This window comes from Chlamydotis macqueenii, chromosome 23, assembly GCF_036417535.1.
Source record: "Chlamydotis macqueenii isolate bChlMac1 chromosome 23, bChlMac1.mat, whole genome shotgun sequence".
In the NCBI taxonomy this organism is placed as follows: domain Eukaryota; kingdom Metazoa; phylum Chordata; class Aves; order Otidiformes; family Otididae; genus Chlamydotis; species Chlamydotis macqueenii.
Genome location: NC_141578.1, coordinates 2,331,024 through 2,389,131, shown reverse-complemented (window position 1 = coordinate 2,389,131; position 58,108 = coordinate 2,331,024). Strand labels below are relative to the sequence as shown.

General features: G+C 49.3%; 3 protein-coding genes across 6 annotated transcripts; all 3 read left to right on the top strand.

The window, feature by feature from the left end:
- Window positions 1-4,001: 4,001 nt before the first annotated feature.
- KLHL12 (kelch like family member 12) lies at window positions 4,002-26,067 on the top strand. Of its 3 annotated transcripts, XM_086765771.1 has the most exons (12): window positions 4,002-4,080; window positions 4,351-4,548; window positions 10,075-10,228; window positions 11,039-11,256; window positions 13,893-14,042; window positions 15,830-15,944; window positions 18,279-18,385; window positions 19,331-19,526; window positions 20,760-20,918; window positions 22,120-22,218; window positions 23,928-24,114; window positions 24,473-26,067. In XM_086765771.1, the coding sequence occupies exons 2-12, from the start codon at window positions 4,363-4,365 to the stop codon at window positions 24,597-24,599; spliced, it is 1,698 nt and encodes a 565-aa protein (XP_086621897.1). In that variant the 5' UTR covers window positions 4,002-4,080; window positions 4,351-4,362; the 3' UTR covers window positions 24,600-26,067. The 3 variants fall into 3 exon arrangements, with proteins under 3 accessions (XP_086621897.1, XP_086621895.1, XP_086621896.1); XM_086765769.1 differs by lacking the exon at window positions 4,002-4,080 and having other exon boundaries at window positions 4,324-4,548; XM_086765770.1 differs by lacking the exons at window positions 4,002-4,080; window positions 4,351-4,548 and adding an exon at window positions 9,091-9,160.
- Window positions 26,068-30,156: 4,089 nt separating this feature from the next.
- Window positions 30,157-31,983, top strand: RABIF (RAB interacting factor). Its single transcript, XM_086765893.1, has 2 exons — window positions 30,157-30,339; window positions 30,440-31,983. The coding sequence occupies exons 1-2, from the start codon at window positions 30,157-30,159 to the stop codon at window positions 30,683-30,685; spliced, it is 429 nt and encodes a 142-aa protein (XP_086622019.1). The 3' UTR covers window positions 30,686-31,983.
- A 15,763-nt stretch (window positions 31,984-47,746) lies between these two features.
- LOC104482654 (tubulin alpha-1C chain) lies at window positions 47,747-57,445 on the top strand. 2 transcript variants are annotated; one of them, XM_086765675.1, is made up of 5 exons: window positions 47,747-47,815; window positions 51,774-51,996; window positions 54,616-54,764; window positions 56,122-56,802; window positions 57,051-57,445. In XM_086765675.1, the coding sequence occupies exons 1-5, from the start codon at window positions 47,813-47,815 to the stop codon at window positions 57,342-57,344; spliced, it is 1,350 nt and encodes a 449-aa protein (XP_086621801.1). In that variant the 5' UTR covers window positions 47,747-47,812; the 3' UTR covers window positions 57,345-57,445. The 2 variants fall into 2 exon arrangements, with proteins under 2 accessions (XP_086621801.1, XP_086621802.1); XM_086765676.1 differs by lacking the exon at window positions 47,747-47,815 and adding an exon at window positions 48,118-48,245.
- The last annotated feature ends 663 nt before the right edge of the window (window positions 57,446-58,108 follow it).

The following is a 58,108-nucleotide window of genomic DNA, read 5'->3' as shown; positions in this document are numbered from 1 at the left end:
AGAATTGAAAACAGACTCACACGTCCTCAGACGAGCAGCTCAGCGCAATGCCTCGCCAAAGCCAGCAGGCACTTCAGTGCTGCAGCCTTTGCCTCTACCTGGCAGAGGATAAACATCCCAAATCTGGTGATGGCTTTTGTCAGTTTTGACCTCAGCGACCCACACTCAACCCAGTTCCAACCTTGCTTCCTCTGCCTTCCCCAAACCATTCCCCCTCCCCTAACACCACCACAATTCTGTACGCCCAGCGAGCACGGCAAATTTGTCCAGTGTGGGACCAAGGGTATGGGAGTCCAGGGAAAAAAACTGAAGCTCTTAAGAACAAATATGGTGCACTTTGAGATTTATTTTTTTCAAGATCTGGTATGCAAAACTGGAGAGGGTGTGGGGAATCAAAAGAATGTTTAACATAAAATATTTTCTCAGAGAACGAAAAATGAAAGATATCAGTCTAACATTTAATAGTACACTAGCTCTGTTGTGTTTAAGCCTTCAAAAGACTTTTTAGATCTTAAGAAGTATTTTGAATAAAATAACTTTGTTCTCAAATCAAATTGGTTCTATTTTGTGTCTCTAGAGTTCTTGCACATCTGTACTCCTCTGACACCACTGGCTGGTGCCTGCACCGCACGCTGACGCTGCGAGCTCCTGGGGTGTATGGAGGCAGACAAGTCTGGCATGGCTCTGTCCTCTCCGTCTTTGACACACTCTCAGCTATTCCAAAATCCATTTATATTCTCCTTGAAACCCTTGTGCCTCCCTATGACGGAGTTATGTTCTTCTCAGCCTTATCAGTCATTTTCCCAAAACACACATACAGTTGTGGAAGTACCGCATTCCTCAGATTACTCTGATGGCCAATGACAGCTCTGAAAACTTTTGTCACGGGGAGGCACAGGGCAGTGAGGAAGGGAACAGGAGAGATTTCAACTACGATCCACAAGAAACAGTAAATGCCAAGCGTCTCGAGCTGGGAATCTGGGCTCTGCGCTGTTGGTCTCAAGTGAAATTGCCTTTCTAAAGAGAAAGACTGAGTGTATTTGAGAGAAGAAATCCAGAGTACAGCTTGAGACGACGTGCTACATGGGAATCTCTTAGTGTGCTTAGCCCACGTGATCTGCAGACACAGGTTCTGTATATTCATTCTGGGACAAACCAGATTTGATTTGCAGCATGACTGGCAGTGTAACAGCAGCTTTCCCAGCACAGCTTGTGCGTGACACACTGAGCTGGGACGTACTGCAGCTCTGGTGAGCCAAGCCAGCGCGCGTGCTGGGTAACTGCTTCCCTGACGTCCTAGCACAGGGATGGGAGAACACCCCAGGCACCACGAGTGCCGTGTTTTGGTCAGGCCATTCTGCAGGGCAATCCTGGGGACACGAGGAGCCAGAGCGGTAAGAGGTCTCTAAATCTGAGCCAGCCTGAGAGAACAACCCAAAAGGAAGCCTACAAGATCATAGAATCATAGAATAGTTTGGGTTGGAAGGGACCTTTAAAGGTCATCTAGTCCAATCCCCCAAGCGCCCTACCAGTAGGTTCTCCCAAGTTTCTTCCCCGTACTGTACTAACTGGAACCTTTTTATGCGAGCCCAGAGGACACACCCAGGACAGGACCACAAGTCCTATCAAGTCAAGTCAAGGAGTTTAGCTCTGTGGACATGAACACAGACTGAAAGCACAATTTCAATCGGAGGTCTCTGGTCCCACCCCATTCCAAGCAGAGGTAACACCAACGTTACATCAGGCTGCTCAGGGCCTTGCCCAGGTACATTCTGGGTGACTTTGAGAGCACGGTGCATTCTTACACCATGTTCTAGATAGCATCACCACTGTGTGATGGAACCACGTTCTCACACAAGGGGATGACGTGTTCATTTTGCAAGCCTCTGCTCTACAAATACTAGCTTATTCTGAAAGAGTGTTACTGTGGTAAGTTTATTTGTACGTCATTTCAGAACCCTATGATGTACCTTGCCCTTGTTTACATATTTACGAAGTTGATGGGTTTTATTTTCTCTATTTTAATTTCTTTTTCCTGTTTTAAAATACTTATTTAAAAGTAAAAAATATATAACAAACATTGATGTGGAGAGCCACTCAATATATCTGCCACCATTCAAAAACTAAGAATGTGTACCCATTTCATAAATACACAGTACAACAGTACTTTCTGTGTGGCATTTTTTGTCTTTTGCGATACAAAGTTTGATTTCAATACACATTTTTTACTGTGGCTACCTTAGTTTTCCCTGGATGTAAGTGAACATCTTGAAAAAAATAAAGTCATGTGGGTTTTTTTAACAAGTCTTCAATACTGTCAGAGATTTCACATATATCCTTGGAAAATCAGCATGAGGTGGATGTAGAGACTGATTTGATGTGTTTGTTGGGAAATGAGGAGCGTGTAGGATGAAGGTAAGCACTGTGCAGTCATATGCTGACTTTTTATCTCCATTACTCCAGGCTGCATCTCTCGTGGACTGAGAGTCTGCTCTGACACTCCGGTCAAACATCCCTCTGCATGTTAAGCTCCAGGAGGATCGTACGATGACATAGTCTGACACAAAGTTTCACTTAGCGGTACCTGCCTCCAGCATAATAATTTCTGCTTTAACTGGATCTAGAGAAAGATGCGCTGCATACTGATTTAGAGATCCCACACGGCAGAGCATTTGCCGGCTCTGAAGGTAGTGGCTAACTGCCCTCCTGGCTAAACACTGGTTTCTCATCTCCAGCTGCTGGATCTCACCAATCCTCTGCTTGCTAGATCAGTACGACAAAGGTCTAACAAATCTTCCAGGCTCTTGTTCCACATGCAGCCTCAAAACAGATTGATTCTACCCCTCTGAGGAGGAACTTTATGAATTAATTATCCGCCTCAAGGCAGGGATAGTATCTTCACCTCACGTACAGATTTCTTAACTCAGAATTTGTTCTATGTTTAGGTAAGAATTTATCTCCGATCACTGACTCTATACCGACTACCTGACTATATAAAACAGTTTGGATTGGAAAGAACCCTTAAAGCCCATCCAGTCCAACCCCCCTGCCAGGAGCAGGGACATCTCCAACCAGATCAGGTTGCTCAGAGCCCCGGCCAACCTGGCCTGGAATGTTTCCAGGGATGGGGCATCCACCGCCTCTCCGGGCAACCTGGGCCAGTGCTCCACCACCCTCAGTGTAAGAAAATTCTTTCTTGTATCTAGTCTAATCCCCTCTTTTAGTTTTAAGCCATTACCTGTTGTCCTATCGCAGCAGGCCCTGCTAAAATGTTTGTTCCTATCCTTCTTATAACCTCCCTTTAAGTATTAAACGGCTGTGATATGTGTAGCTTCAGGTTTTAAAATTCATCGCCAGGCACCTGGCAGGTTGGAAACGAGCTTGAGGGCAGGGGGAGAGCGGAGGTGGCAGCCACCATGAGCTCAGGGTTGTCAGCTGGAGGCAATCTGCCAGAGATGTTGAGTAGTGTGTGTGGGAAGAGCTCAAAAATAGCACTCGTTTAAAAAATCCTGGGCTCTTAAATCAGTCTCCTGGGGCCTCGCTCCTGGTTTGGCTCCAGCAGCCATGGCGGAGCCAATTCCAGGGTGTTCACTCTCGAGGAGTGACCAAAGGGGAAGGCAGAGCGCGACCCGTGTCCCGCACGCAGTGAGGGACCTGCCCAGGCCTCCGGGCCCGTCGCCACCAAGCCACCGGTCACTCAAACCGCAAGATTTCCCTCCAATTTCCCCAGATCCCAGCAAGGCCAAGCCTCTCCCGCTGCATGCGGGCCGGAGCACTCGCCCTGCCGGGGTCACGCTCGGCACCGCTTTCTCCCGCTGCGGTGCGGGAGCGGCCGGCCGGCCCCGGGCCCCGGGGAGGCGGCGGAGGCCGGGGGTGCCCCGGGGGGCGGGGGGGGGCAGCGGCGGCGGCCCGGGCCGGGGCGGCGGCCGGAGCCCGTTGCCAGGCAACCGCAAGGCACCCAGAGGCGGGGTAGCGCGGCAGCGCGGCGCAGTGACGCCATCAGAGCGCGCCGCGCGGCGGAGAGCGAAGGGCGGGGGGGGGGGAGGTGAGGTGCGCGGGCCGGGCCCTCTCCCCGCAGCGGTGAGTGCGGGCGGGCCGGCCCGGGAGGGCAGCACCGCGTTTTGCAACCGAGGGGACGGGGTGGCGGTGAAACCGCGGCGCGGGGGCGCGGGGCTGCGGGCGACCTGTGGCCACCGGGGCGGGGGACAACCCGGGCGGGGCAGGGAGGGGGAGAGAGAGAGAGAGAGAGGGAGGGAGGGAGGGGCGGCGCGGCGCGGCGCGGCGGGAGGGCGCCCCCTGGCGGCGCGGCGGGCGGGCCGTGACATGTGGCCGTGCTGGCTGTGCCCGCAGGTGCCGGGCGCCATGGCCCCCCCCAAGGACATCATGACCAACTCGCACGCCAAGTCCATCCTCAACGCCATGAACGCCCTGCGGAAGAGCAACACGCTCTGCGACGTCACCCTCCGCGTGGAGCACAAGGACTTCCCGGCCCACCGCATCGTCCTGGCCGCCTGCAGCGACTACTTCTGCGCCATGTTCACCAGCGAGGTCGGTGCGCCCCGAGACCGCGGGCTGCCGCCGGCCCTGCGTGCCCCGCGGGTGGAGGAGGCAGGGCCGCCCAGAGCGCGGGCTGTTCTCTGCCAAGCTGCTCAGCAGCTGGGCCTGGATCCCCTCATGGTGGGCCTGGAGCGCTCTGGATGCCCCCGTGGTGGCCCTGGATCTCTGGAGCCCCTCATGGAGGGCCTGGAGCCCCTCGTGGTGGCCCAGGATTCCCTCCTGGTGGGCCTGGAGCCCTCTGGATGCCCCCATGGTGGCCCTGGATGCCCCCATGGTGGCCCTGGATCTCTCTGAAGCCCCTCCTGGTGGGCCTGGAGCCCTCTGGATGCCTCCATGGTGGCCCAGGATCCCTGGAGCCCTCTGGATCCCCTCCGGTGGCCCTGGATCACCTTGTGGTGATTCTAGGTCTCTTCTTGGTGGCCCCAGAGCCCTTTATCATGGTGTGGTGGGAGTCACAGGCTGCAGTTAGGACCGTGGTCCTGAATCATTGTCTGCTGCATGACCAACCTGTGCACAGTGAGCTGCCAGGCTGAGCTGGCAAACCGGAAGGCTCTGATACATTTACTGATTGTTTTTTTTAGTGGTGTTTTATGGTCTTCATGCTTCTGGGCATCTTTCTTGCCAAGGGTACCAGCCCTAGTGCAAAGCTGTGCGAGCCGTGGTGTGTGCCTTAGACCGGGTGGTGAATTAAGGCAGCCCTTCAAAACTGAAATGGAGGGCATTTACCTCGCGCTCTGGTCCCTGTTCCACAGCGGCTGATCAGCTGGTACGGGCTGGGTTGTGCTGTTGCCCTTGCGAAGGGAAGGTAAGCTCTGGCACTGGGGCTGGGGGGAGACTGTAAGCCCCTGTTGCTGTACTCGGCAGATGTCACGTGTGAGGACCTCTGCTCGCACAGCACTTGCTGTACTGACTCGCGCTACCTGCCTGCTATTTTTCTGAATCAGTGAGAGGTAATATTTGAGCTAAAGCTAGCACTCATTTGTGTCGTTAAATATGAGATGCTTTACCTGGCTCTGTCTTTTGTGAATTTGAATCAGTCTTTGTGGCTTTTTCTTACAGAAGATGCTTTCCTTATCCTAGCAACTTCCGCATTAGCAGGGAGAAAAATGAGTATGTAGCTCAAAGGTCCTAAAGACCTCCCTGCTAGCCCTGTAGTCTTGCAGGAGAGAATCATTTTCCTCTTTGTTTTATCCGTTGGCAGAGCTGTCTGTGTGCCTACTTCCCTTTCTTTCAGTGCCATGTCAGGCGAGCAGGTGTCTTAGTTTTTATAGTCCTGTGAAAGCAACCAAAAAAAACATATGTGGACTGACCACATACCAATATGTTTTCTGTCCGTGTCTTAATGAAATTTGTAAATTTGACAGGTTTATGCTCTTTCTCTGCGTAAAGCAAATGTAATTTAAAAAAAAATACACAAAGCAAATTCAATCCCCAGAGGCTGGAGTTCCCTGTTTACCAATAGCTTCACGGTGCACAGCAGTATAGCAGACTGTCTCTGCTTCTTTGTGTTTGCCTCTACGTTCCTGTCAATGCTTTTGGCTCCCTGGACTTTATCGAGGCAGTCTACAGAGATCCGATCACTCTGTGTGCTACAGAACCTTCTTTGTGTCTGCTAACAAAGGCTGGGGATTGGTATGCTCTGGATTTAAGCTGAAACCATCTCTCCTTCCTTCGTTATACTCTCATTTTAACTGTAACATTGTAGTGACCTTAATTAATAGATGTAAGTCTTTCTAGAAAAATAAGTGTGTCTAGTGCCCTGTGGGCATGATTGCTTGATCTCTCACGCTCCCAAATTGCCGCTGCTTTAAGGGTTTTACTTCTTTTGCTTAGTTTGTATTTCTTCCAAATTTGCTTTTTCGTATGGAAACCCCAAAATGAGGAACCTGCCAAGTGGCACACTGAGTGTTTGTGGGAGAGTGTTCTTTCCAGGAAATGACAGCTTGGTGAGCCTCAAAGTGGACCTGCTTCCGATGTGTGTCAATGACAAGTACGTTGGTGAGCGCAGAGGGACAGCTTTTGGTTGCTCGCCAAACACTTGTGGGTACGGAGTGTTTTGGCCGTGGCTGTAACTTGAGGGAGTTCAAAATGCCGTGTTGCGTAATGGACTAACGGTCTCTGCGAGGGCTTCCTTTGCGTTTCGTCGCTCGCCTCCTGCAAATCTGGGGCTCTAACATGTGGCTTTTGTCAGACTGGGCTTTGTTCAGGACTGATCCCTGGGTTGTGCCCACTGTCATGTCACAGCTGCGCCTGGCCAGCGTAGCACTGCGACTGTCATCAGAGATGATCATCGTGAGGAACTGCGTTTGCCAATCCACATGTCTCTACGTTCCTTCCTTCTCTCACTTCTGACTTTAACATTTACTTTAAAAAGTTCTCAGTCTTCCTTAGTGTTAATTTCTTCCCATTTTCCCAAATGAGGAGAAGCCACTGATCACCTGTTGGACCTCTGGCTTTTGACAGCACTTTTCTCTGCCCCTATGCTGAGTAGTGTGGGAAAACTGCAACGCACGTTGGTTTTACCTACAGGATTCTTCCTTATAGTGAAAATTGAAGAGCAGTTGTAGCAAATGCTCCCTTGGATCCTAGCTTTGCACTGGCATTTCTGTCTTTGGACAAGTTAGTGTAACTCGGGATGTGTTAAGAGCTGATCATTGGCTCCACCTCAGAAATAAACTAGTCTGTCTTCTCTTGGAGGGTATGTTCTAGAAACTGAAGGGTCTTTTTCCCCTAGAACATGGAGAAATATTCTTCTTATTCTGAAACTAGAAACCTTATGTTTCCAGGTTCTTACATCATCGTCCTGCCTGTGCTGTGAACACCTTCCCGAACGCAGTGAACCACATACTAGCACTGTCATGCCAGCATTTTTTTTCCAATATGGGTGAGAAGAAATTGGAGGGGTTTATTACAGTGTACTTTTGTATCTGTATTAGTGAAGGCAAAAACAAAAAGTGGCCTTGGATAAGAAAGTCATTCCAAAATGTTAGGCCCGTTCTCCTGTAGCATGAGTTCGTGATTTCTGGATGGAATGAGAGACAGCAACATTATGTGTCACAGCAGAGCTAGGACCTGCAGCCTAGGACCAGTTGCCTTAAGGCTTTCAGCAACTTAGGCGTCCTGGGGTAAAACTCCTTAATTATGGGAATGTGTTTTCCTGGATGCTCCACTTGATTTCTGGATCTGTAGTGCTGCGTGCGTTTTATGACGTGTTGGAAGTGCGCGTGTGTTAGGGAGTATCCATCCCTTATTGCTTTACTTTCTGCTGGTTAGCAGAGCTGTGATAACGAAACGGCAAAGGGAGAAACTAATCTGAAATTATAACAGCAGAGATGCAGAGATGTATCTTGCACCATTAAACACCTGCAGAAGGAAAGCTGCTTGTACTGTGGTTTTGTTAGCTTTGTCTCACCATAATTTTGCATTGCTTCTGAGTCCAGATGTGTGGATGTATTGATAAAAGAGGGACTCTCTCTGTCCCAACAGCACGCTGTACAGTTCTCTAACAGTGCATCTGCAGGCTGGGGCTACAGGTCAGTCTTCTCGGGATGTTCACGATCAAGGTGTCTCCACTCCGAGGTCCTTCTTTAAGGCGTGATGCTAGGATCCCGAGTTATTCTGCATCACATACATCGTGTGAAGTGGCTTGAATTCTTCTGAGCAATCTTAGCACGTGGGGAAAGTGTGAGCCAAGTAACAACCAAGTGGTGGAGCACAGCAGTAGAAAGGAAGCAGGAGGTGATCGTCTCTGTAGTATTAGTATTGTCCCCATGGCTTGTGTTTTGGTCAACAGTATAAAGAGAGCGTGTGCACGGCTGATTATTGAATATTGCTTGTGGGGACAGGAGCTTCTTTACCTGCTCCAGCCTTGTCTGTGAAGAACAGGTGTCTACAGCTTCTACCTGATGCAGTGTAATCCATTTCCAGGACATCTGGTGCCCTTGTAATCTCCTGTTTATAACTTCTTGTCCTCTTTCTTCTACTTATCTGTGTATGGTTTACATTTCCATTTGCTTTTGGAATCATAGGAACGTCTTGTTTGGAGTTCTGACCTTTGGTGACATCTGTGTCCTTTATCTGTTGTATCAAACAGCTTAGTCTTGTTTTGGGAATCTTTTGTCAAGGCCAAGTTAGGAACTCATTTTAGCTTCTAATTGCAGTGCATGGCCTGTCCTGCAGCAGGTCAGACAAGTTGATTTGCTATTAATGTCTGACTCTGGATGCCATCAAGTTTGTTCACTGTGTCAACAGACTTGAAAGGCCTCTTCCCTCAAATTACTTTGAGTATCACCATTACCTCCTGTGTTTCCCTTCTCCGCTGTGAAGTGAGACATTTCTTCCTTTCTGCTGTGTCATTGAATGCCTTTGCAGGAACATCCTTAACTGCTCTTATTTTCTCTATTTTTGTATTACCTCCTTTTTCCCCCAGTTGTGGCAGATTCTAGGCCAAGTGATCATGCTTTGATAATGTTTTCTGTTCACTGAGTCTGCTCAACCTGTCTGTAACCAACCTCAGGTTCACGCTTGGCAAAAGAAGTCACGGCCTTTCATCTGAATCGTACTTGCACTGATACCGACTACTGCAGAAGTCGTAGGAAAAAAGGTTGGTCTTGCAGCTGTGTGCAGGGCATGATTCGTGAGCCCACCCGCTAGCCCGTTGTTCGTGAATCATCAGATGCTGTGCCAGCAGCTGTGTGATGGAAGTCTTGAATCACAAAGTTGATGCTTTGTGAAATACTGCCTCGGTTTTGTACTCACGGAGGTGCAAATTCAGTGGATTTGCAGAATTTGCTGTTCCCAAAGATTGACTGTTGAGAGGGTAACATTCCTTGGAAAAGTAATTATTCCAAAATGAGGTATCTTAGAGGTAATAAAACAGTCAGGGGACAGAGTTAGGGTTGTGTAAGTACCATCGCTGTATGTACTAGCATTTTACTTTCAAATGCTTAAGCTAAACCTACACTTAACCTTTAACTCTGAACTTTCTGGCCTCTAAATAGCCATTCTTTTTAGGAACCTTCACCAGAAGCTTGCAGAATGGGTCAGGAATTGAACAGTTAGGAAAGATTTTTATTTGGTTTGGTTTTAGAGTGGAGTGGTGAAGGGGGAACTCCATGTAAACTGCAGCACGTCAAAAACATCCAGCTCGGGGAGGAATCCCCCTGGGCTCTTCCCTGTAGTAAAGCTTGGAGTTACTGCATGAGGGAGAGAGTTTAGTGGTCTTGCACAAATGACACATGTAATTTCTACGATCTCTAATCTCCACTTGCTTGTTTTACAATGCAGTTTTACTGCCCTCCTAATCCATAATGAACTTTGTCTTTTACTCACCCTGTATGTGAATTCTGTAGAAAAATTCCCTCCTTCCCCTTATTCTTTCAGTGAGTAGAAGAAGAGAAAGGACAAATCTCTGTTGGAGCCTCTCGGACAGACCACACTTTTAAAAATTGCTGAGCCTTGTTGGCATTTTGACCGCATTAATGAAAAATAAACCTTTGTCTCCCTTCTAATTTACAGCTCTCGGAGAAAGATAAACCCTACGTAGACATCCAGGGACTGACAGCCTCCACCATGGAAATCCTGCTAGACTTTGTATACACGGAAACTGTTCATGTGACAGTAGAAAACGTCCAAGAATTGCTCCCAGCGGCATGTCTGCTTCAGCTGAAAGGTAATTGCTGATTATCAGCAAATTGCACAAATGCTGCTGTTTAGAGATTTTTGTTTGTCTGACCTTCTGTAAGGGAAGGCAGATTTTGGCAGACATGATATCTGTAAGCACTTATGTCAAACTTCTTCCGCTGTCTTGTGCACTGTCATCTGATTGGTAGAGGAACTGACTTGGGTGGAAAAATGAATGATAAAATGATAAAACAGGCTATTGTTCCATGCTTTGGGCTACTGTATTTCTGCATGACAACTCCCAGGAGGAACTGTGGGCTGTACAGTACATAAATGTTACAGCTCAGTGAAATTAAAATAACAAGCAAATCCTTGATGCCATTTGACCTGCTATCATAGTGCGTTTGGGTCATCACAGACTGGTTGATGGCACTGCACGTGCCCCTGTGGAGCTAGCCCAGGCAATTATCCCAAATCCCAGGCAACTGTCAAAAAGACATGGGAGAAAACCTAGAAATCTGGTAGCCATGTCCACTAGCATATACATTTTTTTGTTTATAATCGATGAAGCTGAGTACAACTCGCATTTGAATCTTTTCCTGGTATCAAATTTATTTCAGTTTTGCGTTTAAATAGAACAGTCAGAGATCAAAACAGCCCAAGCACGTGGTCTATTGCTTAGTGTTTTCACATCCCTCCAAAGAAATATTTGCATGTGTGTGTTTCAGTAGTATTTTTAAGCTCGTTATTTGAGTTGGACTTTCATTATTGTTTAGAACTTTATTTTCTGAAGCCCTTTCCTAAGCACTAGATTGACAGTAAGCATGCAGTGCTCATTCACCCCTCCAATTTTCCGTAGGTGTGAAACAAGCTTGCTGTGAGTTTCTAGAAAGCCAGCTGGATCCATCAAATTGTTTGGGCATTCGGGATTTTGCTGAGACACACAATTGTGTTGATCTAATGCAAGCTGCAGAGGTCTTCAGCCAGAAACATTTTCCAGAGGTGGTTCAGCATGAAGAGTTTATCCTCTTAAATCAAGAAGAGGTTGAAAAGCTCATCAAGTGTGATGAAATTCAGGTAAAACCTGAGAAGTACCATTACTGTGCAAAGCCTTGAAGTAGAACATTAAAACCAGAAATTAGTCCATACTTCTAGGGCGGACTTCTCACACAGTTCCTGGATTTGAAATTTAATTTCCAAGAAGCTGCTTCTAATTTTTTAGCTATGTAATCTGAAATAGATCAGTAACAAACAGCTTGTAGGTAAGAATCTGTTGTCACACAAGCATTTCCTGCAAGTAAAGCAATCACAGTTAGTTACCTCTGCAGAGTTCTTGTGCCCTTGTCTCCTCTGTTCCCTGGAGGAGCTTTCAGAGGTTACGAAGACAAGCTGTCTCAATGCCTATGTTTCAGCAATACCCCCAAGACTTCTATTTGTAGACCTTTGCATGCTACTCAGCAGCACAAGGAATGCCTGTGCCATCCCAGGCATTTGAGTGTCCTCTGCAAGTAACAACGCGTGCAGGGTGGTCTGACTCTTCAGGGAGTTAGATGCAGGTTTTGTTCCCTTAAGGTTGGTTTCTGGAGGGTTTACTCTTTGGCTGGAACCTGTCGAATTCTTTTTTCCAAATTTTATGTGAATATATAAGTTCTTGATAATTGAAATAAATGAACATTCCTTGGGGTTTTTTTTATTGGGATGGACTTCGTCAAGAGTCGATGTTTGCTTCAGTTCTAAAAGAAGTGATTGGAGGAATCACTATTCAGAGTTCACAGTAACATGAACTCTTAGGAGCAAACCAATATAAATGATGTCGCTGGCAGAATTCCTGAAAAGCCAGTACCAGGGTAGCCAGAAGAGAATTATTGATGTATGCCTTGAAAGTGGCCTTCAGCTGAGCTGACATCTTCTTGTTAATGAACCTGCTTGACAAAGAGCATGCAAGATAGCAGTGAAAGACCCTGGCAGAGGCCGAGATCAGCACCGAAGAAAGGCTGAGAGTGTTTGGTGTTTAACAAGCCACAGCTTTAATGCTGTGAGGGTTTGAGCGTACGTGGGTTGTGGTGATTACTGACATAATGCTTCTGGACAGCGAAGAGGAAATAATGAGGAACTAGAGAAAGATCCAGCCAAACTAATCAGATGATCTGCACAGGCGAAGTAAAATTCCTTGTGGATTGGAAGCAGTGATTCAGGCCTTGCACACGCACAGTGAGGTGTGTATTCATTGTAATACCTTAAGAAGGCGAGTGAAGTGAATCTTGCTGTTGCTGTGCGGGTGCAGAGGTGATGTGCTGTATCAGAGGGCACTAAGGAAGCACCCTTGGAAAATCCCCTGGCTGTTTGAGAAGTATAATGGCAGGTCCTCACTGTGCTGCTGTGTTTAGTGTTACTCGTCGTTTATCAGAAAACAGAAATGATTTAGTGAACAACAAAACTGTTAAGTGTATCAGAGGACAGTCAGTTCAGGAAGGAATGAGTGATGGGGATTATTTCATTTAAGGAGGAGGTGGGGAAAATTGGAAACAATGAAGTACTCTGCTCTTCTTTTGTGAGTTGTAATTGTCCTTTCCTTGTAATTCAAATAGAAAGAGGCCCGTTCCAATTACATTGTAGCAAATACAAATCAGTGGCTTGGAAGAATTGCCTTACGTAATTAAACCTCTGTGGCTCCCTGCTTCAGAACATTCTGCAACAGACAGCTTCAAACTGAACTTCAAAGTGTACCAGTCGTATCGGTGGGAAAGCTCAGTCCTCTTGCTACACTATCTCCTGTTATCTTCGTATCTAATAAAAGTTAACAAACCTCATGATAGTAAATTCATGTCTGATTTGCTTTTGCGTTGGATGATCTGAAGATGTGCAAAAAGAAAACCAAGCCTAAGTAATACGTAATAGGGGTTTTTACAATTCTTTCAATTTTGATACTCATAGATGAATTTGCATGGCTGTGCTTAGCGTGCACTGGAACTGCTGTGATTGTAAAGCTGTCTAAAGCACCTGAGCTTCTCTAAAAGTATCAAATGTAGATGGTTTAGTCAGTGGAATCTCTGGAAGTGGTGTAAGCACTGGCGTGCGCTTGTCCTAGGTGGAGAAAGAAACAAACTAGTCAGAACAGTAACATCCCCACCCTGAGGTTCTGCCCTCTGATACCTAGTTGTTAGTAGTTTCTTAAATGTGGATTGAATTAAAAAACCTCAAATGTACCTGGTGTGACTTGGGTGTTAAAGGGGCAATACGTGGGCTTGGGGCTGCGGGCGTTAGGTGAGACACTGCTCCGTAAGAAGGAAACGTGATTCTGATCATCTTTATGATGGTACTTTGCGTTTTGCAGGACTGTAACTCCTCCACTAAGAAGTTGGGGGAGCTGCCCTGCAAGTTACTGCCTGTCACTGGGCTCTCTCAAAAGTGGTGGCTCCCAGGGTCTGGCTCTGCTGCATATCATAAAGTTCACTTTTCTGGCACTCATACTGCCAGTTGTTGATCTGAACTGAAAGGAAAAAACAAATGCAGTTTTAAGGAAAGGAAAATGAGGGAATTTTGTAGTGCTTGTAAATAGAGCTCATGGGAATTTCCATAGCAGACTCTTACTTGAAATGTCCTGCTCTCTTGCTACCTGTGAAGCAGTGTCAACAGCCTGGCAGTTGTCTGTTCTACAGCACTTGCTGAAATATTATCCTGCAGTCTGATCAGCCTGTACCTCCTCTTTCCAGGTGGACTCTGAAGAGCCAGTTTTTGAGGCAGTTATAAACTGGGTGAAGCACTCGAAAAAAGAACGGGAAGCATCGCTGCCAGAACTGCTGCAGTACGTGCGCATGCCGCTTCTCACCCCCCGCTACATCACAGATGTCATCGACTCCGAGGTATCGCACCCGGGTCCGTGGACACAGAGCAGCTGGGAGCCAGTAGCTGTGTGTGGTTGCCATGTTCCCTGGTTAGACCCCTGCTGTCCTTTCAGAACATGTTAAAAGCTGCTTTCTCTGCTGATGCTTTTTGATGCTGACCCTATGGAGTTGTCCTGTTCAGCTGGAGCGCCCGCTGATTTTCTCAGTAGTTTCCTGTGCCAGCAGTTACAGCATCCTGCTTTCCAGCTGGGAGGGCACCCCATCCAGAGCTGTCAGTTGTCTCCTGATACATGTAGCATCTTTCTGTTGTCACCTGTTACAGTTTTCTAACAACCTCTTTCTGCTTCCATGAGGCCTTTCAGTACTTAAAAAGGGGGCTTAAAAGAAAGACGGGGACAAACTTTTTAGCAGGGCCTGTGGCGATAGGACAAGGGGTAATGGTTTTAAGCTAAAAGAGAGGAGATTTAGACTAGATATAAGGAAGACCTTTTTCTTCTGCTGAGGACGGTAGATTCCCCATCCCTGGAAACATTCCAGGCCAGGCTGGACAGGGCTGTGAGCAACCTGATCTGGTTGGAGATGTCCCTGCTCCGTGCAGGGGGTTGGACTGGATGGGGTTTGAAGGTCCCTTCCCACCCCAAACCATTCTATGATTTATAAGCAGCAGCAGCAAGTCTCCTTCTCTAGGCTGAAGGCTGCTGGCACGCGATCCTAGGGAGGAAATGGCTCCTCAGAAGTTGTTTTAGGTGCAGATGGCAAGCGTGTACCTTTGAATGAGGACAGCAGCTGTGTAGGTCCAGCACCAACACACAAGTCAGAGCCACAAAGCTGCTTCTTCGTGTGGCTGGGGGATTGCAGAGGCAAACCAAGATGTGGATGATTATAAGAGATAATTAAGCTTTTGCAATGGAAGTTTAATTCCAAACAGGAACTGATGCTGACCCCATGCAAGGTTTGACAGGAAGGCACAGAGAAGTTCAAACCAGCTTTCTGGTCTGATAGTGATGTGAGGTAATCAGTGGTTACTAGTAGCCTTTGTAACCTGCCAGGTGCTGAATGTTGAATGACAGACTCCTCTACCTAGAAAAAAGGCTAATGTAGCAACATTCATCTCTAATGTGATACACCTGCCTTTTACCGATGTTCTTAAATGAGGGCAGCTAACAGCCAGTTAAATTGTGCCAGAGTTAAAATGTGTTTAGTCAGATTGTTATGGTCCACCTTAAACTGAAATTGAAGCTAACTTGAAAGGGGCTGGTACCAAAACAATTAGATCTGTTCCAAACCCAGCCTAAGATAGTGTGTATACAGCGCCTCAGCTTTATTACTGCACAGAATGACCTCACCGGTCTGGAAGCGACACACACTGCTGGGACATCATCATCTCAGGGCAGCACGGAGAGGAGAGCGTTGGCCCTGTGTGGCATTATCTGTTCTGAACACCCTGACCTTCTTGCACAAGCACCAGGAACTTGTAACTCCTGTCCCCTTCTTGATCATACTCTGCTGGCTTAAATGTAGCAGAACTGGCTTTTCCTTGGTTTTCCAATGTCGCTGTGTTCCTTATGGAACCTGCAGTGCCAGACGTTGCGTGAGAACTGAGCCGTATTTTTTCAGCTGCAGTCCAGTGGTAAGTTGTCTTTGCGTTCCCTTGTGTGCCATATTTGCACCATGACACTCCTGGCCACAGCCTGCGCACAAGTCGTTTTGATGCTGCCTGAACTGATGAGAGTTGGCTTTAGGACAGCTCTAGTGAGGGATCTTAAAATACATTGCATGTACCAGTGACTCATGTTTTTCCTCAGCCGTTCATACGATGCAGTCTGCAGTGCAGAGACCTTGTAGATGAAGCTAAGAAATTTCATCTTCGGCCTGAGCTCCGGAGTCAGATGCAAGGACCCAGGACAAGGGCGCGTCTAGGTGAGCAGCAAAGGAAAGGACACTGAGGAGGTCTGGGGCATTGGCAGGTATTGTATTTACACCATGGCTAGTGGCCTTGGGATTGCACTGCAGTGCTTCACAGCAGTAACTTGTCAATCTACAGTCCCCAGTGGTTCAGAAAGGGGACTGGAGCAAAAGACGTTTTTTTTCAGAGCACAATTGCTTAGTGGCAATGCGGGAACTAATCCCGCAGAGGCCTTTAATCCCAGGCCTCTGCTGTAACCATAAAACCAGTTTCCTGAGTTGTTGGTACCTCCAGACATCTTGTGTCAGTATGCAGATGTCCAAGAAGAGTGGGACGAGTTTCTTCCTGTCTGAAAAGGCAGGTGTCAGTGTCAGAAACAAAAAGAGCTGCGAGGTGAGACACAGCTGTGTTACAGTGAAGATAAGTTTTCAACAGGGAATCTGAGAGGGGAAGGCACAAGGATGGAGATGGAGAGGTTCTTTCCTTTCAGGGGTACTTTTTTTTTTCCCCCCCACCTAGTCCTGCTATGGCTCCTCTATTTCAGCAACTCCTGCCAAGCGCAGTCACTGAATTGGTGGGAGAATGCTTGGCTTAGGGTGTCAGCACTTGAGAGCAACGTAAACAGTAGGAAAGACCTACAGAAGAAGGAAAAGTTTTTTACTGACTTTTCATGACTGTGGCTGTTCCTCACTTGATGCCCCTTCTCTTACCTTCAGACTCACTCTCTGGACTCTCTGCCATGCCTTTGTCCCGGCACACTTGCAGGGCACTGCCATCGGTGCCAGCGTTGACTGCTCTTCCTGCAAGGAAACCTCCTTGCCAGTTCTCCAGTGCTGCTGCTTGTGTAGTGGAGAGGGACCCTGAAAACCCTTTGTGCCCATTTCCTGTTTTAACACCATTTTAGGGGACAGAAAGCAATTTAACCACTGAAGGAGCAGGGCAAATTAGGTTGGTCAGGGAGACACACTGATCAGATTTTTTGGCCTGAAGGGAGTGTTGTTATGATGTGGTTTGACCTCCAGCACAGCCCCGTCACAGCGTGTCTCCTCTTTTTCCATCCGTTTCAAGGACATTTTAGACATTCAACTTGTCACTTTAGAAAGACACATTTCATTTTTTTTTTCTTAGTTGAAATGTTTTCCCTGATAAAGGAGACATCACAACACTGTTTTATTGTTTAATAGCACAGGTTAAAACTGCACCTTATTGCTAAGGTTCATCTTATGGATTCAGCCCTACCTTTTTTAATTGATTCAATATAATCAGCTATCAGCAATGCTCTTATCATGCGTCACTTATAAACGGTGACCGAGTTGTGTATTAACTTTCTGTGGGATCAACTGAAATGATTACACTTATAGCTGTCATACTGGAAAGGAAGCTTTCCAAGTTGTTGTTGGAGCTCTTTTGTGAAGCCTTCCCAGTTATTTTTTATATTTTTCTCCTTCATCTGAGGTGGCAGCTGTTTTGCTTTGTGACAGACAGGGTCTTGTTACATCTTTGTTGCTCGGCTTTCAGTCCTTCTGCAATGAAAAGCTGGACAGTTCTAAATTCTAGTAAAACTCCCTGTTGCAGAAAGGGCCCAGAGGATTCAGGAGATGTTAGTCTATTTTTAAAACTATGATAGAAACCTGCCACTAAGCCAGTCATTACAAGGGAAGTTAAAACTCTCCAGGTCACAAATGTTACTTAACTCTCAGGGAGAAAATAAGAAAAATTCAGGGACTATCTCAGAGAAAAGAAAGTAAAGGGAAGGCAACTTTGAAATAAAATACATAGGACTTAAGAGACAATACCTCTGAAAATATTTCATTAATTTTTCAGGCTCCAGTCAGCCTGACTTGTTTCTCAGTGAAATGGTGAACAAAGGTGCCATCTGGTCTGGATGTTATTTGCAAATGAGGGGAGAAAACCCTGTTCTGTGAGGAGGCTACAGGGAAGCAGCCATCCTCCTTCAGTTATCATGGGGTGGTAAGAGGTTTGGGGAAAAAATCGTGGCATCTACCAAAGAAGATATAAACAAGCCAACTTCAGCACCTAACTTAGCCAGCTTATCTTCTCAAATACCAGGAGGAGCAGGCCTCCAGCAGACAGCTCCTAACACCTGAGTTAGTCTTACTGCCACGCACCCTGGAAGTGTTTCCCTCTCTTCTTCCTCGCTGAGGATAGAGAGAGTCCAGGTGGCTGTTCCCAGGTTAGGTGTCCGCTTCAGAGTGGTGATGAAAATGGGGATTTAGAGGCAGCTTGTTGCACTAAGAAGTGCTCAGTGTTTCTTCAGGTGGTTCCCCTGAGGTGCCCCTTTGGTTGGGAAGGGATTGACTTGATTTTGCTCTCCCTCTTTGCTCTAGGAGCTAATGAAGTCCTGCTTGTGATCGGCGGCTTTGGCAGCCAGCAGTCACCGATTGATGTTGTGGAGAAATACGACCCGAAGACTCAGGAGTGGAGTTTCCTGCCAGTAAGGGACCATTTTTGACCACCACTGGGTTGAACAGGCTGTGATCAAACAGTGATCCTGCAGCATCAGCTGTATAGTATTCCTCCTCCAGCTGTCCCTTGTGTTCTGCTTAGAATTTCTGCCATGAATTTTTTAGAGTTACTAAGGTTTACAGAGTGAAATGGTGAAACTGCTTCACATTTGCAGATTTGCTAAGTAAGCTTCGTGTAAGTGGTGGTTGTTATATTTCTAATCAGACCCACATCTTTGCTGTGGGAGTGAGAGCTCTCTTGTTTCTTGTGGAAGGAGTGTTAAGCTTTAAGGTTAGTGATGGTAATTGAAATGTCAACAGGAATCAGTCCTGCTTTCAGGCAGCTGCGTGATCTCTCTGGTTTCATTGTTCTGAGCATAACAGGAGATAGTAAGGGAGAGTTTCTGCACTGAGGACTATTTATACGCAAATTTAAAATCACCTTTATCTGTGTGACATGGTGGAGAACTGCCTCTTCTTTAATATCAGTGATCACAGGAGACCCAGTATCACCTGGTGTCCCAAAATTCTGTTATTTTTTGGAGGCTAAAAACTTCATCTATTTTCATCAAGTATTCAGAGTCTCCACATTTTCCCATTAACAGTCTCTGCAGGGAGCCTGTGAGAGGCACACAAATCTCCGAGATACATCAAAGATTCAGTAGCAGCATAAGATAAATGACATTTAATGCAAAATATTTTAGTGCAAAGAGACCTGGCCGTGAGAAGAGAGCGTGGCAGAGACAGAGTCCAGGCAGAGGAAGGCGGACGCAGTCGTTAAGGATGTGTCCTTTAAATCCGTAGTGCTGTTTGCCTCTGTGATAGTGGGCTATTTTCCAAAAGAGCAACGAAAGAGCATGGAAGAACAGCAGTTGGTCTCCAGACATCAGTGTTATTTCCTTTCCTTGACATTTTCGTTCTCTTTACTGTTTTAGAGCATCACCCGTAAGAGGCGCTACGTTGCTACCGTGTCCCTGCACGATCGGATCTACGTGATCGGCGGGTACGATGGTCGCTCTCGTCTCAGCTCAGTGGAGTGCTTGGATTATACATCAGATGAGGATGGTATCTGGTACTCCGTGGCTCCGATGAATGTACGGCGAGGCCTGGCGGGAGCCACAACCCTTGGAGGTATGTCCTGGTCACCGCACTGACGGGGCAGAACAGCCTGTTCCGTTCTCGTCCTGAAATGCTCTGAGCTGGTGTGTGCAGAGTGGGATGGCTCCGAGGGAGGAGGTGAGGTGAAATTCTGCCTCCTCATCATTTGGATGTAGAGATGGAAAACTTGCCCACATATCTTGAGAGGAGCTCTGCCTCCGCTTCGTTCTTACGGCATACGTCTGTGCATCGAGGGAAAGGAGCTCTATGACAGATTATGGAGCAGGAAGCTCTCAGGGTGGTGACGGTGTCGCGTGTTACTGAGCACAGGACACCGAGTACAGCAGTAACCGTCCAGCACCGGAGAGAGGCTGAAACTGGAGCATGTGCAGAGAAGGATTCTTAGGACAGACTTGGAAGAAGAAAACTACTGAGCAAGCCAGAACACTTCAGCGTGCTTGTGCTGGCAGAGCAAAGGCCAAGAGGGAATGTGACTGTTGTCTATAACTTGGCGTCAGAAGGAAATGAGCGATGTAAGAATTGAGTAAGAACAAATGGTTATAAACAGGCCAGGGAAAAGTTGGTGTGGAAATGAGAGGAGGCTTTCTAGCCATTAAAACAGCAGTCACTCTAATGAATATTCTGTGCTTTAATGCTTATATTAGAGTATCTTCTTAATAATTAATATTGGTTAAATGTTATTCATGTAGATTGTTAATAATCTATTATAATGAAAATTTGGTTAAGAATGCAGCTGCTTTGAACGTGACATTGGTCTAAGTGTTGCATGCATTAGGTTCTCCAGTGTGAGGAACTGATCTTGATGATCAAGACGTATCCTTTGGATCTTCTTTCCTTTCGCTACCTGTGTGTTTACTACCTTGTCAGGCCCCAAAGCAAATGCTTACAGGTGCTGCCCTGACACTAGTGGTGGGCAGGGTCTGGGCATGGCAGTGGTTCAGTAGGTTCTGCAGCATGAAGAAAATAACCGAGGGGTGTGTTTTCTTTCATCCGTTAGCAAGAAGCAGATTTAAGGGCCAGATGGGTTTGGTGTTTGTTTTGTTTGTTGGGTCTGTGAGAAGGCGAATGCAGTGAGCTAGGGTGAGGAGGCTGGCGTTGTCTTGGCTCCAAACGTGCCGAGGTCTGTAGTGGTTCCTGTGTTTTGCAGTCCATGTTGTCATTTTGCTCCATCTGTGAGGGCCTTCTTGATCCATGTGCATGCTCGATCCTTGGCTCACTGTGTCCAACCTCTGTCTCACGTTGCAGACATGATCTACGTTTCCGGTGGGTTTGATGGAAGCCGACGTCACACCAGTATGGAACGGTACGACCCGAACATTGATCAGTGGAGTATGCTGGGAGACATGCAGACAGCACGGGAAGGAGCAGGGCTTGTTGTGGCTAACGGAGTTATCTACTGCCTCGGTAGGTACACTTAGCACCTCTAGGCATTCTGCAAATACTTGCTTTTCACAGAAATGACAGCGCAGATGCTGTCTGTGGGGAGCACCAGTTATGTCAAGTCCAAGTGTAACTTTCCTGCACTGGGCACTGCACAGCTCTGTTGGCAAACGCAGCCTGTTCTCACCATTACCACCATAATGGCTCGGGCTGGAGCTGCCATATAGCTACAGTAAATGCTGTCACACGCAAACTGGACACAATCAGCCAACATTTGAGGGAGGCTAACGTGCGGGGGATGAGCAGTGCCAGCTGAAGTTCACGTGGGCTGGGCAGTGGCTAACATGCCCTAGAGATGAAGCAGACAGCCACAGGACAGAGGGCGCGTCTGCTCCACACAAAGCAGCGTGGGCTGTAGTGCTCCAGAAATGTATCCTGAGCCGCATGTTTCCAGCTCCTTTCTGTAGCACTCGTTTCACTTTCAGAGACCCACACCAGCTGTGAATACGGTGAGAGAACTAAAGGGCAGATCACTCTGAAGACTTCAGAAAGCTTGTTCTGTAGGTACACCTTCTGGGTCCCACAAAAGGCAGGCCCAGCGCTGTACCCACGTTTGTTGCAGTCCTGTTCCTGGGGAGGCACAGATACTGAACACTTCTTTATCGGTTTCACTTTTCTCTCCCAAATTCCTCTTCCTCATGCTGTTCCTCGAGGCAGATGCCAGCACGCTACTGCTTTGCCGAAGCGGCACAATGAGATTTCTTGGCATCCTCTTGTGAAACAGCTCTCTGAGGCATCCCAGCCTACAAGATGTAGCCTATAGCGTCAGCTGGCGGCTGCGGGCTGCAGCAGACAGACCCTGAGCCAGCGCCAGGTCAGGAAGCCGTGCGTCTGCTTCAGCAGGGCGGCATCAGCGTTGGCATCAGCAGACTGAGAGGCAGCTTTAGGCAGCGCGGTGCTAACCCGGTTGTACTGGTTTGGAGAGGTGATGCGCTCTCCCAGCCTGGCCCTGTGCAGTGCAGGGGCACTGCTCACTCCGAGCTGGCTCCAGTCTGGCATTGCAAGCTGCAGAGATCATCTTTGTTCTGCCAGCCCCGCCGTGCTGCGAGTTGTGCTGATTTTATTGCGATGCTGTGCTAAGGATGAGCCGGGTGTGTTATAGCGCTCTACACAGAAAACATTTTCCAGAAGTCACACCGTGGTTTGCTGCTGTGTTTTGTTTCAGGTGGCTATGATGGGCTGAACATACTGAATTCTGTAGAGAGGTACGATCCCCACACTGGACACTGGACCAATGTCACCCCAATGGCCACTAAGCGCTCAGGTAAGAGCCCACGGTGCCTTGAGGTCAAAATGTGTTGTGCTGCGCTGAGGAAGCAGTCACTGCTGGCTGTCCAGAGGATGTTGCGGGGCCCTAGTGAGTGGTTTGGCTTTGAGAAGGGAAGATTTTAGGACATGCTGACTTCACTCCTCAAGAGAAAGATTAATTTTCACATGCCTAATGTCTCCATCCCCTGCTAAGATGTGGACAGAGGAATGTGGGGGGTGGTTTATAGGTTACAGGGAGGGAGAGGAAGTCCTGTGTGACTTCCATAACTAGAAACAGTGCATGGCTTGGAGAAAAGCTAGCAAGGCACAAACTGCAGACCACAGTGCAAGATAACGGGACAGTCTGCTGCGTCAGTGTTCGTCACCTGCGCGGGACACGGCAGAGGCAGGAGCGCTCTGGCAGGCTGCTCGCTCACCTGCACTCAGCTTTGTGAAATGCTGGCTCTCAGCTCCTGGGGCAGAGGTAACGCAGAGAGCAGCACTGCCAGAGCAGTGTCACAGCGCAGCAGTCTCACACTAATGACTTGAAACGTGCAGTCATGCGTTAATTGTCCCCCACTAACTCTTAGTTTGTCTTTGCTGCTTGGCATTCTATCTGAGCTTTAATTTTGGCAGCTGTACCTAGGAGAAAAATACAGTTTAAATCCTACTTTTGGAATAACTTTCTGCCTCAGCTTTGCTTCATTTCTCAAAGGAGTTCCTGTGGGGCTCGTGCAGCTCCTGTGCGCTCCAGTCTTGGCCCTCTGCTATTGCACTGCGCCTCAGGCCCCCTGCCCCAGTCCTTCATGGCCGTGCTAGCGAGCGGCCATGGCCTTGCTCAGCCACGTGTGGGTGGGCAGGATGCTCCGTGCCTCCACAGCTTTGTGGTTCTCAATGGAGTAGTTCTGCTGTGCTTACAGACCCTCTATCAAAACCCTTACGAAGTTGCTTTTTCTCTAGTGCTTTCAATAAATGTCCTTTACAGTTAGCCCAGGCAGCATTGTGTCTCTTTGTTCTCTGCTGCAGTGCTTTTGTTTAGGGACAAGAGCTGGTTACTCAATTAAAACTGGTCTCTGTCCTAAAAACATTTTAAGCTATTCCTGTCAAGCGTGGGTTGGAAAGTATTTCCCATATGCCGATTATGGATTTGATTTGGAAGTTGGTCGCTGAAAGACCATATGCAGAAAGACCATATGCAGAAAGACCCCACGTTCAAACGTAGGATGAAATGTGGGGGTTTTCCCACATGAGAGACAACATGCAAGACCTATCCATGGATCGCTAGAAAGTTTAAGGGTGAGACGGCTTGGTCTGTTGTGAACATCAGATAAGATGGCTTCAGGCAAGAGACAGGTTGGAGATGTCCCTGCTCCTTGCAGGGGGGTTGGACTGGTGGGCTTGAAAGGTCCCTTCCAACCCAAAGCGTTCCGTGATTCTATGATTCTGTGAACATCTGATGTTGCTGCTGCTGCCCTGGCTGCGGAGTTGCGCTGTCCCCCTTGTGCCAGAGATTCAGCAGCATTTGGTAGAGGGACAGGTTTTCCTGTGTCACATTGGAGACAACACAACAGCAGACGGTGGGTTATGACAGCTCTTTTGTGGGAGACAGAAGTGTAAGAAAATGCCAGGAGGGACTGACCGAGCTCAGGCTTGTAACAGCGAGCCCTGGCACGGAGCTGACAGTGTCGCTCACGGGTGTAACTGTGCCGCCTTCTCTCTCTCCAGGGGCTGGAGTGGCTCTGCTGAACGACCACATTTATGTCGTCGGTGGGTTTGACGGGACGGCACATCTCTCCTCCGTGGAAGCCTATAATATTCGCACTGATTCCTGGACAACTGTAACGAGCATGACAACCCCCCGCTGCTACGTGGGGGCCACCGTGCTGCGGGGAAGGCTCTATGCAATCGCTGGGTAAGGGGCTGCCCTGGGCTGCAGAGGGAGATGCCCTGCGTGTCTGTTTGCTGGGACAAGTGAGTTGAGGTGACAGAGCCTGCTGCCCTGTTTCAGGTGGCCTCTCCTGGCATTTATATTTCAGGCTTTATGAGAGGAGACAGCGCGCAGAGTCACTGTGCCCAGCCTAAATAGGCAGTGTGATGGTCCCTGAGGCAGGCAGGAGAGCAGCAGCACACCGCAAAAGGGAGCCTAATGCAGTGGTTTCCTTCAGGCCAGTCCTGCCGTACGCAGCTGTCCAGCCTCCCAGGAAAGGCTCTGAACGCCTCAACCTCTTCCTTGAGTGGCTTCCCTCACCTGTAACTTTCTGTCCTTGCAGATACGATGGCAACTCGCTCCTGAGCAGCATTGAGTGCTATGATCCCATCATTGACAACTGGGAAGTGGTAACCTCCCTGGGGATGCAGCGCTGCGACGCTGGAGTCTGCGTCCTTCGGGAGAAGTGATCTGGAGGGAACTTACAGAGAAGAACATCCAAAAAGTCTCAGCTGGAGAAAGAGTCCCAAGTGATTTGCAGTGACTGCTCTTGAGAGTTGTGGATGCTGTGGAAATAAGCACCAGAACAGCAGCTTTCTGTGCTGCTTTTGACTCGAGCTTGTGCATAAACGTGTTCTCTCAGCAGTCATTCGAAATCGGGGGCTCTGTGTGGAGCTGGAGGAAGGTGGTGAAGTGGGTCAGGAGAAGCTGCGCTCTCTGCTGTTCCTGTGGCTATGTCTGTCGGCAGAGCAGGGATGGCATCCGCCTGCCTGGTGAGTGCTTGCAAGGACGTGTACATACAACCGGGTGGTCTCTTCAGCCGCTGCAGGACCACGCGGGTCCTCCGGTTGCTCACAGCCACATGGATGTGTGGGGGTGAATCCAGCTGCTCTTATGTTCCAGCTTCAAATCATCTTGTACATACTGAATGTTTGTAAACGTGCTCCTCAAGCGCACATCAGTGCAGAGCCGAACTGAGCGAGCATGTGGAGGGGGTCCTGCACTGTAGCTGCGTCCGCAGGTTCCTCACAGGTCTGCAGACGAACGGAGTCGCAGATTAAAGCTGTCAACTACTGAGACCCAAAAGCCTGAGGCTGCAGGGGGCAGAGGGAAAAGCTCATTGCCTGGGGTAGAAGCAGGTCTGCAGCGTTTCTGCTCTGCTAAGGGGGCTCAGCAAGGTTCATCGTGTCCTATTTTCCTCGAAAAGCTTGACAGACCCGGCTGCAAAGCACTGCATGTCCTGGCAGCAGGAGCCTTGCTGTGATGCGGCAGTGCCTGCGCTCCCGCCCCTGTGGGGAGGTCACCCTGCAGAGGCTGAGGCCCTGGAAGCAGGGACACAATTGCTACTATCGCTGTAGGTCCTGCTGCTGAGCGACTGGGGTTCGTCCCTGGACAGACTTCTGTCCAGCGCACCCAGGTCAGCCTTTCAGTCAAGTTCATTGTGTTGATATTCCTTTTATCTAGGATTTTTCTGCTTCTAAGGCTGTTTTGGAGTGACATCCAGGATTCCGTTTTGCCCTTTGTTCTCAGCTGTTTGTTCCCCTGCCTCGTAACTCCACATCCCTTACACTAGCTATCCTTCGCCTGCCCCACGAACCCCCAGTGAGAGCTTCAGCCCTGGCTCGCTAGAGCACTCTCTCCTCAGCATGTCGCCTGCCTTGCTGCCTTTCTGGGAGCGCGGGCTCTCCTCCGCCGTCAGCTTGGCCTCCGCAGTGCCTGGGCTCCGTGTAGTGCTGCTCGTTGGGCTTGCTGCCGACTCCTTGCTTGGGGGACGGGGTGGGATCAGGGTCGTGGTAGCATGACTTAATTATGCACTTTCAGCCAACGCTCTGACCTTCTGCGTTTGTTTCTGTCACTTAGGTGTTCTGTGGTTTTGTTTCCTATGTTTATTTTTTAATGAAAATATAAAGAATAAAATATTTCCTGAGCCAGTGGGAATTTAGCTGCTGTTCTCTACCTTCAAGACATTTGTCTAACAACGGTGTGGAGGGTGCGCGCAAACCCCCTGCCAGACCAGGCAGCCACCGTCAGCTGTGTCTCTGCCCTGCAGCTTCCGTGTGGCAGGACAGACCAACTGCTCCATCTGCTGAGACCCACGGCGCGAAAACCTGTCAGACCTGGAGGACCTGCTGACTGGGGGTGAATTTGTTGCCGGATCTGCTTGAGAAGAGTGTGGCAGCAGAGACGAGAAGACTGGGATAACACTGTTGTAATAGAGCCCGCCGTTGAAAAAAATAACAGCGTGGAAATGTGGGATGAATGGAGGCCAGGATTAATTTGTCTGTCGGTGGTGAAGCTACAAAATACCTCTCCAAAACTTCCTGTTGGTTTCAAGGCAAACTGCAGCGTCCTGCCCCAGCAGCCTCCCATGACCATGCTCTCCCCACTGCCTGGTCCCCTGGCAAACGCCTCGCTCGTTATTCTGGATTTCAAATCGCCTCTCCTGCCATGTCTCCCTCAGGATGAACTTCTCTGTCGCTCTTTAGCCAGCCAGAGGTTTGTGAAGAATCAAAAAAAGGTAAAAGGCCCCGTTGGGGAGAGCACAGCATTCATGAGGAAGCACTCACTGATTTTGTACGTGAGTCTGTCTTACCCCGTGCGTCCCTGACACCTGCAGAGAGAGGGGTGCATGGAGGGGGCGTGTCCAGGCTGCTGAACCTGGAGCTGTCAGTAGCTCTTCTCCCTTCCCTCACCAGCCCCACTCTCCTGCAAAGGCCGGGGGGATTCAGCTCCGGAAGTGACCAGTGCTGAAAAAAAACGTCTGGTGTGCGGTTCTGGGGAAGCTCAGCACACTGAAGCAGCATTGGAACTGGGTCACAGCAGGACGTGACCCCATGGCAACGGCAGCAGACCCCAGAAGGGTTTGAAGAGGAATTGACATTTTCAGCTAGATAATGAACAATATCTGTCTTCAAAACGGTCTGCGTCTGTGCACAGCTGGAGATGAGAACACTTACAGGCTACTGCTGAAGGTAAAACAAAGGCTCAAAACGTTCTGCTCAGAAAGAAGCTGGTATCGATTCTGACAGACTAGTAGCAGTGAAGCTCTACTCCACAAATAATCTAGGAGAAAATGCTAGAATGCAGAATTTTCAACACCAGACAGCTCCCACCTAAGACCCCTTTGGGTTGGTAGGTTTTTCTTTCTTTCTTGAGCAGTCCCAGAGGACTGCAACCGCTGCAAGCCCCACACCAGCAACGGGCCCTGAACAACCTGCGCAGCTCAGCGCAGCCCTGCCTGCGGCAGTCGTGGACCACAGGCTGGGCGGTGGCGGCGTAGCGTTGTGCCGCTCAGCGGGGTTTTATGGGATGTGGATCTTGTCAGGAAAGCTTCATCTCAAGTTTATTTGACGAGCAGGTGGTATCGAGGTAAGTGTTGGTGCAACACTGTCAGCTTTTGACTTGCAACCTGAACGGACTTGACCCGGGCCAGGCTGAGCGCTTACTTGCCTCTCCCCGCCGCCATCTGACCAGGGTCTCGCTCCCTACTTACGGTGTTACCTTCTAAATTAGAACGTGCACACGTAGCGCAATCAAGCTGGAGCCCTACAAACACGTTACTTCACGGCCTCCTACAATCAGCGAGGCAAGGGCCTTTGCTTCAGGCCTCCGCCGCCGGAACCTCCTGCACGCAGCAAACGTGTGGGCAGAGCAGGGCTTCCCTCGGTCACCAGAGGCAGGAGATGTGACCCGTTGGGAGGCTCCGAAGTTCTGGAGGGGGGTAAGTGAAACCAAGCTCTCGCTGCTCGGGTGCGTTTGAGGCAGCGCGGCTGCCTGGCTCACAGGACACAGTGCAGGGCCTGGGCAGGGACGCAGCCAGGCTCCTGGGCACGTGAACTCCGGGCTGGTTTTGTAAAAGTGATGTTTGCAGTTACCCAGGAAGAAAAGAAATCACAGAGTCAAAGAATAATTGTGGTTGGGAGAGGCAATCTGGCTGTCTGTAATCCTGCTCGGAGGAGATCCGGTTTCTCCGGACCTTGTCCCATCTCCAAGCACGGGGATCCTTGCACTTCTCCGAGCCCCTGCGTAGCTCTGCTGCGGTCGGACACTGTCTGCTTCCGCAGGAAACTCCCACGCTGTGGTAGCGGGAAACTGCTGAAGTGCAGGAAACCCTCTCTTTGGTGCCACAAGCACCAAACCCCTTGGAAGGAGGACACATGGTGGGCAAGGGAGGATGCAGAAACTTGGCAGCACAACCTCCTCTACAGATAAACCTGCTGCCTGCGCTCGGCGTTTGACAGCGGCAGAGGAAAGCCGAACAAAGTTGCTCAGGGAGATGGCGGAACTGAGGACGTCTAGAATTGTTCTCTTTGCTCTCCGCAGCGTTCCAGCACAGTGCAGCCAAGCCCCCTCGGCACCACTCGCTCTGTGTGCGAAGTCTCTGTACCACAGCGAGGACAGGACCAAGTCTCCGAGCTCAGCGGAGCTGTCGCCGAGTCGCACGGCTGGGCCAGTCGCTGCTGAACCGCTGCGGGTGCAGTCCCCGCCTCAGCGCAGCCCCTCAGTGACTCAGGACCAGGGGGTTTGTGTCCGCCAACCACGCTCACCTTGCAGCCGGTGGCAGTGAGCAGAGCTGCGGCTGACGACGTGCCATTCAAGATGACGATTGCCCAGGCTGGAGCCTGAGGCGAGCAGCTGGATTGCTGATGAAATCCTGTGTCTTTATTTAGTGCCTTGAGTATCAGTTCCCATTTCCGGCTTCTCCTGAGAGTTTTCAGGAGCAGCCAGTCGGGGCACAGCAAGGTAGCAGAACGGTGTATATTTGCAGTAAATGGTCTGCAAAAAGCAAGGATCAGGGCTCTTCGGGGATCTGTTTTACCCCTAAAGAAGCAGTGGCTGCACTCAACAGCCTGCTTCAGTCTTTCCCACCGTGCTAACAGCGGGCTGCCAGCAGCAGGTCCCGAGATCAGCACAGAGCCACAGCCCCTCGCAGCTCAGCGAAGAGCAAGCCCAAGGGATTCACCCAGGCCCCAGGACCTGGGCTCCAGCACGGCCGCCTGTAAGCACTGACACAGCCTCCCACGTTCTTCAGGGTCTGGCTGAACTCTGCCTTCCTCTCCTGCAAAACGTTTTGTTCTGAGCGTTAGCACCTTGTCCCTGTCAGGGCACTCGTCCCCTTTCCTTCCCCGTTTCTGAGGGGGTTCTCTCTGTACCAAGCAGCTCCGTGAGCTGCTGGGTGCTGCAGGGGAAGAACATAGGAGGGGCTTTCAGAAGTGCTAACACAATCAGTACGTGCAAAATAAGTGCAGCAGCTTTGCGGGGAGACAATTTCCCTTTGTCCAGCATCAGCTGAGCTCTCCGGCCACTGTAGCAGAAGCCGCAGCGGCTCACGGGCGGCTGGCCACGGGGCCGAGCCGTGGGGCACCCCCGCAGCCGGGGCAGTCACCTGGGTCAGCAGAGGCCTGGCAGGAGCTCAGGGGCCATTTAAACCTCGCTGCTCCGGAGCACAGTGCCTGCTCGCGGGCTGTCTGCGCCCACGGCTGCCCGGCCCAGCGGCACTGCGGTGCGAGTAGAGGACAGCTTGAGCTGGGGCTGCTCAGCCTGGAGAAGAGGAGGCTCCGGGGAGACCTGAGAGCGGCTCCCAGTGCCCAAAGGGGGCTGCAGGAAAGGTGGGGAGAGACTCTTCAGCAGGGCCTGCTGTGACAGGACGAGGGGTGATGGTTTTAAATTAGAAGGAAGCAGATTCAGACTGGATATAAGGAAAAAATTTTATGCTGAGGGTGGTGGAGCACTGGCCCAGGCTGCCCAGAGAGGCGGTGGATGCCCCATCCCTGGAAACATTCCAGGCCAGGTTGGCCGGGGCTGTGAGCAACCTGATCTGGTTGGAGATGTCCCTGCTGCTGGCAGGGGGTTGGGCTGGGTGGGCTTTAACGCTCCCTCCGCACCCGCCCCACGCTGTAACCCCACAAGCAGACCCCAGCCCTCCCTCTCGCCCCGCAGCACCGCGCATGCGCACCACGCCGCCCGCCGTCACTGCCCCGACCCCGCCCCTCGGGCGGTGGCAGCACCCAGCGCGCCTGCGCGGTCATGGCGGCGTCCTGCACCGGGATGGAGCCGGCGGCGGCGCCTCCTCCCTCTCCTCCTTCCGCCGCCGCACCGGGCTCGGGCGAGCTGGTGTGCGCGCAGGGCCGGAACCTGAAGGCGGTGCTGTGCCAGCGCTGCGGGTCCCGGGTGCTGCTGCCCGGCGCCGCCACCTTCGCCCGCCGTGAGGTACCGGGGCGCGGGGGGGAGGGAGCGGCGGGAGGCGGCGGGCAGGCGGGCGGGAGCGGCGCCCCCTGCCGGCGGGGCGGTGACGCTGTCTCTCCCGCAGCTCCTCCTGCCCGCCATGAGGAAGAAGGCGGCGGCGGCGGCGGGCGGCGGCGGCGGCGGGGACGTGGTGCGGGAGCACTGGCTGGTGCGTGACATGTTCTCCTTCGAGAACGTTGGCTTCACCCGCGACGTGGGCAACGTCAAGTTCCTGGTGTGCGCCGACTGCGAGGCGGGGCCCATCGGCTGGCACTGCCTCGACGACAAGGACAGCTTCTACGTGGCGCTGGAGCGCGTGGCCCACGAGTGACGCTGGGCTGGGGCCGGGGGCGGTGGGCCCGGGCACCTGCGTGGGGAGCTGGGCTCGGCCGCCGGGAGCCCCGCCTGCCCTCCAGCGCTGCCTGACAGTGACAGACTGAGCTGAGGCCCGGCGGACTGGTGGCAACTTGGCCACCCGGCAGCCTTGCCAGCTGCCCCACGGCTTGACTGACCATGGCCCGGCTGCCCCACAGCTTGACTGACCACGGCCCAGCTGGTCGCCCCACAGCCCGGATCCACAGACCGACCAGCACCAAGAAGCATGGCACCGGCACAGCCAGCGACTCGCCTGAACCCTCGTGGGAAGGACATCGTTGGTGGGAGGGTCCCCTGTGACCTGCAGGGACAGCTCGCCGTGACAGTTCTGCCAAGCAGCTTGATCCTCTACTCGCTAGAAGCGGCCCTAGGCGTTCCTGGCTGCTCTCTGTCACTTCTTCCCCCTGTGGCTGCTGTTCTGCAGTTGTGCTAAGGTGCCCTTCAGTTTGTGACACGGCCGTGTAAATGTGGGTGCCGGCACAAGGGCGTAGGGACAGGACCGCTGCGTTGAGTCGTGATGGCAGCTTACATCGTCCGAGCTACACCCAAAGCGGTTACGGGGTTTAAGGCTGTATCTTCTGTTGATTGTCAGAAGAAATGTTCCCTGCCCCAAACCCTTTTAGGTTCTCTAAAACCTCATCCTACTTGAAAACTGTGACCTGTAAGTGCATATGGCACCTAAAGTGTGTGGAAGGCATTTTAACTAACACTGTCTGTAGTTTCATTAACTGAGTACTTGGAAATAAGATACAGGTAGAGTCTGCAGGCAGCGCAGGCTGATAGAGTGGCAAACAAAGAAAATGTGCGAGATCATAGTATTTCCAGGCAGCAGGAATAGATTCCAACCTGAAAAGGATTTGATTCCTTGGACAAGCAGCATCCGGTGACTGCGTGTCTCAGTGCTGAAGAATGTCAAAACAGCCGCGCGTGTATTAAACAGAGAAATCGGGAAGGAATTCCTCTTCTGTAAAAGAAGCTGGTAGGAGGAATGCTGGCGAATTGTGTCCAGTTTTGGTCTCTGCCTTTTAAAAGATGGGCACAAAGCTGACTGAAAATTGAAGGAGGGAGCAGCAGCCGTGGTTCTCACCGTATTTATAACTTGGTAATTGTGGTCCAGTTTGCATTCCCCATTTGCAACCCCCCGTATGAATAATACAGCAGCTTGGCGGTGGTGGGCTTGGGTCACGGAGGACGTGCGCTACAGCGGGAGGTGTATCGGGACGCTGCGCTAATAAACGCTTTGGTACCAATCCAGCTGAAAGGCACAACTGTCATTGCGCTGGGATGATGAAGGTGTATTTGCCACCAAAATCAGGATGGGTTCTACTTAAAGATCGGCCACGCTGCTGCCGCAAGGCTGTGGGAGGGACCTTTTCGTCGCTCCTCTGGTGAAACAGTTTTGCTGGCAGGAGTCTGTAAGGCAGGCACGGCCTTAGGTAGATTATCCAGAAAGGCATCGTGACGGCGGGTGAGGGAGAAAAAATTGTCTTTTCTTCTTCCAGTGCTTGAGAACCTGCACTTTTAAGAGTTGGAGACTCTGCCTTAATGTAGAAGTAGAACGACGAAGATATTGGCTGCTCTGTCAGAAACCTCTGCCATGGACAGTCCAAGATTTATTAGTGAAAGGGCGGCGTAACTCCGTAGTCTGGTGATTAAGGCTTTCACTCAGGTTGGAGGGGAGTCCTGTGCTGTGTCCTTGCTAAACGTGGCAGATGCACGTTTGACATGAGAACTCTGCGTTCCTCCTGCCCTCCTGCCTTTAGCCCTAAGCCCAGTGACTGAACAGGTTCACCCAGGAAGCGCACCTGGAAGGGCAGGAGAGCTTCGCCTGGGTTCTGCACAGGCACGATGAAACAGCGAGGTCGCATCGTTTTCATTTCACACTCTGATTGTTGTCTGTTAGGGAACGTGTTTTGACCTGTAATACCTAGGTTATAGTCTGTGTTACCAAAATATACAACACGCTGCGCGATAGTTTCATTTTGAAGACACCACTGTGCAGAACAGGCTTGTGGATATCAGCTTGATTAGTGCTGAGTAAATGACACTTCTCAAAAAAAAGGGTACGTGTGGATTCCTGGTGTTGGGGAGTACTGGGAGGGAGGAGAGGTGGTGGCGGCAGGTTTTCCCAGTCGTTAGAGAGAGACCTCGGGTCAGAGGCCGCCTTCACGTCGGCACTGCAGCGATTTGAATCCACTTCGGTGTGGCGTTGCTCAGTGATGGTGAGTCATGAAAGCTCCTCCTGCCCTTCGGTGTGGGAGGAGAAACATGCTGAATGGATACATCCTCCATGGGATCCAGGTCTGGCTCTTAAATATGAGGTGGGATCACACAGATTGTGGGAATGTTAAGACCTGTACAGCCTGTTAGGAATTCACAGGAGGAAGCTTTTGTACCATGAGATCCTGGGATCTTTCAACCCCAGGTAGGATCTTGGCTTCCTGCAGCTTGGAGAAGCCATGAGAGACACCCTCGAGTGCAGGTAGCACAGGAAGGGACGTGGCGCCGGTGAAGGGGCAGCTGTGCAGTAGAGCTCTGCAGTTCGCTGGTGCTCAGGAGCCTGGGCTAATTCATATCCCGAGAGCTGAGAGAGAACTGTGCGGGGCGGGAAATGAAGAGAGAAAAGGCAGCGTCGCTTTGTGGAGTTGGAACCCAGGCAGTTCCACTGCTGTGTTAACTGAGCTTTAGGGGAAGAATGTCTGCAGTCAGCAAACGTCACCTCAGGGGGAAGGGTCTGCTGTGTTTGTGCAACAGACAGCAACGTCAGATTTGGGAGCATCTAATGAAACACTGAACAGTTTTGTGTTAATGAGAGCTAGCAACAATTTGGACAGTCTCACAAATAACATAATCTTTTCACTGCTTTGTATCTAACGTTGAAAACCTGTTTTCCAGTTGCCTGCAGGAACTGGTAGGAAAAGGAGAGACGAGAGCCAACCTTCAGGTACATAAGACCTGCCAACGCTCCTCCTGCAGCCCATCTTTCTTTATCGTCAACACCGCCACAGACTAGAAACACTAATTTCCACATGCAGGTCGCCTTTAAATTAATTTGAAAATTGATTCTTCTACATAAATAGGTGCATAGACTTTACTGCTGAGACCCGTTCTGCGTTAAGCCGTAGCACTGCCAGGAGGGGGAATACTGAGGAACCTGCACCCCTTGCACCGGCCGATCCTGCCAGCGAGGTGGCTCAGGACTGTGCACAGCAGGACACACAATGTCCAGCACGCGGGGCCTTGCCTCAGCGCTGCTTTGGGGTGGGGACAAATAACAATTTTGTCTAATTGCTTCCCAATCTGATTTGGCAGAGCGGTTATGACAATGTGGACTTTGAAGTAACAGCTTGGAGGAGGACTTTGCTGTTTGTATTGGTTAGGTGTTTCTACACCATAAATAAAATGTATTTAGGATGGGTACAAACAGATCTTGTTCAGATATTGAGGCTGATTCATAGCCCCAAAACCACGCTCAGGGCTTATGCTGACATTGACACTTCGTGCAACTTCATCTCTCTGCTCCCTTTCCCACCCAAACCTCTCCCTCAAGCCAGCTGCTGAACCCTTCGCTGGGACTGTTCCATTTGCCAACTGAGTCTAAAGCTGCCTGCTTCTTTTCTTGGGCTGCTGGGTTGAAATGTGGGAGTTTGAGCTCTGCAAGCCTGTGTGAGATTATCGGGAGGCAATGGCAGGGTGCAGGTCTTCCCATTTTTGGCTTCAGGAGGCTGTGAGATCAGCTGAGCTGTCCTGGGTAGCTGCCTCAAGTCATCCCTAGCTAAGAGGTTGCATTCAGCACAGGAAAGACATGGACCTGTTGAAGTGAGTCCAGAGGAGGCCAGGAAGATGATCAGAGGGCTGGAGCAGCTCTGCTGTGAGGCCAGGCTGAGAGAGCTGGGGCTGTTCAGCCTGGAGAAGAGGAGGCTCCGGGGAGACCTGAGAGCGGCTCCCAGTGCCCAAAGGGGGCTGCAGGAAAGGTGGGGAGAGGCTCTTCAGCAGGGCCTGCTGTGACAGGACGAGGGGTCATGGCTTTAAAATAGAGGAAGGGAGATTCAGATTGGATATAAGGAAAAAATTTTTTACACTGAGGGTGGTGGAGCACCGGCCCAGGTTGCCCAGAGAGGCGGTGGATGCCCCATCCCTGGAAACGTTCCAGGCCAGGTTGGCCGGGGCTGTGAGCAACCTGATCTGGTTGGAGATGTCCCTGCTCCTTGCAGGGGGGTTGGACTGGATGGGCTTTGAAGGTCCCTTCCCACCCAAATCATTCTATGAGTCTATGATTCCCACTGTTCCTTCCCTAAATCAAGTGCATTTTGCTGGAATAGGTAAGTGAAAGAGGTAAGTGGTGCTTGGAGCAGGGACTGGAGTTCAGGATTCCCTCTTTCCCCAGCTCTGGAAGTCAGCAAAAAGGTCTTGTGCTTCTGGGCCTGACAACACCCAAGGATTACTCGTCTCTTAACAGAAGAAATCTTTGGCAGAGCAGTTATGACAATGTGGACTTTGAAGTCACAGCTTGGAGGAGGACTTTGCTGTTTGTGTCCCCGCTGTGTTCCAGGGCGCTGCCGCTCAGCTAGTCGTCACGTAGGCAGCCAGGAGGGCTCGAGGTGGGATCTTTGCAGTACCTACAGCTCAGTGTGTCTGCAGAACCCGCTGCCACCACGTATGGAGACGAGGAGCTCAGCAGAGTTCAGAAAAGGGCTGTGGATTGATAAAAACAACACCAGTTTTGCTAGGAGAGGTATTTTGGCATTGCATCTCCTACGTATCTTGCTTGTTTCCCTGAGCCAGCAGTACAGAGCAGAACTGTTACGCTGTGTGAGCAGACACTGCTGTATCAGCACGGGCAGTTCCTACGATGTGTGGGTGTTTGGGAGAAGAGGGGTATCTGAAATGTGTTATGAATATTCTCTGAAGGTCATTTTACGTGCCTGCCCTTACACTCCCTGGCAGGAACAAGAAAAGGAGGAAAGGAAACAATAGAGAGGAAATAGCTTTGGGGTCCTTCAACAAATAGTGCAGGGAAACGCTTCCCTGCCTCCCGCAAAGCCAGGTTAATAACGCCCAAACCCTAGAATCAAAGGGACACTAAACCACCAAGTATTTTGCAGCTGCTGGGGGTCACAGGAAGAAACCACAGCAGATGAGTGGAACTTGCCATAAAAGTGCAAAGAGAAAATGAGGGCTTTGGTAAAAGCCAGCTTTATGCTCCTTTTAACCAATAATTACTGTTGTCCATTTCAGCATAAATACTTTTGTGCTGAGTTGTGAGTCAGCCAGGTTCTTAAAGTGCAGCTTTCTTACAAGTGCAGCTGGACCTTTTTGTGTCGGTGAGGACAGGGAAGAGGGAGATGGCAGCCTTGCAGGCCAGATGGGAGTTACTGAACTGCAGGACTGCACCCCCCGGACGAGCGTGGGCTGGGATGGAGTTCATTTTCTGCAGAATAGCTAGTGTGGGGCTGTGGTTTGGATTTGTGCTGAAAACTGTTGATCATATAGGGATGTTTGACTGTCTTCACAGGAAGTGCACTGGCATCTGAAAATTATCTGATTATGCACAGGGTAAAAATCAAGTGCTTTGCTCCCAAATGTAATCACCGAGGACGAGTGAGCAGGTTCCTGGGTCACTGAGAGAACGCTTCCATCTCCTGAGAGCGGGAAGCAGGCTCTGGAAAAATTATTTCTTGCATCTTTCCTAAAACTGTGCCTTCCCAGAATGGCACAGTCCAACCTAGAGGTTGCTTTTGAAGTCCTGTGTGTCTGAATCTGAGAGCTACAGGGCTGGTAACAGCTTGTGGCAGAGGATGTATCCCTTGAGCACCACGTGGACACTTCCTAGGGGCTTCACTTTCGTCTTTGGTTAAAATAGGAACTGTTCTGATACAGCTTCTGCATGGAGAAATCCCTGGTTACCCTTCCCTCTTTGGCACAGTTAGATCAGCCGTGTCGGCTGGGGGTGCAGGGGAGCAGCCCAAGGCAGGCTGTAATCCCATAAATACAGGTGAGCCCGAAAGTGGGGCATGTTCTGACCAAAGCAGCGGCCGATCAGCCGCCAGAGGAGGCCAAAGCAGAAGAGCCAGAGCTGTGTTTTTTCCAGCAGCCTGCCTTCCTGGCGAGTGTTAGTCTGGCAGGACAGGTCAGAACTGCAGGCGAGGTCTGTCCTTGAAGAGTCTTTCAGGGCAATTTGTGGCGTCGATAGGAGCCACGTGTCCCTGGGGCGAGAAGCTTTGCTAGGGGAGTTCCCTACATGGGTGTGTTTATCCACGCTTCTCGCTGGGGAAGCAGCAGGCAGTGTGTGTATACTCAGCTGTGTTTCTGCTCCCTCTTTCAGGTTCCTTATCTTCCAGGAGTCTCTGAATTCCCCCGGAGGAAGGGAGACCAGTTGCCAGCCTTAATCGCTGTGCGTGCAGAGGCAGAGCGCTCTTGTCTGAGTGCTGACAGGAGTCATCCTCTGCTATTGTTCAAACCCAGCTGGAAGAGATGCCCTGAGAGCAAGGGAAAATAAGCAAAGCCATGTCAGCACAGGTATCCTTCCCCTCCTGGAGCAGCTGGCTCCGCACGCTGCCTGGAACATTATTAACAGTGTGCTCTTTCCATGGCAAACATCCAGACCACAGTTCGTTGCAGAATCCCAGGTTAATTTGGAATCTCTGGCGGTGGAGCATGAGGACGTGGCTCCAAGAACTTGCTGCCTCGTGCTTTCCTGGGGAGGCAGCAATCTGTGACTCCTGTTCTCTAAAACAGGCAGGACTCCGTTCTCTGTGTCAAACTGTGCAGGTCCAAGGGGCTAGCACCAAAAAAAGTAGGGGGCCAGAAGTGCCAGGGCTCAGCAAACACAGGACCCAACTCCTGAGGAGAAAAGATGCTTGGAGAAAGTAGCAGCTTCAGACTCTGGTGGGAGAAACCTCCCTTGATAACCAGGAGTGAGAGATGTAGCTGCAGGTGTCAGCGGGAATTTGGAGGCTCAGTGTCCTCAGCGGCTCAGTCCCTGCTGCAGCCCCAGGTCCCCCTGTTTGGCTCCGGTGCCGATGCTCCACAAGGCCTCCGCGATGCTAGCACCACTCAGGGGGATCTGCTTCCATCCCTTCCCTCTAGGCCCCTGCTGAGATTTGGGGATTTCTGTTGGAAACCCAGTACGGTAGCACTGAAAAGCAATGTCTGTGTGCAGCTGCCCTGCACCTGAGAAAGTCCCTGATTTTGGGAGAGGTGAAGCCACAGTGCCCGGTGTTGCATGTACTCAGAGCAGCACAGCATGAAGTGCAGCTTCTGCCTACTGGGACCCTCTTGTTCTACTTCTTGGCATCCTCTGCCTTCCAGACCAGATTTATAGTGCTGCTGGTCCAGCTAAACTGGCGTTTAATTGGTGTTGACACAGATGGCTGCGAAGAGAGGTTGTTGCCATGTGCAGCTGCACCATAAGGCCAGCGCAGTGCTGAACTGGGTGCACTGGTTGCAGTGGGGGTCCTGCAGAGCCATGCTGCCTTGTCTGCGCACCCCTCTGCAGGTCACTGTACCACCTGGGGCTCTCTGGCTGAGTCAGCACGTGCATTTAGCTCTTTGAGGCTAACGGGGAAACGAACGCGGAGCTCTGTTCTGATGCCCCTCTGCAATCGGTCAGCGTCACGACAAGATCACTGGGTATCTCAAATCTGAGACAGTCAACAGAGGAGTTTATGTTCCTACGTGCTTTATTGGTCAACAATCCATTGGATTATCTTTAAAACTACCCTGTGTGCACTTAAAATAGCAAAAACCAGCTCAGACCTGTGGCACTTTGCCCAGTCCATGCTGCCTGACCGTCACAGATGGATACAGCCCTGCCAGTGGTGTCTCTGGACTGTGCCTGTGTCACGGTTTAACCCTGGCCAGCAACGAAGCGCCAAACAGCCATTTGCTCACTTCCCCTGCAGTGGAATGGGGAGAGAATCAGAAGGGTAAAAGTGGAAAAAAACTCATGGGTTGAGATAAAGACAGTTTAATAATTAAAAATAATTTTTTTAAGAAATTGTAAGGAAAAAAAACCACAACAAAAAGAGGAAATGAAACCCAAGGAAAAAAGCAATGCAAAAGAAAACAATTGGTCACCATCAGCATCGACTGATATCCAGTCAGGCCCTAAGCAACAGCCCCGCTACCATCCTCCTCCTCCCAGTTCTATTGCTGAGCATGACCTCATATGGTGTGGGACATCCCTTGGGTCAGTGGGGCTCGGCTGTCCCAGCTGTGTCCCCTCCCAGCTTCTTGTGCACCCCCAGCCCACCCGCTGGCGGGGTGGTGTGAGGAGCAGGAAAGGCCCTGACGCTGCTCGGCAATAACTAAAACATCCCTGCGCTATCAACACTGTTTTCGGCACAAATCCAAACCAGCCCCATACAAGCTACCGTGAAGAAATGTGACTTTTTCCCAGCCAAAACCAGTACAGGATGTGAACTGTTTGCCACATTTGCTAACTGCGCCATCAGCTGACTGGTTTCTTGGTCAAAAAGACCTTGCAGCAAGAAGTCGGTACAGACAGGAATCTCCACCCGCTGGAACGTGAGTGAGCTGGTAGACGGTGCTACTGTGTGACCAGGAGAAGAAGTTTAACTTCGCAGTGGGAGAGATCCAGTGATTTCAATAACCGCCCCCCCCAAAAAAGAGGCCAATCATTGTACCAGAGCAGGACAAGGTATAGTTTCAGTATCAAAGCCAGAAGTTGGTAGGGGAGAACAAAACAAAACATTGTAGGCTAGAGTTTACTCCCAGGTAATGAACAGAACCTGGGCCAAGAAGTTCAACCAGTACAGGCAATACAGTCACCAAAGCCTGACGTAATTTGAGATGGAGGGGTACCAGCAAGCACAGCAACACAAAACTCGCAGTACTGAGAGGGCACTACAAATAGGTGAGTAATTCAGAAGGCCTTTTAATTGCAAAATACAGGAAAAAAAAACAAGTGGGCTTGATGGAGAAGCTGTTTCAGCTTTGACAAATGTCTGATGGAGGTTTGTCACCGCAGGGAAGCAGCACTGTGTGAAAGTCAGGGCTGAGGCAGCATTTAAGACAAGCAGGGGATGGAAGCAGCCCCTGCAACGTGAGCTTGCAGGGAACGAAAAAATAGAGCAGGTAGCCAAGTCCGTGCTGCAGGAGCAGTATTAAAACGGTTGGAAGAGCAAACAATGTAAGATTTAAAAACAGGGAATGTACTTAAGGCCATTAAAAACAGGATCTTATTTAAGGATTACCTACAAGAAGCCATGCTAATAGCACATTGAGGTTACGAAGTCAAACGATCAAGGTAGAGAAAGCTGATATCAGACTTGCTGGTGAGATGGTAATCTCTCTGTACATACTTTCTGCTGCCGTTCTGCTGACTATCACGTAGAAAATCTCTCCAAACAAAAGGAGAGCCCAGCCCTTTGGGGTTCCAATCTGGCAACTCAAGCACGTCCTTCCACCTATTTTGACACTCCCTGCAGGGGGGGACCAGCTATGAACAGGGTATAATCGTATAATTAGAGATCTACCTATTGCACATGTTCAGTGCTCAGGAGAGGAATGATTCCTTCCCTTGTACAAACTGCTCCGGCTACGTCTTCTGCACTCATCGCTCCCATACCTAAGGATTTCCAGCCCATCCAGAACGGGGAGTGTTTAGGTCAGAAATTAATTCAGCTTTGTCTAGTTGGATAGTTTTCAGCTCTAAATGAAAGAGATTTCTTGGCACGCAGCAAACATTCCGAAAACCCTCATGGAGAATCCATGTCCTCCCGTGGAGGTTTGGCCTGAGATCAGTGGATTGAGCATTTCCACCTGTTGTGCATTCTCCCCAAATGGTTCCTCCGTTTGCTGCGTGCAGCCCTTGAGATAAAATGTACAGGTACTGGTGGTGGGAGAAACATCTTGCACTGCAATCAAAGCCTAGCCATTTGAACTGGTTTGCGACAAGATTTGCAGCGTCCCACTCAGACCTGTGCATCCCAGGTGCACCTCCACTTGCACAAGCAGCTGCTTTGCAGGGCAGAGCCTTGTTTGCCTCCTTTTCAACTCGTCGAGGAAATGGAAATCTGCTGCGTGCATACCTCCTGCTGCACGGTGACCTTTCTGTCCCCTGGACATGGCGGCAGGGAGAGGTCTGCAGAGAGAGCTGCAACGGTTTCCGATTTTAAACCAATGCAGTGAAACAGAGTGTTCCATACTGGTTGTGTTCTATCGATTTCCATGATTCATTTAGTTCACATCAATACATTCAGGCAGAAAAGGACACGGTGCTGTCTGCTCACACAGCTGTGGACTGCTGACAACATGGTCCATAAATGGCATCCAGACCTGAATGGCCAGATGAGCTGGTTTAGGCAGCACACGACCGCAGCCAGTGCTAAACCAACTAAAAATCTCATCACACAGCACAGGAAAGTACTGGTTTTCCTCTTTCCTGCTAGCTAGGCTTTACCTGCCATTCCCTTCTCAGCCTAGAGAGAAAAGAAAAAAAAAAAAAAGAACAAAATCCCTGTTTCTCTTCCCCTTCCACTTCTCCAAAAGGCTAACAAAGGTGCTGCCTTACTTGATGTCAGGAACCTTGTCCCTCTCCAACCTCTGCAGAGCTGAGAGTGTATTTTGCAACAGGCAAAGGTCAGGGCTGTGCAAGGGGAGGCCCCGTAAAAGTCCATAGCAAGCTGCCCTAGGCGGGGTGTCAGGCCTAGAGGAGAAGGATTAGACCAGATCAGATGATCCCAAGTGAACTGCACCCAGTGTTGCATAAGAAGATCAAAACAAAACCAAAATACATTAAGAACCCCGTCAAGACAATTTGGAAGGAATTCCTTGCCAACATGAAAGAATACCTATTCCTGTAACAGGACAGGACAGTGAATAACCCAGGAGGAGACTCTGTGCTACCTTCACAGGCCCTGGCAAGGCTTCAGCTGCTTGCAGGGAACGGGGGAGGATAAAACAGACAAGCAAAAACCTGCAGCCAGGTGACAGTTTGGGATGAGAAAATACAGGTCCATGGTTCAGGAATTCTCTGAGACAGGAATCTCTGCATGTGGGGAGAGTATCCTGGGACAGCAATGCTGTTACGCTGGCTCCCTTCTACATGCTCCCCAAGGCATTTGCTACGGGCCACCACGAGAGAAATAACACCGAGCTCAGCAGGTTGTCCTGGTTCTGGCCAGGATAGAGTTAATATTTACCTGAGCTGGGTGGAGAACTGAAGCTGGTAGCCCCTATGGCTGGGATAGTTAACTAATTAGCTAACAGCTGGGGTTAATTTACCCAAATTAGCCAAAGGGCTATTCCATCCCATCTGACATCATGCTCAGTATGTAAGTGAGGAGGGTGCTGAAGGGAGGCCCCCTGCTACTTGGAAGAGACTGGATGTGGAGTTCTGTTGTGAGCTATTGTACTGTATTTGTGTTCCATCACTCTCTTGTTTTCTTCTGTCATTACTGTTAAATTTACTTTTTGTTCAATCTCAACCCGCGTGTTTGGTTTTTTTTTTCCCTGGTTTTCTTTTGTTTGTCAAATCTCCTCCTATTCTCTTGGAGAGTGGGGGGAGTGAGAGAGAGACTGCGTAGTCTGGTCCCCGTTGGGGCTGAACTACGACACAGGTGTATGTCTGACCCAGTGTGACTCTTCTTACATTTGTGTCCTTAGAAATTTCCTCATGTGTATGGTCACCTCAGGATTAAAACATATATCTAAAACCAACCGCTCGTTCTGTGCCACACCGCCAAAACAGCCAGGAAACATTGACAATGCAAAGCGGGACACCACAGCACAAACATTCAGCCCAGCGCTAATTGCTCCTGTATCAGCCTGTGACAGATGCACCCGGGATCAGCACGGACGCGTGCCCTCGCTTGCAACAACCCCCTTGTTGTGCACGCGTCGAGGCGATCAATCCCTCACCCCACCGCTCCATCTCCCCCTCAGTTGAGAGCTCTGCAGCCTGCTGACGAATCAATAACCTCCCAGCTGGCCCCGCGCCGGGCAGGGAAGGGGCCGTTTTTGTGAATCATTAACTACGTTACACCTTCCCTCCCTCTGAAACTCAGCCCTGTCCCCAACACCAACCGTGTGTTTTCCTGGTGCTATGTAATCTGACCTGACCAAGAGAAAACCTGGGTGTTCATTTTGGGAAAAGCGATGTCTGGGAGCTAAGAAAGATTTTAGATGGCAAACGACACAGGGAGTCATGAGCTGGTGGCCATGAAGCCTGCAGCCAGCCACAGCCGTGGCCCGCTGCAATGGCAGAGAGGCGAGAGGAGTGGCAGGATCCGGCCCCGCTCACCTGGGTTATGCAATTCACCGTATCAGAAGGTGAAATCCACGTCTGCAACGTGCTACTTCCTGCTGTAAGCTGCTGCGAGCACGCCACGTCCCTTCGCCAGCTCCCAGCCAACGTCCAGGGTCAGCTCCAGATCTTGCGCCTAGCATTTAAAGTCATTAATAAAATCAATTATATTAGAGACTGGGAGAGTCATTCAGAGCCGCAGAGTAAAACCTGTCAGTGCGGAACAAGGCCCTCAGGCTGATCAGGTACGACTTAAAGTAGAGCAGGAAAAACTGCACTGCCCAGGGGCACGCAGAGTCCCCGTCTCGTCTCACCCTTGTCCACCCTGCTGCTCTGTAGGAATTTTCCAAACAGGCACCTGGATTTGGTTTTCTGGACTTCCTAAGCGAGTCATTTGGGAGGGAGAGTCTCTCTCCTGTGAAAGAGAGGGGCTGTACACTTCCAGAAGGAGCCAGATAGGGTGAAGTACACGGGACTGGGGATGGATTATTTCAAACTGGATGAATTTGCGCTCAGAGAGGAGGAGATGAACCCGAGTACTGAAAAAATGAAGTCTTGGTAAAGCACGGTCCCCATAGCAATGAAATCTGAATGTTTTACCCTAGCTGTACGCATGCAGTCATCAATCCTCACACCCAGAGAAGTTTTCTGTGACCTGGGAATGAGGAGGAGTCAAGACCTCACTGAAATCTGTGCAGCACGTTGCTGTTGTCAGTTTGACTGCAGGAAAACAGTACAGGGAAATCCCAGGTCATCCCAAACCCAGCACAGACAGATACAGGGTTCAGGCTGTCACGTTTATAGGAATTCACTAATGGATGTATGCGCACGAATTATTTGTCCAACGCTTCTCAGAAAGAACAGAAAGCAGGAGTGGTATAGTTGCACATTCAAGTAAATTTAATCCAAAACCCTTGAGAATCCCCAGAGCCACTGTGCAGCTATGAAGACTTTATCACAAATACATAGCAAGTCCAGCATTTTCGGAAAGTATCGTATTCACTGAATCCATGGTACGCTGCCAAGGTCTGTGCTCTGAGGGCCTTGATAGCAATACCAGACATGGAGAAATCCTAGACAAATGTAAAAAAATTCTCATGCTGCATGCAGAAATAATCTTCAGTAGGAAAAGAGAACGTGTTCAAGAAATTTTGGGCAAGTGATAGCCCCTTGGACTTGATATTATTGTTCAGCCAGACTAAATCAAACACATTTCTGTCCCCAAGAAAAGTTTTGCTGAGTATCCAGCGATACAAGCTTCTGTAAGACTGGGTTACTTCTCATCGGTGCATCGACTACGGAAAGGCACACCGAGAGAAAGTCAGCCTGAAGTGCCAACTGCGTGGGCCCCCTGTCTTGATGCCCCTCCTTTCATGCCACAGGAGAAGCACATTGAAGCCTGATGAACGAACCTTTACTGCAGCTGATGCAGCACGACAGAACAGATTTCAGCTGTCCGAGTGGCTGTAGGAAATCTGACAAAGTAGCGTCAAAACCCGATTTTCTCACCAAAGTCTGGCTAATACTTCAAACAGCTGGAGCGGTCCTGGTAAGTCCAGATGAGCAGGGCTAACACAGCTTTTCAGAACTGTCAAAAATCCATTTCCTAATAGCTGTTAGTACAGACCAGGTCATTAGTACAGTAGTTAAGTATGTGAAAAACTGAGTTGAAGCTGGACCAGAGTCAGCCTGGCCTGAATCTCTGATTTTATTTGTCAGCTAAGCTGAAAAGGGTACTCACTGCACTCACAAAATGATACGCTCTTCATTTTCTGCTTTTGCAAGGTGTCTGACCCTTCTAGTTTCATGGTCCTGTAACATTTCGAAAGGAGAATAAAATATTACAGTGTGATTCTGTGCCATTGACAATTCAGCATCTGACCCACTGCTAAACGGGTTTAAAAGTCATGCAATTAAAAAAAAAATCATTATAGGTACTTATTTTCTATAGGTTTTAGAGCTTAGGTCAAACTTTGCTCCTAGGTTGAGGACTTCCTTGGTAATTTGGAAGAGCAGAACCAACTATATCTTTTTGAAGGAATGCATGAAATTCTCGCAGATTCACCTGATGCCAACAATGGGAGGCTTTGAGGAGAAGGGGAAAAAAAAAGAGAACACTGAACTATTTGTAATATAATTGCAACATGTGGAAGAATGAAATCCAATCTGGCCTATTTTCTTTTTTATCCTGCAGGAAAAGGATTCTTAAAGCTGAGTTTGCAAAGGATCAGTCATGTGGTGCTGATATTTTTGTTTCCAACTGAGAAAAGTGCAACAGAAGATAAGAGGAGAAAAAAAAAAAAAGAAAAGACCATTTAACTGCCTTTTTTTTTTCTCCAAAAGGAACTAAAATTGTGTAGCTATTTTCCTCTTTCATCTTCCATTACTAATTGCTATGATGGCTCATGATCACTTCAAGAGTGATCCCTCCCGTGTGAGCATGAACAGCTACAGCTGCGGATTTCGGTTCTGCCTGTCTCAGACAACTGGAACTGTCCTGCTCTTCTTTACCACACAGCTTTGCTAAAGAGCCTGTCTGAGCTAAAGGCATTTGCAGCCAAGGTCAAACCCCAGCAAAGTTAGGCTAAGCAATTAGCATAAAACAAAGGAGATGAAAAAACAGAAAGACAAGTTCTTTCAGGTCGCAGGGCTGACTGGAGCATATTAAAGAGGGTAGCTGGAACAGGGGCGGGCGTTACTACAAGTTTGATGTTGATTGGGTTCTTCAAATATATACCAGCCTGATAGCACTAAGCAAATCCTTTGTGCTTGTTGAGGATTAGATTACATAAAAGCAGAGAAGACTTATTTTTAGAAGACTAATTGCAAAACTGTACGTACTCCCCTGATGGGGGGCTTAGCCACACAGCTTATGGTTCAAAGGAAGTTTTCTGTTCAACACTCACAGTGTACTCAGTGAACAGGAGCAGGAAGAGCTTGATCCTGCTGAAACTTGCTTCTTAATATAGGTACTTGCGTGTGCGATCACCCCCAACCATCCCTCGAGCCCTAGTCAACCTCTCTCCGGTGTGGAGACAGCCGAATTCTCCTAATACAGCGAGCTTAGGACTCTTTTATATCTTATCTGTTTTTCAGCTACGCATTACATTTTGCCTAATTCTTTGGAAAAACAAGTATATCAATATTATTTGTGTATTTTTTTCCCCTTCCTCCAACTCTGTCCTTCTCTCTCAATCCCCTGACCCTTGCTTTCTGGGGGACATTTGCCTTCCTTCTCTGTCAGGAATTCTGAGCGTGCACCCACGCAGGTTTCATTTACACACCCCCATGTTGAAACAATCACAATGAAATTGATAATAGCAATAGCAGCATCCTCTGCAGGCTTTAGTTGTAGGCGTGAGGGAGTTCATCACTTCCCACCACTCGTTCCAGCTGACTGCAGACGCAGCCTGACAGGACTCCACCACACTGGCTTCAAAAGTATCACTTTTGTTTCGGCTGCTCACAGGAATGGATATCTAGACAGGAAGAGGAAAACATGATGTAGTTTAAAATTGTTTCACGTACCTATCCTGCCAGCAAAAGCTGAGCTCAGCAGGGGAAGAAGTGATTTCCTGAAACTGATGCTCGTGCTTCCCTTGAAAGGATGGCGCTCCAGTTATCAAACTTTAGGTGCGTACGCTACAGCAGCTTTCCACCCAAGAAGTATGTTTGGCAATCACATTAATATTTCTATTACTATAACCCTTAGGACACACCACAGGGTTTTTACGCTTCCTGTCTAAACACCCAGCTTGAACTGGGGCGTTTAAACTCCAAGGTACTGATTTCACTAGGATCTACATGGCTTTCCAGATCTGGTCCTTTGGCTTTAAATCCTTTCCATTGCGTGACTATTTATTCTGGGAACGGTCAGGACAAGCACTGCTTTGCCCCCTGACCGTGCAATGGAGCTGTCTCCTCCCTCCACAGGAGGAAAATATGAAGATTTGCCCAGATCTCGCTCTTCCACCCTCAGAGAGGAGCACTCCCCCAGAGCCTGCCTGCAGGCCCGGGGTCTTTACGCGTCCGTGCTGGGAGCCCGGCCTTTGCCTCACGGCCTGGCCGTTTCACTCGCTGCTTGAACTGGACTCAGTGTGCACCGCCGGGCCCAGGAGCCCCTCGGGTGGGAGGCCGAGAGCAGCCGCTCGGCGAAGCCCGGCTCTCGGGGCTCCTTCTCAGGGCAGCCGCGGCCCGGCTCTGGGCTCCCCCGGGCTCCGCCCGCCTCAGGCCTCTCCCGCCAGTGCCAGCGCTGACCACCGCGCCTGCCTCCAGCCAACAGCAGGCCCAGGCCCCTCGGCTGGGCAAAACCGCTCTCCTCTCTGCTCCGCACCGGCTGCTGGCTGCGGGGACAGCGATCCCCGCCCCGGGCCCGCACCGCCCGCCAAGGGACCGGCGAGCGCCGCAGCAGAGCCCCACAGCAAGTCCGAGGAGGGAGGCGCCAGCCTCCGTTGGCGGGAAGACTAAGCCCCGCCTTCTCCCCCGCCCCTGGTTACGAATCAACCAATAGCTAGCGCAGGAAAGTGAAATTCATATCTGCAGTCCAATGGCGCACAGCAGGGCGCATTCCATGCCGCCACTGTCGGACTCCGATTGGGAGAGCGGACAGTCTCGACACGCAGACACCCAATAGCGCTGCGAGGAGGTTACGCCTCCGAGCGACGCATAGCCAATGAGCAAGGAGCGGGGAGCCATCCGCCCCGCCCTCCTCCCTATATAAGGTGTGCCCGGGAAGGGCCGCCGCTTTTGAGGTGCTGCCCAGACCCGTTGCGCGTCTGCCGCTCCCAGCGCTGCCCGCCGCCGGCCCGAGCCATGGTGAGCAGGGGGGCTGGGGCGGGGGGGTTCCCGGCGCCTCTCCGCACTCTGAGGCGGTGTGGGGGGGTGCGGGGAGGCCCCGCCCGTGAGCAGCGGGAAGCGCGGGTCCTCCCCGGCCCGCAGAGCCCGCGGCCGGGCGGGACGGGCTCCGCGCCGGGCCGTGGTCACCGGCGGGCCCCGCTGCCCCGATGGGCCTTCGCGGTGCCGCGTCCCGCCGCGCGGCCTCATCCCAAAATGGTGGCGGCTCTTCCGAGAACATGGCGGCCCGCGGCGGGGAGGCTCTCCCCGGTGTTGGCGGGACCCTCAGCCCCCGGCCGGCTCTGAGGTGGTGGCTCCCGCCCGGGCCCTCCGCAGCAGCGGGGAGCCGGGGCCCGCATCTCCCCGGGCCCCCGGAGCAGGACGGGTCGAGGCGTCCAGCCCGCGCACCGCGGTGAGGGGGGTGAGCTGCTGGGGGGCCTCTACGGGTACCTGTTGAATATAAAAATGGGGGCGGGGGGGGCTTTCTTGGGGGGTGTGGGTGTTCTGGAAGTGCAGGTTGCTGCTTCTCTCCTGGTCCTTGCCCTCGCCTGAGTCAGGTGCCAGCTGTGGTGCGGGGTGGTTTGGGGAGGGCAGGGAATGGGCTGGTGGTGGAGACTTCCTGAAGGACTTTGTGAGGCTGGGTAATAAAGCTGAGGTGGAATGATCTTGTTAAGAGTCAGCCTTGAGGGGATATTTAAAAGGTATGGTAAAGGGCTGGGACATCATAGAGAGGACAGAGTTCAGCGGTTGAGCTGTGCAGCACAAGTGGGAGCTGTCAGCTGGAGTCTTGGACAAGCAGGAGGCCCTTCTCCATGTGAGTGTTTGCCTGGTAGATATCTTTTTGAAGTAAGATCGTGGATGTCAGACGGTTACATGGATTTTTAAAATGTAGCAGACTGCTTCTGTAGGATTGTGAATGCATAGGAAACACTTGTTGCACTGAAATGGTTAGAAGCTAGCAGAATATTGCAGAGATGTATCAAAGTCCTTTTCTTGTCACTCTTCTGTGGGGGGCCCTTTATGGTCTCTTTTTTTAATTAAGTCAAATCAAGAGTGTGAATGCAATGCCTCACCTCTGCAATTGTGATGTGTTGTTGGGCTTGGTCTGAGCTGGTACAGCCATTCTCATGAAACTTGGCTTTCCATCAGCTTCACACAGATGAGGGTGTACTGAAGTACTGTGCTGGAGAGCACCTGGAACCTAGGGTATGGTCCACCAGTCCAGCTGGAGAGAGCTGGGCTTCTTCAGCCTGGCAAAGAGTACAGCAAGGGGCCAACTAGTAGCAGTCTACAACTGCTGAAAGCGCAGTTACGGAAGACAAGCCAGTGCTCTTAAGCTGGGGCATGTCATATAGCAAAAGGAGATAGAGGTAATAGAAACTGGAGAGGTTCAAGGCTGGGAAAAGTATCTGGGATTTTTCGCTGAAATGGGTTCTGTGCTTGAAAATAGCGTATGTAAGTGTGGGAGAGCATTCAGTGTTAACTATTTAATGATCCTAACTTGTGGCTTGAATACAGCACTTAACAGTACTGTTTGTAGTACACATTTAAACCTTGTTACCCCTGAAACTTCCATCAGTGATATGTAAAGACCCCGAATTGCAATGAGTGTAACAGTTCTCTTGCTTGTCTTGAAGATTATACTTTCAAGGCTCAGATTTTGCTCTGTTATACTGTAAGACTTCTGCTGTGAAAAGGCTGCAGAGTAAAACAGGCACTCGTAGTGTCTCACAAGGATTTGTATTTCATTAAATAGCCACATCCTACTTAACGTACTTGGTAGAATTGCAGGAAAGCAGTTGAAAGAAACCTCTCAAATCAGGGCTGACAGCAGCACCAGGCCAGATTTTTGTGACTGACTGTCTTGCCAAGTTCTGCAAATCTCAAGGATGGAGATCCCTTCCTGTGTCTCTGACCAGTTCCAGGGCTGCACCACTCTACTGGGGAAGCTTTTCCTAACACCCAACTCGGATCTCTCAGCATCCTCCTAACATGTGACACACACCCTCCCGCAGAGCAGAGGAGAGACTTGGTGCTGGCCCTGTGTCTCCTTTTGTAGCCTGGCACATTGTTTGCCTTGTTGAGGATGAGAGTGCCCTGTTGAACATTCAGGATGGTTTCTGTGGAGAAAAGACCCCAGGGTCTTTTCAGGAGGGCTGCTTCTTGGTTAATTGCTTCTTTTTACTGATGCATGGAGTTTCTCTGCCCCATGTGCTCAACTTCAGCAAAGTAAACATGCCATGTGTTTAACATGGTGCCTGGAGGACCTGGTCAGTGGCTGAGTTGCCCAAGTTGTACTTTCAAAGACTTAACTTTTCTCTTTGGAACATGATTGTTGTTGCTTTGTGTAGTTTGAAGTAGTGATGCTGGAAAGCTGATCTATAGTCTGATGTCTTCCATGCATTCACCCCGCTTGGGCATGCGAGTCCCTACACACTTCCTTTCAATGACCTTCCCCAGCTGCTTAGGAGCTTCACGAGCAAAGCTGGGATCACCGATAGGACCTCAATACAGATGAGGATCCAGACTGAAGCGGTGGTGTATTTTAGGCCGCATGCTGAAGCTGCTTTTCATCTCACTCTTCTTACAGTGTGTAGGTTGGCTGTCCTCTACCACTGCAGTACCTTGCTGGGCTCAGTGCTTCGGCCTGGAGAGTGATGGAGCAATGGCCTTGGAGAGGAGCAGTGCTGCGGCAGCAGCTTTGAGTGAGGCTGGTTGCAGAGAGGATGTGGATTAGTCTTTGGGAAGCTGTATATCTGAATACACAGCTTGGATGGGGAGCTGAACAGCAACAGTTCTCAGCTGTTCAGTGCTGTGGTTGAGAACAGGTGATGGGTTTTTTTGGCAAATAGATTTTAATTTCTTGGGTTTCCCAAGGAAATCAAAAGGACTGTGCTTCTGCTTTCCTACACTGACTATTGATGTGGACTAGGCAGCTCCAGGTCTTGCTTATCCTGGAATTCTAGGGGACGAATTAATTGTATCATCCAATCATAAGATCTGAATGTAGTTAAATGTGACAGTTATTCAAAACTGTCCTATATGCAGGCTCTTCTAGAATATGTTTAACTCTCTCTCTCACAACTAGAAGTTAAATGTAAAGTGCTGCAGATGAATCAGGAGTTTGGAGATGGTTCCATTGTGGTTTGGCTTCTAATACTCAAAACCCTCTGCTGAAATATTAAGGAAGCTGGGTTTATGTTCTGGACGTCAAAGGCAACTTGGGAATCCATAAACTGGTATAATAGATCTTTTTGCTGACATGAACTATTTTCTACACAGCTTAAATGAGAGAATTTTGTCTAGTGTTAAGGAGTTCAGTGCTTTGCATACAGCAGTGTGATGTGAGGTCTAATGTTCCATATTTGTGAAGCGATATCGAGGGTTTTGTTAAGCAAAGACTTTCTACAGAATGATGAAGTTCCCTAAAGTGATCAGGAGAATGTTTGGGTTTTTTTTTCTGATTTTAGCTCTATTAAACAAAATGGCCCTGGATCTTGTGGAAGGTTTTGCTCCCTCTGGTGGCTGTGCTTTTGTGGCTCCTGGGGCTGGAGTTCGGGGGGTGAAGCTTTTCTGGGCACTTAGGCCAGTGATAGGTGGTGTCATTGGTTTTTCTAAATGTTCACTGTTTGGTATGAAGACAAGCGTTGGCTGAATGATTTGGAAGAGTCAAACTCTTCCTGTCTGGTTGAGGATAGGAACAACAAGGAGTAATGAGTTTGTAAAAAAATCATAGAATGGTTAGGTGGAGGTGGATGATGACTGAAAGAGGCTTCTGTATTCTGTTGTATTTTGTGCCAAATGCCCCTAACACCAAGACAATAAGGCCCATGTTTTAATAGCTTTGCAGTATGGGAGTTCAAGCTGTGTGTGCTGAATGTTTTCTAAACAAGGAAACTGCTGTTTCTGCTGAGTGATCCAATCTTTTCTCTCCGCACAGCGTGAGTGCATCTCAGTCCATGTTGGTCAAGCTGGAGTGCAGATCGGCAATGCGTGCTGGGAGCTCTACTGCCTGGAGCATGGCATCCAGCCCAACGGTACCATGCCAAGCGATAAAACCATCGGTGGAGGTGATGACTCCTTCAACACATTCTTCAGTGAGACCGGTGCAGGCAAACATGTCCCTCGTGCTGTGTTTGTGGACCTTGAACCAGCAGTAATAGGTAAATACAGTGACCTGTGCGAGGGGCTGTGGAGCATGCTGTAGGATTTGATTTCGCTTACACTTTTTTTTTTGCTGAAGGGATCCATTCCTCTAGTCCTGCAAAATGCTTTGAGGCTTTACATTTTCACTATGTAAAGCTCGCCTGCATTTTCTGAGTGATGGAAAATGCTTGGTTTTATGTTCATTGAGACTGGCAAATGTGCGCTCTGGAGCTCTAAAGAATGTAAATATTACTTTCTGCCAGCCTGTGGAATTAAATGGGTCTTCTGAACATGCCTCTTGCTTTTGCTATACAAGGAACTAGTTATAACCTCTTAAAACAATATGGCATAATGTGCACAGCAGTCAACAGGAACCTTCTAAAAAGATGTGCTATGTAGCATTAAGCAGATCTCTTGTACACTGGAATGATTCCTATGCTTTCCCAAAACAATCTTGTACTTTCTCTAGCTTGAATAGTGCTTGCAGAAATGAGTCTCAATTGCTAGCTTAAATTCAGGGACTTCCAAACATGCACTCCAACTTCCTGCTGCCTTTGCTGTCCACTTCTTTCCTGAAAAATCAGTTGTGTCCCCAGCTCTGTCAGCACTGGCTCTTAGCGTTCAGGTGTGATCCCGTGCATCAGCTGCTAACTGATCCCGCAATCTGAGGCACCGGCTACGCTGCCAGCCCAGTGTGAGCTCCCCAGCTTCACAAGACCCTTGTTCTTTGTGTCATGAATCTTGTTTTTGCTCTCACCAATGTGTGTGCCTGAAGTAATTCTACTGGAGCTGGTTTTGTGGCTGAGATTTGGGGCTCTCGTAGAAGAGAAGGTCTGTGTGCTTGTGCAGTTGCTGTGTTTATCTTTCTGCAATACACGGGGTTGGGAAGGGGAGATGAGTGAAAGGCTTAGGCTACTCTTACTCAAACTGTGGGTCTCTTGTAACTTGTTTTCATTGTAACACGCCAAACCACTTTCTGTGGCTAATACAGGAGAATTAACTTCTGCAGGAGAGCAGAAGGCTGTTGGAGACATCAAAGGTGGGAGTGCTGGACTGTTAACTTTGAAATGGGCCGAAGCACTTATATGCTTATAGCTCCATGAGCTGCTGCAGGTCTGGCTCTGTTTTCTTGAGCCTCCTGGCTGTTGCTTCCTCTGCTGCTGGCCAGGTGGTGGCTCTCGGCAACCAGAAAAGGCTCAGAAATGAGGTGAGGGAGAGCAGGTGGCAAAGCTCTCACCTTGCCTCTGGGGATGAGTAGCTGGTGAGTCTTGGGACAAATGGTAGAGGTAGTGTTCCAGCGCTTGTTAATGATGCAAGTGTAGTACGGGGAGATGGGCAACAGGCTGTCATATGAAATGCTTGGAAATCGTAAAAAAAAGTTGGTTTTCTGTTAAAGGTTACATTGTGCCTTTCTAGGAGCTAGCCTTCTTCCTTTATTGCTGCCCTGCTTATGTGAAAATTAATCCAGTTTCCTGGGCGGGGCTAGCATGACTCTTCACATTCATGCAGCATGTCCCTCTGCACTGTGTTTATGAAAACAACCAAACCTTTATTGTGCATACAGCAGCTCTGTAGCTGCTGTGTGTGTACGCCAGGGATTTCTGGAGCTTCCAGATCAGTGCTGCTCTTGGTGAAAGCAGCAGAGCTGCTGTACATATACACTAGGTCTGTGGATGTGGTAAAATAACCATCAAACTTTCCACCAAGAAATAGGGCAGTTGCATGTCTGGGAATTCAACACAAGTGTCTTTAAAAATCTACCCCAGATAGACTTAAAAACATGAAGAATAGCATGTCCAGGGGAAAGCTTGGTTTAGGTGTCCTCTAAATGCTTAAATGCTTTATTCCAGCACACTTTAATAGTCCAATGACTGATCATTGGAGAGCTCTTTGCTTTCCACCTGATTTTAATTAAAGGATGCAATACTGCATTAGTGTACAACTCAAGAACGGCTTGAGATAAACCAGGGCAAAGCTATGATGAGTGTCTTTGTACCTTTGCGGTAGACCAGAGCTTTAGCCTTGTAGCTGTAAGTACGATTTTCTGACAACTAGTGGAGATAACTCAGATTCTCCAAATCTGTGGCTGGTGGGGGATGCTGCGTATTCATTTGCACAGGTTCTTTTTGTAACACAGCCATTTGTGCTGGAGCTTACAGCTCAGTATTTGAATAGCTGAATATCTCTACCTTGGCAGAAAGTACAACGAAGGGGACAAGCAAGCAGTGTAGGCTCTGCCCACAGCTGCAGAAGCAATAAGGCAACATCCTGGAGGGCTTTGAAAATAAGAGGGGGAACCAGTATTTCAGGTGATGGTCTGCAAAGTGGGCCTTAAGTTGTCTTAAAGTGTGGAAGAATTATTCTGCTGGTACAGTCAGCTTTTAAATTGCTCTGGCAGGTCAAAAATTTAAACTTATGTGTAAAAAGGGACAGTTTCATAGGCAGTAACTCCATTTTTTTGGGTATTCAACATTTAGACTGTACTAAGTATTGTCACCTACTGATAGGTAGAAATCAAGCTGCTTTCTATCTGTAAGAGTTTAGGTACCTTATTCTAGACACCTTCAGAAGTTTCAAAAACCTGGTCTACATAGAAAACTAGCTAATTATAAATAATATTCATTTTGTCTCCCCAGATGAAGTTAGGAACGGGACATACAAGCAACTATTTCATCCTGAACAATTGATATCTGGTAAAGAAGATGCTGCAAATAACTATGCTCGAGGTCATTACACAGTTGGGAAGGAGATAATTGATCTAGTTCTAGAGCGTATCAGGAAACTGGTAAGACTTCTCTTCACTGAAGGCTCTCAAACATCTTTATCCTGTTTTACAGAACTTGGAAATCAGGTTGTCAAAAATAGAGACCTATAAATTGTGCTTCAATTTATTCCATAGTAGGAGAATCTGTGGCTTAGTTTGCATCTGTTTTCATTCTTAGCCAGCTGAGAATGGTTGGATTATTCCTGTCAGGCATGACTTTCAAGTGGCCTAAAATGTTGATGAGATGCCCAAAACTTTAGTTTTATGTTGAAATTCAGAAAGCCAGGACTAAGAATTCCTATTTGCATAGTTCCAACTAGAGACCCATTCCAGCAGGAACTCTTGCAAGGAAGTTTAAACAGGAGTGTTTGCTTTTGTAGCTTAAACTTCTGTTTGCATTTCCTGCTGTTATAATTTCTGAATTAATTTTATAGTCACAACAGTAGAAAAGGAATAAATATCAGTATGTTGGAATGTTTCAGACTCCCTAGTACTTTGATCATGTCGTAAATTCATGAAGATATCAGCTTAGAGGGTTAGAGTTCCCTTTTTAGGGCTGCCTAGCATGCACTTCACCAAATCTGTGTCACAAAGGTAAGGAATTCTCATTGTACAAAAAAAATCTAGGGTAAACCGCTGGTGCTTTAATACAGAACGCTAAATGAATCTTACTGAAAAGTGTACCTCGTGCAGATCAAAACTGGTATTATTCTCAACACTTGGCTGCCACTGTCTCTAATTAAAGCTAAGATAAGTTTGCAGCAGGCTGTACTTTGACCTGAAAAATATGGCTGTAATTTCTTTTTACAAGCTGTTGGAAGTCCCTGTCAGTGTTGGGAATCAAGCGAAGCATCATGTGGCACTTCTTTCTGAGGACAAGGCAGTCTAATTTCTTCATCTGAGAACACTAAACTGGAATGGCAGCATAATACATTTTGACAGCTCACTTCCCTGAACTGAGTTACGTGCCTGCAACTCCTACAGGATTATAGCAATAGTTCTGGGACAGAATTACTCCATTTTTGTGCAGGTAGAGAATGTCAATTCAGTATAAAGGGTAGATGGTCTGTAATTCTTTAAATATTACTGTTTTTCATCATTGTTAGTGGCCTTGGCTTGAGAATTAGGGGTAGGGGAAGTTTTGAGGTAGTAATTTGAAGTGGAGAGGTCACTCTCCAATATGTAGGGGGGTTAAAATAGCCAAGAATACAATGGCTTTTATGGGGCAGTTCCTTCTATCAGTGGATGAATCAGATTCAGTATTACCCTCCTGAAATGTGAACTGTATGTGCCAGAATTCAGCGTTATCTGTCTTGAGCTTGCTTTGGGATTCTTAATGTCTGCACAACTGCTTTAACACATGTATTTTCTCTTTCAGTCTGACCAATGCACTGGCTTGCAGGGTTTCCTGATTTTCCACAGCTTTGGGGGAGGCACTGGCTCAGGTTTTACTTCTCTGCTGATGGAACGTCTGTCAGTTGACTATGGGAAAAAGTCAAAATTGGAATTTGCCATCTACCCTGCACCACAGGTCTCGACAGCCGTTGTTGAGCCGTACAACTCCATCCTGACTACCCACACCACTCTGGAACACTCCGACTGTGCCTTTATGGTTGACAATGAGGCCATCTATGACATTTGCCGTAGGAATCTGGACATTGAACGCCCGACCTACACCAATCTCAATCGCCTCATTGGTCAGATAGTCTCTTCCATTACTGCTTCCCTCAGATTCGATGGTGCCTTAAACGTGGATCTTACTGAATTTCAAACTAACTTGGTGCCTTACCCTCGTATCCACTTCCCGTTGGTAACATATTCCCCAATTATTTCGGCAGAGAAAGCTTATCATGAGCAGCTCTCTGTGTCGGAGATAACCAATGCTTGCTTTGAGCCATCCAATCAGATGGTGAAGTGTGACCCTCGCCATGGCAAGTACATGGCCTGTTGTATGCTGTATCGTGGGGATGTCGTCCCCAAGGATGTCAACGCTGCTATTGCTGCTATCAAAACCAAGCGCACAATCCAGTTTGTGGACTGGTGCCCTACTGGCTTTAAGGTAAGTCTCAGTTACAGCGTGATTGTTTTAACAGACTTCTCATTCGCTGCTGTGGGCTTATGAGGTATATTTTCACATGAAGATGTTCTGTAGGTACTGGATTTGTGTTTTAAGTGGAGATTTAAGTTCTTACACAGAGCTGTTTTTCTTGGGAATGAAATATTTTATTCAACTACTGTCTGACTTTTTTGATTGTAGTCACTCTCAAATGCTACAAAAGCTCATGGTCTCTTCTGCTTCTTGTGTAGGTTGGCATCAACTACCAGCCACCGACAGTGGTTCCCGGTGGTGACCTAGCCAAAGTCCAGCGGGCAGTGTGCATGCTGAGCAACACTACAGCCATTGCCGAGGCGTGGGCACGTCTAGACCACAAGTTTGATCTGATGTATGCCAAACGCGCCTTTGTTCACTGGTATGTTGGAGAGGGGATGGAGGAGGGGGAGTTCTCGGAGGCTCGGGAAGATTTGGCTGCACTTGAGAAGGATTATGAAGAAGTGGGCACAGACTCAATGGATGGAGAAGATGAAGGTGAAGAATACTAAACTCAACAAAAGTGAATTGCAAGTGTTTGCCATTTTACTGCCTCTTCAGTAGCAGTGTAAATCTTGTTAAATAATTGGAATAAACTTCTTTAATCAAGACATTTGGTAGTGTCTAAACCCTGTACGTTCATTAACTATATGCAAATAGTCGGTATTCCAGGAGATAGAATTTTTCTGAGAAAGATAGCTGAATAAAATAATCATGCTATAGTTAGATGAGTTCTTGTCCTTAAGGCATTGCAAATTGAAGAGCTAACAGTGCACATTTTCCCCCAGAATACAAGGCTAGAATGTGCCTGAGCTTCTTCTGAAGGATTAGTTAGCTACATTTTTTCAAGGCTCTATAGCTGGTGTCACAAGAGGCAACAGGAACTAACTGTATTCCCCGTAAGAAAAGATGCAACACCTTTAAAACCAAAGGCTTTTGAGTTAGTTTTCTACTCTACTCAGACTTAGCATGGGCCATAACTTAGATGCTGCAATGTGGAAGGGGAAGAGATGTCCAGAAAGGGTGTGCCATAGCACGAGGAGCCTGCTGCTCCTCTGTCAGGACCTGTGTGGTTGTTGCCCTGGTGCTGCTTTGCCCTCCCAAAAAAAGGAACTGCAGTCCCTGACAGCTTTCTGTGGAGTCAGCCTTTTTCCTAAAGCTGTCTGGAACAAAATCTCTAGGTTAGCTGGCCAGGGTTAAATGCTAGTTTTCCCTAAAACTAATTCTCTTGCAGAAGCTGTTAGTCCATGAGTTTAGATATGCAAATGACCATCCT

What these genes read in the sequence shown, in the direction of transcription:
- KLHL12 (XM_086765769.1), top strand. Translation starts at nt 4,324, where the DNA reads ATGTGGCCGTGCTGGCTGTGCCCGCAGGTGCCGGGCGCCATGGCCCCC. An exon ending in CGGAGTTATCTACTGCCTCG is followed by an intron (nt 20,919 to 22,119) that starts GTAGGTACACTT and finishes GTTTTGTTTCAG; the next exon opens with GTGGCTATGATGGGCTGAAC. An exon ending in AGGCTCTATGCAATCGCTGG is followed by an intron (nt 24,115 to 24,472) that starts GTAAGGGGCTGC and finishes CTGTCCTTGCAG; the next exon opens with ATACGATGGCAACTCGCTCC.
- LOC104482654 (XM_086765675.1), top strand. An exon ending in CCTTGAACCAGCAGTAATAG is followed by an intron (nt 51,997 to 54,615) that starts GTAAATACAGTG and finishes TTGTCTCCCCAG; the next exon opens with ATGAAGTTAGGAACGGGACA. An exon ending in TAGAGCGTATCAGGAAACTG is followed by an intron (nt 54,765 to 56,121) that starts GTAAGACTTCTC and finishes TTTCTCTTTCAG; the next exon opens with TCTGACCAATGCACTGGCTT.
- RABIF (XM_086765893.1), top strand. Translation starts at nt 30,157, where the DNA reads ATGGCGGCGTCCTGCACCGGGATGGAGCCGGCGGCGGCGCCTCCTCCC. An exon ending in CCACCTTCGCCCGCCGTGAG is followed by an intron (nt 30,340 to 30,439) that starts GTACCGGGGCGC and finishes TCTCTCCCGCAG; the next exon opens with CTCCTCCTGCCCGCCATGAG.